Source organism: Rhamphochromis sp. 'chilingali', assembly GCF_963969265.1.
Source record: "Rhamphochromis sp. 'chilingali' genome assembly, chromosome: 20".
NCBI classification, from domain to species: Eukaryota; Metazoa; Chordata; class Actinopteri; order Cichliformes; family Cichlidae; genus Rhamphochromis; species Rhamphochromis sp. 'chilingali'.
This window is the reverse complement of record NC_137947.1, coordinates 10,451,218-10,523,306: the sequence shown is the minus strand read 5'-3', so window position 1 is coordinate 10,523,306 and position 72,089 is coordinate 10,451,218. Positions and strand designations below refer to the sequence as shown.

The 72,089-nt window shown below is 42.0% G+C and overlaps 2 protein-coding genes across 2 annotated transcripts in view; both read right to left on the bottom strand.

Moving 5' to 3' along the window:
• The window catches only part of btbd3b (BTB (POZ) domain containing 3b), a 6,936-nt gene extending 3,477 nt beyond the window's left edge, over positions 1–3,459 (bottom strand). Inside the window, exons 1-2 of the mRNA XM_080869325.1 lie at positions 2,525–3,459; positions 1,518–1,608 (exon numbers count right to left, since the gene is read on the bottom strand). Of these exons, the coding sequence (XP_080725451.1) occupies positions 1,518–1,608; positions 2,525–2,835 (402 nt within the window). The 5' untranslated portion in view covers positions 2,836–3,459. The remainder of the gene's footprint in view (positions 1–1,517; positions 1,609–2,524) is intronic.
• A 34,489-nt stretch (positions 3,460–37,948) lies between these two features.
• On the bottom strand, positions 37,949–64,863 carry LOC308388774 (uncharacterized protein). Its single transcript, XM_080869668.1, has 16 exons — positions 64,811–64,863; positions 49,228–49,278; positions 47,337–47,437; positions 47,001–47,139; positions 46,838–46,887; positions 44,663–44,768; positions 44,132–44,290; positions 43,923–44,040; positions 43,757–43,818; positions 43,474–43,599; positions 43,279–43,394; positions 43,024–43,185; positions 42,731–42,927; positions 42,370–42,499; positions 39,376–39,569; positions 37,949–38,729 (listed from the first exon to the last, which is right to left on the bottom strand). The coding sequence occupies exons 1-16, from the start codon at positions 64,848–64,850 to the stop codon at positions 38,495–38,497; spliced, it is 1,986 nt and encodes a 661-aa protein (XP_080725794.1). The 5' UTR covers positions 64,851–64,863; the 3' UTR covers positions 37,949–38,494.
• Positions 64,864–72,089: the final 7,226 nt, after the last annotated feature.

Below are 72,089 nucleotides of genomic sequence, written 5' to 3'. Positions count from 1 at the left end.
CTCAGCGCTGCTTAGACAATTACTGTGTCCCCTCAGGGCACGGATGCAATTTTCTAATGAAGAAGACTTGTATTTGCTTGTGACACTACTGAACCGAGTGCAGCAGAAGTTCAATTTCTGAAACTAATGAGTCATCTAAATGTATGATGAAATCACATGCAACTCAATATGACTGTGTGACTAATAGTTTATTAGACAATGCTATGAATTCTGTTATTAAACCTGAGTTTAAGGTCTCTGTGTTCATGCCTGTGTTGTGCATACGTGTGTGTGTGCGCGGCACAAGTGTGTGTAGGTGGATATGTGGGTGGTATAAAGAACACAGAATTTCTCCAAAGTGAACTGCATGCGCACTAGTCGAAAATAAACCTTGCAAATCTAAGGGTTTTTGGAAACAATGCCGTTGTTTTTGTGGCTGTTGTCATACTCTGAAATTCATGCTTATTTTCATTAAGCAAGGTCAGCTGAAAGACAGATGCTCTTTGATGTGCGTTTAGAGACAAGAATCCATACGCTGCATATTGGAATAATATTATTCTCACCTTGCGGCTCTTTATTTTTTTAAAGATATCGACATAAATGACTGTTTCTACTTCCACCCTCCATCCCACTATGATAGAGCTGTTAACAAAAAGCAGATCATGAGGCATATTCAATCTCCTGCCTACTGGACACGATAAAGATTGTTGCACTGAGTGTCATATCTCGTTGCCATAATGCCTCAGCATAAAGCACAGTCGAGTCAGTGTCCTTCCATAACTGCGCTCTAAAGTGTACAAAGTGCATTGCAGCTACCATTCATGGATTACACATTTTGGTCCCATGTAAAGAACATTAAAAATGACCCGTGCAGAGCCATTCGGAGCCTGTTGATGTGGAAATTTGTGCGCTTACAAATTCATGCGACTGTTCTAATCACAATCAAACAGCAGAAATGACTTTTAAATGATTTATGCGCTAATCATAAAAAAAATAATGAGGTCAGATGGTGGACTAAACAGTCCAACAGCTGTATTTACACTAGAAATTGCATTGTCGCGTCAAACCTAAAGGATACTCGGTTAAAGACAAAAGTTTGTGCAGGGTGCGAGGCGCACACATGGACGTGCCTCACTCTGCGTCTGATCATTGTTACGGTGTGCTGTTGGGGGTGTTTGATTAAAAGTTGAGTAATTGCAGAGCATTTTCATGAAAAGCTGAGCTAAAGCGGAGACAAAGACGCTCCATCCTGCGCGAAACGACCGCTGAAGAGGATAGCCCTTCCTCCTTCGCTCACTCTGTGCCTCCATCCTTCAGCCTCATTTACATAAATAATTGAGGACTGTCTCGAAAAGACACATGGTGCGGAAGTGATGGTGGAGCACAAAAGGAATCAGTTTCATTATAGCTGGCAAAGAGGAAAGATGTTTTTTTTCAAGCTTCTATGATATGAGCAACAATGGGCCAGCCTGCGTGGCTGCTTGTTTGTTCATTTTCCAGCCTTTTAGTGCAACTTCACTTGATGCTAAAATTCTTACTCTGTGCCCCGGAAGCCGCTGGGTCCTTCCAGGCTGACCCACAACAAAGTGAACATCTGCCATCAGCTCATTGTTGAACATCACAGAATTTCTACAAAGGGAAAGAAAAAAAAAAAGGAGGGAGCGGGAGGAGGGTACAAACAGAAAATTAGGTGATTTTAAGGCACATTAAGGATTTTCTTTCTGTTTAATTTAACCTTTTACCAAATAGGGATTGTAGCTTTTAGCAGAAATTAAACCAAATATCATACATCACATTTACTCTGATCTTTCCTGTTATTCTAAACACTCTAAACACAAGTTTTATGAGTGTGCAAAGTGTGCCAGGTGCTTAAATTAAAATTTAAGTCTCGCACAGAGCAATGAAAGCTCATCATTTTTATCCTTATGTTCTTTTATTCATTCTTTCCACATAAAGACAGAGGGAGAAGATGATGAAGTCAGTGGAAAATCCCCACCGTGAAAGAATGGGACCAACAATAAAGCTGCGTTCATATATTATTGAGCAGTGGAACATGTCACAGGGGTGGGTAAACAGCCCCATGATGTTCTGGAGAGACAACAAAGCCGGGTCAGAAAACACACATTTTGCGCTGGACTGCTGGGATCCTTTACTGATAGGCCAAGGCAAATATTTTGCTTTTAGTACAGATCGGCCCTCCGCCTGTTGTGCATTAAAAAAACGCACTCGCTGTGACTGTCCGCCCTCTGTTGTGTCAGAGCGGCAAAGTCTGCAGGAGGCAAAGAGGGTGTAAACAGAGTTCCCCTGTCAGATGGAGGGCAGGGCAGAGATATCACCCACCCCTGCTCAAACCTACATGCACTCACAAACACAGGCACCACCCGTCACGCCTACTACTTTAGTAGAAGTGTTTTGTTGTACATTTTTAATCGTAAGACGGGTGCAATTCAGTAAACCAATTAGACTTTATGGGACATTCTCAAATGTAATCGTCCAATTCATCTTTTTGATCTAAATGTTAATAAAACTTGCAGATTTTCCTTACCTCTCTCTTATAGTGGAGTAGAGTCCCTGCCAGTTACAGTTCTGAATTGTGTTGTTGTTGTTGAGGTTCTGCTGCTGGTACTGTTGCACTGTGGTGGTGGATGCCGGCTTTTTGGTGGGGAAAATATCCGCTGCCATCTTCTTCTTTTTCTTGCTCCTAAGTGTGATTATCTCATAACAGACTGGGGGCAGCTTGGAGCTGCCACTCACATTCCCTTTCTTGGAGCTTTTACTTGACTTGCTTTTCACTGACTCAGGAAGCATTAAGAAGAAAGTCAGACATTTCATGTTCCTTCCCTTGGCATCGACCATGAGTGTGTTCAACTGCCGAGCAGTGAGTGTGCATGCAGAGAAAACATTCACCGGGAGCAGGCAGGTGCGATGGGGGAGCGAGGACAGCGGAGACTTGAGCTGCACTCAGCAGCGCAGCAGTCAAAGATCCTGTGCGAGGTTTGTATGACCTTTAGGGAACTAATAGAATAACTCCCTTCTCTCCTCTAAAGAGGCAGGTTCACACTGGTGATTGAAAGGCACTTTTCCTGTGTGAAGTTTGATCTGCTGACGGAGAGGCTCTTGTGGGTCCCATCCCTGTTAGTCCAGAGTGATGAGATCAGCTCTCTAAATCACTTCTTTTTCTCTCCTCTGCTCGCCTCTCTCACTCACTGCTTCGCTGAGGGTTGGCCTGACAGCTCCAGATTTAGTATAGCTGCAGTGGTCCTCAACAACGCTGTTTAATCAGTTCCTTTCATTTCGCGCTCTTACTCCTTCTGTGCTTTCCCTCCCCTCTCTGCTCTCTTTTCATGTGTTGATCTACTCGTTTTTCTCCAACACGGCCTCTTTCCCCTTCCTCTCCTCCATGGAGCAAGAGTCCTCTGCAGGATGCTGTAGCCGTGGATGCCGTGTTGCTCCGCTCTGCTCAGCCTCTCATTCTGCTGACTACAGAGGTTGAATGAGAGAGTGCAGAGAGAGAGGAGGAGGAAGAGGAGGCGGAGGAGACCCCCCCACTACCACCACCACTCCCCACCCTCTCTCAGCACAGTACATGGCTCTCTCCGGAGCTCAGCCAATGGCAACACACAGCATTCATGATTGGCTAATGCAGCCTATAGCAGCACATACTTGAATATGCAATAGTGAATGTCAATTAAACTCAATTAAAGTGACAGCCATGCCCCATAAGAATGATATATTTATCTCCGGCTTTACTGTCTGTGGTTCCTTTACATGAAGCAGCAGCATTGAGTCCAGTAAATGGAGACTATGTTATAATGCAAAAGAACAATGTAAAGTTACAGGGGCTTTTTAAGGGCAGGATTTGTCTAATTCTTGAGTGGTCTGACAATCACTCGTTATTTAAATGAGGTTTCCGTACATTTACACAAACAGTTGAATTTGAACTTCATTTTTCACCTGGGCTGCTTTGATGAGACTTCTTACCTCTGCAAAACCTTAGTAGACTTCAATCAGTAAAAGATTTACAGCATGCCCATTCATGCCAAAAACCTAGTTATACTCAGGATATTTTTGTTTGTAGAATTTGATCTTGTAACATGTTACAATGTGTAAATATCCCCAAAGCATTTAATATTTCAGTTTTAATTAATAGCTTTTTTTCTTTGCTTTTTAGTAAGAACAAAGATCTTTTCTTAGAGCCTTTTTTGTTTTGAAGTACTCAAAAGGCAAATATGTGCTTGCACTTAGGCTTCCTTGTTAGGTCATCTCTTCAGGAGAGTACATGAATCTCTGAACTCTCTACACAGTGTACAACATGATGCATATTTTCCCCTCTGCTCTTTTACGCTAGTTAGACCTGAGCACAGTGGGGATTCTGTTTAAACTGAAGGGAGGATTTAGCCGCTTGGCGGCGGTGGTGGTTTAAAATATTTTGCTGACATTCAGTATTATACAAAAGTCTTAAGCCAACCATCATTTCTTCATGTTTTGCTTCCAAGGAGCCAGACTTTCTTATATTTAAGTGGTTTTGAGCAGTAGTTCTCCAGGCTTTCCGAATGTCTTTCTTATGATTTTCTTTGGATGTTGGTTGGTTGTTCACTTTTTTTCAGTCCACTCCTGGTACTTGACCATTTTCAAAGAAATCTTTCTTTTGTTTGTTTAACCACTTAATACTGACCTATGAATCATTCAAGCATAAAAAAAGCACCTAACTCAAATGATGAACTAGTGCTGTGTCTAAGCAGAACAGACAACTTAGAAAGGATCCTATTCTAAATTGCACCTTTAGGGACTTATTTCCAGCAGCCTGTCACAAAAACACATAATTTCTTCTCATTTCTTTGGTTGAATCCATGAAAAATGCCAAAGACAACACAGTTTAAAAGAAATAAAAGATTGTTTTTGCAACAAAAAAGAGAACTATTAGCAGAAAACTTGGCATATCTTGGCACAGTGTGAAATGTGTTCTTAGAAAATCTGACAAAACTGGACTAGTGGAGAACAAAAGAAGAAATGGTAGTCCTAAAAACAACATCTATAGAGCCTGAAAATCATGTCCTTCCAGTAAAGACCTGACACAGGACATGAGACATCCAATGGAGCATCATCAGAAATTATTTCATTGAAAGGGTAGCTGTCAAGAAGCCATCTTCAAAGAATAGTAAACAGTAGATGAATTAAAATGCATGACTCATATTTTTCCCTGCTTTTTTTGGTTTTGTTTAGTTAATCCTGAGCACAGTAGGGATTCTGTTTAAACGTCTGGGACGATTCAGTAGTTTGCCGGTGGTTTAAATGGCCTTGCAGACATATATTGTGTAGCGATCCGGCGTTTAATTTCCTTTATTTCATAGCATGTTGCTGTTGCCACTCCTGCTACTGTGTACACGTACATTTATAACGGTACTATTTTAGGCAGCGCTATCACAGCTATTAAATGCTGTTCATTGGTGTAAAATAACATATTATATTTGTAAGAGTGAGAATAAAACTGACAAAAAGAACAAGATAAGGTGAATAGATTTAATAGAGAAAGTCTTCCCTGAACCACTGTCACTGTATTGATTTTTCCATAAACCTTAATTAACTGTCTTAGTGTTTGTTGCGCTGAGGAGCATTAGCCCACTAAGTCCCCTCTACAGTCCACCCTGTAGAACACAGAAAATTTGCTATGGTAACATGGAGCCAGCATTACAGGGCAACATACTCTCAAATTGCAGGCCACTAGAGATGTTACCCTGGTAACCACTTCCACAAGCAACAGCAGGACAGAAATGTAACATGCAGACCAACAATAGGGACAGTAAATGAAAAGGTCTAATGTATCTGTGCATCTTTTGATTTAAATATTTCACAGCAATCCAGTGTCACCACTAAACGCTACATTAAAGCTGTGTAGTGCTTTTAGGAGGCAATATGGATAACCGGTGACAGAATACACATGTTAAAACTGACAGTTTTGTGATTTATCTGGCATCGTGGTGAAGCGGCCGTACAGTACACGATAAATAGAGTGTCACTATATATCACCTTAAATGGCTTCCTGCATTCTTTAATTACATTTTCCCTCCATTCATCAGCAGAAAATGTAATCTTGTTATTCACACATTCAGGCTGGGAGTGAGAGGAGGAAATAATGATGGTGTTTGTCACAGCGTCAACATCACCTTTTTGTCTCACACTTTCTAATCACACAGTCAGCCTTTTTCACAGAAAAGGAAAACATTAACGTAGAGCAGCAATCAGCATTGTGGACAAAAATTTATAGCAGTTCTTGAATCACCGACGATTAAATGTTGATGATTTTACTCAAGAATAGGCTGACACTACAAGTCATATTTTAATCTTTAATAATTAAAAATAATTACTGATAGAGCCAGTGCCAAACGTGTTATTCTTGCGTGTTTTTGAGGTAGTAGTATGAAAGCAGTGCACTTAAAGTATTAAATCGTCTTATTTTCTTCATGCAGGTATGCGGTTTAAACATTTCCCTCATATTTTCAAGGCCCCGCGTTGCTCCAACCTCGGGTTTATCAACTTCAAAAGGCGAAGTTAATAAGCAGCAGAAGTCCAGCTGTGCCTTTGTTGATTGCTTCTTGATGACCGTACTCAATGCAACACCTTTATCTTCAAAGTAGGTATACCAGGACACCTTCATCTTCTAAGAAGTAACCGGTGCAGCCGGTGTGCAATGCATACAAGCCAGAAAAGCTGGACAAAGTAGAAACGGATACGGCAGTTGTTAGGAAGATACCTAAGTATTTGAAAGTTGCTCTTTAGCTTATTTAAATTTCCAAAAAGTTTCCTATACAGAACAAATAAACGAGAAGTGATGTGCAGGGCTACATTTTCAGAATGTAGCCAGACAACTGCATGCACTTATGCAAGAGACCAGAGTTGTAAGTTTTCGGTGTTAAAATATTAGTGAACATGAGTGATATTAATGGAGTTTTGTGGGAGGATCTAAGTATAATTTCTTCAAAACTCACTGAGTACTAGGGTCATTAATTATGTTGCGGAAGTGGCTGCTTGCCATTTGTGAGCTGGAGCACAGAGATGCTGTTCCGAGTAGTGGCAAAACTCTTCTGCAGAGAGACACCTGCTGAGAGGCTTGGCTGAGCACAGTGGAGGAAAGAGGAGGCTGCGAAATGAACTGTGATGCACGCCTGGCACACGAATGCAGGGACAGGATCCAACAACTCGTCCAGTGCCTCCCCCCACATTCCCAGTAGCCTTCCCCCTTCTGCTGCCACTGTTAAAGCAGGCAAGGGCACCTGACAGGTGGAATTGGGGGGGGGGATGATGGCGTCTGCCCAGAGATGGGGCTTAAGGCTCCTGAAAAATAGAGCTGCTAGTCGGCGGCGTCCAGGAGTGAGCAGGCAGTCAAACACAACACAGTTTGTGTGCGTGTGTGCGTGCAAGTTAAAACGCAACGTGATGCGTGTTTATGAAATTAAAACGTGTCATTTATCGATACCCTCTTTCTAATACTGCACTCTCCAGTTTTCCCTGCTTCTTCACATCGAGCATCAGAGGATTAATTTTGCCTGTCATTCCAGATTTAGCCTCTGTTGCATAATCAGCTTGTCAGAATTAGTTTTAACAATGGCACATAAAAGATTTCTTTAGAAAAACCAATCAACGTCGATTATCAAAGGGAATTTTTAACAACGTCCTGTCTAACAAATAGCCTAACACACCAGAGAAGACAACAAGACCACAGATGAGATGATAGCCTCTCCTTTGGCTCACAATCAATATGTCACAGGCAGAAGATGTATGGGGGTAATTTTACTCGCCTAGAAAGCACAGAAATACACAGAAACTGTTGGTGGGCTGGAGGAGCCAAAAGACTCTTGGATCGCATGCACAGGAACAGCTGTTTTAGCATGGATACATTCCCCCACACATTTCCACTATCTGTCTTTTTCTATATGTATCTGCCTATCCTTATGCATCTGTCCCGGAGCTATGCGATTGTGTGTCTGTGCATGTCTATTCGTGTTTATGTGCACGCGCTGCTACTGCTGAGTGCGTGGACACAGTAATGACAGTGTAGAGAAGACCTTATAACCCTGGCCCACCACATGCTCACACGCTGACTCCCACACACTTTCCACCATTGCTCACTCATAACCCTCTCGCTGCTGTAACATAAAACCCAATAGCCATAATTTTCATTGTGATTAAATGTTTTGCATGTGATGTGAGATGGTCTTCGCAGATGTATTACGTATTGTGCCCGTCGGGTAATTTGGCAGTGTAGCTCAATCACGGCACTTTTTATTTGTTGTCTAGACCATTGACCTTGCAACTTATTGTCGGAAACTGTTACTGGCTTGTGTGTGTAAACCAGCTTATTGGCGCTGCATGTATTAAATTGGTAATTAAGCTGAAAGATCTTGACATTTGTGTTAGCAACTGGGAAACCTTGAAAGACCTTGATAGATGGTGTTTGGTGTGTGCGCGAGCTATGCTGCAGGATGGGTTTTATTACTATCTGATGTTGTATCCACCTGATTTCTCTACTGTTTTACTGTACTTGAAGTTTATTTGAATTAGCTGTTTTTCGTGACTCAGTTTTCACTCATAATAAAAGACATGTACATTTGTTTTTAAAGTTTCAGTTGTGGCCAGAAGTTAAGATAAACTAATCATGGGCATGAATGTCCTAGTAATTTCAATCTTTTAATTATTTCTTTGAACAGGGTGGAAAGATTGTACAGCATAGGTCTTTAATGACAATTTGATGAAGAAATGTGGTTCTCTTTTGGATTTTATCCAACACACACAAAGTCAAAATATATATACATACAGGATCAAATATATCCATGCACCCCCACTAATATTTGGTCAAATAGGTAGGAAGTTGTGCATCGACTGGACCCTTTTGGTAGCCATAAACAAGCTCCTGGCACAATTCTGGTTGGATATTTTTCTACGCGTCTTTGCAGAATTAGACTGCTTTAGCTATTCCAAAACCAGTTTTGGTGTGTGTTTGGGATCAAACATCCAGTTGTGTCCAAGTTTCAACTATCTGGCTGTTGATCTGATGTGAAATTTAATTATTTGAAGGTAGTCCCCCTTCTTCATTATCCCATCCACTTTGTGCAGTGTACCCTACCACTTCCAGCTAAACAGCCCTAGTGCATGATGCTATATACGCATAATTGACAGCTGATATAGTGTTCTTCGGTTTGAAAGCCTGACTTTTATCAAACATACTGCTTCGATGTGACCAAATAGCTCAAATTCAAATTTTATTTGTCACACACACACAACCATACACAGTATGACATGGGGGTAAAATGCTTGTAGCTGTACAATGCCCGACCATTAAATGACAGAAAAAACGTTTTACAATATTTACAATTTACAGTTTACTACAAAATTTACAAATTAACTTAGGAATTTACAGTAAAGAATGTGCAAATAGCAGAAGAGATTATAAAGATTATAAATTATAGGAATTATAGGATTATAGGAAATGTGTGGTGGTGCGTGTGGTGATGTGTGTGAGAGTCCAGTCTTATAGTGACGTGTGTGGGAGAGTCCAGTCCTACACCTGGTTCAGGGCCCGAATAGCCTGGGGGAAGAAGCTCCTCCTCATTCTCTCTGTTTTGGCCTTAAGGGAGCAGAAGCGCTTCCCAGACCTCAACAGTGAGAAGAGTCCATTGTTGGGATGGGAGAGGTCCATCATAATCTTCCTAGCTTTGGACTTGCACCGCTTGGTGTAGATGGACAGCAGGTCAGGGAGCTCTGATTGAATGATGCGTTTGGCTGAGCGCACCACTCTTTGCAGATCTCGTCTGTCCTGCTTGGTGCTGTTCCCAAACCAGGTGCAGATGTTTGCCGCCAGGACGCTCTCGATGGTGCAGGAGTAGAAGTTCTTGAGCACCTTCAGTGGCAGATGGAAGTCAAATAAGTGACAGGTCTGAACTTGTATTCACATGCAGAATTGTTTAGAAATGACGCCACAAGACGTTCACAACTTATATAAAGCTACAATTCCCCTTTGTGCATCTTCACTGAGTTCAGTCTACCCAATTAGTGCTGTCAAACTAATCTTTTTCAAAGAAAAAGTACCATGATGTTAATAATCTTTGGTCTTGTCAAATTAAAATACATTGTGGAACTTTCAGCTCCACTTATTAAAAGATGATATGTAGATATTTGCACCCGTATCTATACGTTTGACCCTGTGGGGTTGACAGAAAATCCAAAATAAATACAAACGTGTGCAAATCTTGTTTTTTTAGAGTAATTAATGCTGTACAATAATTCCATCCCAGAGAAAGAACAGTTCAAAGAAACTATTAAAAGCCCCGAATTACCATGAAATTTATGCCTGTGATGAGTGCATGTAAATAATTGTAAATACAGAGGTTAAAGAACAATCTAGCATATTGGATTAATAAGCATATTGGATTCATACATAGAGTTTGTTTGCTTCAGCCCGGTGTTCCTTTCAACTGATGACATCGAGATATTTACACATTATAAATCAGAAAATAATTACACCGGGTTCAGGGGGGTAATGGAAAAGGATTTTTAGTTTCTGATTTCTAAACCTTAAAGTGTTTTTGTTAAAGTGTAGTGGGAGTCAGGATATTACTCATGCTGAAATTTGTCTGGGGAAAAGTTTTTAAAAAGCAGAATGTACCTGAAAGTGCAATCTCAGTCTAGTCGGTGATGCTGCAGTGTGGCGCTTCTGTAAAACCCTCTTTCAGTTGCATTTAGTGCTGGCAGACAGTTGGAGCAGTGAAGGCTTTCACTGGTAATTTTCAGCAAGTGTAGTCCTGTGAAGATCTAGATTATTTGTGATTATCACTGGTCATACATCCACACAGGAAGTACAGGATTTCTTTCATTCACTTTCTAATTCTACTATCGTTTACCTAAAATCAATATTTGAATTACAAACACTTTTGGCAGCATTCTGGAGCCTGACTTAAAGGATATGCTTCCTCGATAATTTATGAGAATCATGAAGCAGTACTTTATGAGCTCATATTATTCATTAAAACCACTGACGTGGAATGTGCTAAATTACATAACCAACATTGATTGTCCTGCAATACTAATCCAGTCCGGACACAGCTTATCTGCCTTGCATAGATCACTGAGGCTGTTAGAAAGCTTTGCAGCAGAAATGCTTAATGTTCTCTCAGCGTGATGTTCCTTAAGATCTCCATGAAGAGATGCTTCTGATGTGTGGGCGCTGAGGCCGCTACAGGAAGCTACCCAGGTCTTCTACACTCAGAGTGATAGCTGCCAGGTCCTTGGATTGATTTTCACTGGCTGAAGTCCAGGCGCTGCCACGGTTTGGAAAGTATCCTTTTCTACCTTGTTTCAGTTTGACCGCAAATATGCAAAGATGGGGAGAGACCCCAACGTGCTGTCTGTTTTCTCTTGGCAAATATCTTTAAAAGATTTATTGTGATTAATTGTTACATGATGCAATCATAATATATTAACAGGAATCTAATCTTTACCCCAACACTGATAGTCACACACAACTTTTAGTTTTTCCCAGCATTAATTTAACACTGAAGTGACAGCTCATGTCACTGGACACCTCTGCAGAGGTTTTGGTAAACCCGGCAGGAGGAAGGATATTGCCCAGAGCAAACAGACCACACTTAGTTTTGTATAGACAGCAATGCAGCCTCCAGTCTCTGAAAATATCTCTGTGAGTAGTTCTTGAAGCAGTGTTGACTTTTGATTTTTTTTTTTTATTCCTGGCCTGTGATGATCATGATTGTTTGTGGATTTGTTTGTTTATTATTCATGTAATTTTTGATTCGGTGAATTAAAATTATTCACCGCACCTCTGCTTGTCTTTCTGGTGTCTCCCAAATCATGAATCTTTCATTTAGTGTAATATCTGTTATTTTTAAATAGTTAAAATACTTCCTCACTGGTACTAGAAAGCATGCCTCTGTCACCCCCGTTCTTGCTGATTTGCATTGGTTACCCATAAAATATCGTATCGAATTTTAAATATTGTTGCTCCCCTTTAAAATTATAAATAATTTAGCCCCTAGCTATCTTGTCGATCTCCTGTCCATATCTCCCTGGGCGAGCCCTCAGGTCTTCAGCCCAATTACTCTTGGTTGAGCCTAGATCTAGACTTAAATCTAGGGGTGACTGTGCTTTTGCCCTGGTTGCACCTAACCTGTGGAATAACCTTCCCATCACTATCCGTGGTCAGACTCCCTTTTATCTTTTAAATCTCATTTAAAAACTATCTATGTACTTTATCTTTTAGTTATATCAGTTCTCAGTAACTTTATCCTTATATTCCCTTTACTCCTGTATAATTAGTGCCCTCAAGCTGTTGACATATGTGTTACTTTGTCAATATTCTTTTCTTTAATCATGTCTTAATGTTCCTGTTTCTACTGTAAAGCTGTTTTTTTTAAATGTGCTATATAAGTACAGTTGTATAGTGGGTTTTCACCGTGCGTCATCAAACCGGAAGTCAGCATATTGGAGATACTGGATGTAAACAAAGCGCGCGCACTCAAACAGATTCCAAACGTCGAACAAAAGGAAATGGTGAATTATTGCCGTGTTTTTGGCTGTACCAATCGGTCAGACCGTGAAAAACATTTGCAGTTTTATAGACTGCCAAAAGTTATTACAAATCAGGGAGAACAATGCCGAAAGTTATCAGAGGAAAGGAGGCAGTTATGGTTGGCGAAGCTAAACCAGGATCTACAAGGCAAAATTCGGACAACATCCGAATTTGTTCTGCTCATTTCTCTTCTATAGTTAAGCATACTTAATAAAATATACTCGAATTACACTACTTTTTGATAAGGGATGATATCATACAGTTAAGGTTTGGTTGATTAAAGATGTTATTGCATTACTTACTTTAGCATTCACAACATATCTGTCGCTGATGACTTGATACTGCATATCCCTCACCCATCCATACACCATCTGGTTATAGGCCTCCAAACCTTTATAAGATTTAAGGTCTTCTGCTGTCTTCTGGGCGAGAAAACCAGGTCGTTGACGATATCAGAATACGCAATAGACGGAAGACTCTCCGGGTCGTCATTGATCCAAGATGAAGGAGCCAACTCGTTTGGATCTGCACCACCAATAAACCTTAACTTTTCCAAATATCGTGCCATTTCCTGCGGAACAAGTCCTGCCCTGTATGCCTTTGCATCTATAACGCATTTTGAGGAGCTTTTCTGTGGTTTCGGGCATTGATCCATTGCAGTGTTTACCTCCGAGTGCCTCCAATATGGCCATGCATGCAGGTTACTGCCCAGAATTGTATTGTATTTGTATTGTATTGTATTGTATTTTCATTTCATCATTTTAAGCTACCAAACAATGTAACCTCATATGCTCATTATCAGGCAACTACGGTATCCAAGACTTCTAGTAGGTCAGCATTGGATTTCTAATCCACAACCTCACCTGGACAAACTCCCCTGCACATCACGCAGTTTCTGATTTCACTTAGTGACAGCTTAACTCAAACAGGCCGCAGTTCCGAGCGAACCTCACATCGGCAAATGATTTCACTGATTAGCATAATGTCAACCAGGCAGGAGGTGGTTGTCAAATAAAATCAGCTGCTTAGTGATCTTTAGGTAAAGCCTGCATGCTCTCTGACTCATGTGGAACACAGATGCTTATTTCTGCAGTACAGTACCAGACTCTCCGATACCTAAAAATATGGAAAGCAATGTGTTGACGAGGCTGCTACGATGGTGGTGGGAGTCCCATCAGCGCTGAAAAGGCTGAACATATGGCTCATCCTGTGATGTGATTTAGAATGTCTGCAACCCAAGCAGATGCAGGAATCAGAGTATTAACACAAAATGCCCAGCCATCATGCAGATCGTAATGGATCGTCTGCTAATACGTATTTGAACTGCTCATTATTTTAGCACTTCTACTGTGTTAGACGGTGATAAATACGGTATGTGCATTTGCTAATGTAAACAGGCTTCATATGTATTCAAGCTGCACCAAAGGAGCTGAGTGCTGACAAGGCACATACAGGCATGGAGAAAACAAAGAGAGCGCGAGGGGAAGAATAAGGAGACGAAGAGAAGGCTTGTAATGAGGATCCTTTTGCTAAGGAAGAAGGGGGCGTCTCCTGGCTGTCTTAATAAAGCAGGAGGGAGGCAGCAGTGGGACAGTATTAATGATGTGCTCAGCTGTCTAGATCATATCTGTCATGTTCATACAAAAAGAATGAGAGCGAAGGGAGGATGGTGAACATATCCTAAACATGAAAATAGACATTTATGTGTTTTAATATCAGTTCAATGTGATTATTAAACCGTGTGATATATTTTAGGTTGGAGGAAACTTTAAATTGATTTACTTAACAGTAAAATAGTGTAATCGAGTTGTCGTGTGGTCAGATATTTTAGCCTCCTGCGATATGGATGCTGTCAGGTAATCCCGATGTTTTATACTGCAGCATAAAACTCTATGTGTGTGTATATGTTTGTGGTCCACATGGTGCTTATCATACTGGGACCTAAATCTGTTTACACGGTCACATTATGGAGGCTTGTCATCGTTATTGGGACATAAAGTAAGTCCCCGTAACATAAATCATTAAATTTTAAGTTGAAGACAGCAGATATTGCTGGGCAAGAGAAGGTCAGAGAGGAGATTGAGTTTTCTGAGTGAGAACAGTCCCTATAGAAACCAGGAGAAAAGCAGAAAGTGAGATATGGTTGTATGGAGCACATGGGAAAAGCCCTTCAAAGCTGCTTCCTAATCCTCTTCTATCCCAGACCCCCTCCCTTCTCCTTCTCTCAGTTTAATCTCCGACACTGCATTAACATTTAAATTTTTCCACAGCTATTTGAATCTATCCTATGCTGCGACCACCTAGATTTATGCATTTATACTAATTACCTACTGCTGGGGTGGGAGGTGGATGGTTTAACCTTCTCACAGCTAATTTCTCATGATTTCTCCAAAGCCTTGACGCAGCCCGCAGGGGGGGAAAAATGACCTTTTCTAATTTTATTATCAGCAATATAAACAAAATGACACTAATAAGGATAATGTGATGACACCTTTAAAAACATCTCATTCCATTTCATTTTGGAGCATCAGATGGTAATAATGAAGCTGACCAAATATTTGATTGGCTTTTATTTGCAAAACATGATTTGCATATTTTTTTTTTTAAATCTCAGACATATTTTCTGAAACAGGATGGATGGTAGGAAAATATAACCATTACCAAACCAAATGGAATTTCAGATCCGGTGTGCCTGTTGTCAGGACTTCCAAAACACGGTTGATTGCGAGATTTTGTATGACATCTTGGATTAGCTCATTCCTCACTCCTCATAGGTTTTAGTCCATATTGACATGACAGCATCACACAGTTTCTGGAGATTTGTTGGCTGCACGTCCATGAGCTTTGTACCATGGTGCATTATCCTGCTGGAAGCAACCATCAGAGGATGGGTACACTGTGGTCATAAAGGGATGGATAACACAGTGGTGTTTAAACAACGCTCAATTGGTACTAAGGGGTCTAAAGTGTACCAAGAAAATATCCCCCATGTCATTATACCACCAGCAGCGGCCTGATACGAGGCAGGATGGAGCCATGCTTTCATGTTGTTTATGCCAAATGTGAAGAAATCACGATTTATCAGACCAGCCAACGTTTTTCCAGTCTTCTGTTGTCCAATTTTCCAATCCAATCCAATCCAATCCAGCTTTATTTATAGACCAATTAAAACAAAACAGCTTACTTGATCAAATTCCAATTAAAAGACAGAATTAAAATAAAAAACACATATTAAACAAACATAAAAAATAAGACAATAAAGTAACAATAAGTTTAAAATAAATACAATTAAAAAGTCTTTAAAAGGTTTTATTAAAAGTAGAAGATTAAAAAGTGTCCAAATATTGACTCAAACTGACTACAAGCTAATTGTCATGGAGAAAATGTGTATTTTTAAATGTGATTTGAAGACCTCAAGTGTTGAAAAGCAAACAAGTCTTTAAAAGCAAACAATAAAACTTCAAGAACAACAATGAAATGGACAGGCAACCATTATGAAGAGCCGAGCACAGTTGTAATGTGCTCATGTTTTGTGAACTGAAGCCTTGGTTTCCTGTTCTTTGCTGACACAAGTGTTCTGCTGCTGTAGCCCATCTGCTTCAAGGTTACATGTGTGGTGTGTTCAGGTTTCCTTCCTATCAGCCCAAAGCAGTATGGCCACTTTCCTCTGACGTCTGACATCAACAAGGCATCCAAACCCAGAGAACTGCTGCTCACTGGATATTTTCTCTTTTCAGACAGTTTTTTATAAACCCCAGAGATGGTTTTGTAGGAAAACCTCAGCAGAGCAGCAGATTCTGACACACTCACACTAACAACAACGGCAAGGTTTACTGCCACTTAATTCACCTTTCTTCCTCATTGTGATGCTCGCTTTGAACTTCAGCAGGTTTTCTTGGCCGTGTCTATGTGTTTAAATACACGAATTACTGCCATGTGATTGGCTAATTAGATATTTCTCCTAAAGAGCAGTTGGCAACTCTTTCAAGTGTGCCTAATGAAGTGGCCAATTAGTGTGCACTGTTTTGAGACATTTGGACAACGTTTGTTTGTTATCTGACCCAACAACACCGGGATCGGTGTCACTGTGGGAAAAGCTGTTAGCAGTTAGCAATCCGCTGGATCTCTAGTGGGAAGGTTTTTAAAGTGTTCAGCAAGTCAGCAGCGACACAAAAGTTCAAACCACAAAAAAATGGTAGATGTTAAAAAACTAGTGAGAGCTCAATGACTTTTCAAGTTGTTTTAGTTTCTCTTGGGTTTGAGAGATGCTCGGGTTAGAGGAGGAGGAGGAGGAAGAGACTGTTGTTTTGGTGCTCTGCCACCAAAAACCTTATCTGCCCTGCTGCGAGGCTGTAGTGGAAATGAATGTCATCAAAGCTCGGCTTGGATAATGGCCACAAAATAGCTATCATATTATGGTTTCAGCTGTGCTAATGAAAAAAATACCCTCTCTGAGGCCTCAAACAAGGCAAGGTGTCAGTTCTACTTGACAGTTCAAAACAATATTTTTTTTTCATTGTTGTGTGTGCTCGCCCTTTGGGCATCTGGTAATTTCTCAGCACAATTAATTCAAGTAGACTTTGTTAAAAGGTCAATAGTGAATGATAGATTATGTTGTTTTTAATTATATTTTTTTCTGTAACACCGCTGAAAACGAGATAACGAATGAATTCGAATACAAGCCCTTTTTACTGTGTGTGCTACCTGCCAGTGAATGATAAATAGTTCAGGTTAATTTGCTCACGCTGCATGTATCATTCCGCTGAGGGTTTATAAAACTTCACTGATGCACATTTAAACATCTTTTTATACCGCTGACTGCAAAAATGATTCGAGGTACATTAGATAACAGGCGTCGTACACCTGAGCAATGTCATATTTGTGAATTTACATTCTCAAAGGTGCTGACGTCAATCAAGTCCAACGCCATTATGAGGAAAAAAAATGTTGAGACCTTTTACATCTCAATTTGTTTCTGAAGCGGAGCCAAAGCTCACTAATTAGAATGATACTGCTTTTGGAGCTGCATGCCACAACTATGCTTTCTAATTTCAAATGTGTGTGACGGTGGTGCGGCCCATGTGGGTGGTGTAAATCCCTCTCAGCTCACGTTCAACACCGCCGAGAGAAAAGGCCGAACATCACTGAACGTTGTCACTGAGTAACACGATATAAGACCGTTTTTGTCTTAATGCGTTAAAGCCTTCAGCATCAACTTGTCATTCTTTTGATTTTTAAAAGGTTGCAAAACAGCAAAAATATAACAAGCATGCATGTGACTGATTTTATTATGACAGTGATGCACACTGTGTGAGAAAAGCAGGTGATGGTCATGATTCTAAATGTTACATTTTGGCCAATATTCCTGTATCACTAGCACAGCACGACAGATATATGGACATACAGTTTGCTGCAGAGTACCTATGCGGTACACTAGGTGTGACACGGCTTGTCGCTGCTCTATTCCACCCCTGAGTGCTGTGAAGCTGATTTATAAGTGGGAGGAGCCCGCGAGCTGCAATCAGCCCGTTTTCATCAGCATTATAGCTGCCTGACAACATCCAGCTGTCCCCGATGTGCCACAGAGGGCTGATGGTGCTCATCGCAGCTCTGCAATATTACCACAGCACTCACTGTGATAAAAATATATAGTCGACACACACGGATACTTTCCTAGAGTCAATCATGCAGACAGACACTTGTAGAATAGCTTTGCTTTGTTTTTGTTGTCTTTTTATTTATTATTTTTCTTCATCTAATAATAAAAATAATAATAATGTCGTTATTATTAATATTTTTATTATTCTACAACTTGTTTCTTAATATGAATCTTAATCTTGCATAGTTTGATTCTTGTGGGTTACACTTGATAGTTGCTAGCAGCTTGTGTCAAGGGACTTGGAACAAGTGAATGAATTTTACAAAATGATGCTGCAATCTACTTCCAGGATGAGAGCACACCTAATCAAAGCCCTGACTCAACAATGCATCAGCGTTAGGCAATCTCTCTCTCTTCCCTTTTTCCTGATGCCGCCTCTCCAGCTGCTCCCACTAACTTGTGATATAATGACATTATACTGTAACCTGATAAATTGTGAACCCAGCTGGCTATATCTGGTTTTGCTTTTACAACAGCTGGGATGCTACATGCACCGGGCGCTGCTGGTGCAAAGCGCAAAAATCAACAGAAAACATCCAAGCACAGCTATAAGTCTTCGTTTGAGCCGAGTTTGAGAATTGACGATGTTGTTAAATCATTAAACAGTGTCGTTTGTTTGGAAAAAACAAAACAGATCGGTCCTGTTTTGTACGTGCTGCTTTCAAAAGTGCAAATTATGGTCCTGAAATTGTTTTTATGTCATTATGTCCACTATGTTTGGGTACAGTTTTGGTTAATTGTCAGGGTGCTAGTGTGAGCATTCATGTTAACACAGACAAAGCTGCACTGTCTGAGGTTGCTGTCAGGAGGTCCAGCCTCTGGTTGCAAAAGGAAGTCTAAAGATTCTACAAATGTACTTGTACTTGTATAGTACTTTTGTACTCTAACTGAGAATTCAAAGTGCTTTTTAATGTTAGTCACATTCACCCAATCACACACATTTATACAAGAGCTTTTTTTCTATGCCTAAGCGCCTTGCCTAACATTCACACACACACTCACGCTCATAATCCAGTGGATGCATCAGGGAAAACTCTGAGTTTAACATCCTAGCCCAAAGATGCGCCTGAGCTTGTAGGCTGGAGGAGCCAAGGTTCGGACCACAGGCCTTCTGACTGGTGCCCTACCTCCTGAGCTACAGCTACCCCTGAAGTCTATGAGAAAACAAACTTCCTCCTTACTTGTTTGAGACCCAAGGGGGAAAAACTGATGATTTTATGGTCTCTGGCTCTGTTTAACAGAGAGAGAGAGTTGGAGTTAAATAGACAGCAAACAGAATGTGCTTGTGGACATGGCTACCTCGAGAGTGACAGTATTCTCAGTCCGGTCCACCCTTTGCTCCTGCGTGTGGTTTAAGAACTGAAACCAAGAGCACAACAGAGAAAATGCCAAAATCAAAGCTTCAAAAGGACAGTACAGAAAGCAGCATCCAGTGTCAGAGCAACTATGTCCATCTTTTGTAAACACTCCCTGTTTTCTTCAGCGCATTAAAGGAACTAATTCTTACCATAACCTGAACTTTAGAATAGCAGGTTAGCTTGTTACAGTGAATTCACAAAGTATTCCCACTCATGCAGATTTTGTCTACTTTATTATCTTGTGTATTTAATTCTAAAATGAAGACAGTTTTTAAAAATGGTCATTTTCTCCAATCAATATTTTATGTATGTGTTCCAGTAAAGCAAGAGTAGTACGATATGAACAGAGGGTCACAGCAGTCTGATTTTGATTAGACTGATTTGTAAAAGCAGCAGTTACAGCTTTATGTCTTCTTAGATTAGTCTACAGGTGGTTTATTTCATTGCTGATGTGAATGCAAGTGTGGTTACTAACTCAAACAATATAATTTCTTCATGTCAAACAAAATTAATTCATATGAAGGTTATTTAAGACATTGCGTGGAGGACTTCCTGACTTTAATCATTAAACTGTTATTCTTTCAGAAATATGTAGACAAGCTAGATAAATTCTTAATTGCATGATACAATGATGGTATGTAGAATTAATTAGAATAGGGCTTTGTGTGGCCAGGAGGATGGCCACACAAATGCAAAAATGCCTCAACTTAGCCATGGTTAAATTCTGTTTTCTTGGCAAATTAATTTTTAGACAGAGCGTAAAATAAAAAAATATGTTTTCCTCTGCTAGGCTGAACAGACATTTATTGATTTTTTTTCTCTCCATCTAATGCATTCAAGATATAACAGTACCGCTCCGCTCAGCTGAGGAACAGTCTGCTTTTGTTCTATCAAGCATAACTAACAACCGTCATTTGTATCATTGTTGCCGCAGCTGGATGACGGTTGTCTAAAAGAAGCGGCTCTGTCTTTCCTGCACAAAAAATGCAGACTTGTTAATGTGCGCAGCCCTATTACTTAATAGATTACACTTTAAAGCGCGCATACAATCGTGGCTTTATTTGCAGGTAAATGTTGTCATTAGTGATTGCAGCAGACACCGAACTAAACGTGTTTCAAACAGATGCGCCTCTATTGAGATCAAAAGCAACAAACAGAAGTCAGTAATTTGGCATACATTTAATGCAGCGGGCTTTCATAGCAGGAAAATGATAGTAATTGAAATGCGGTGTCACTTGGCAAACTGCTGATGTGAGAAAGGTAATAAATGAAGAATCAAATAGTCCTTAACATCTTCCCCTCATTGTCATTTTATCTCCTGTTATCATCCGAGAGACAGTTACCGCTTTGTTGCTACCCAGAAGGAACCCTGTTTAAAAGTGACGCCGACGTTCCCTTGTTCTCGAGCAGAGGGCTTCAGATCTCGGTCTAATCAGATTTAATGGACGTAAAATGAATCAGTGGAACCACAGTATCAATCTTTCTCTTTCTTTTCATCAATATACCAGAGACTCGTCGCTTTGGCGGTAGGACTTGAGTGCTGGTGAAACATCCAAACCACTAGGTAAACAAACCACTGGTAACAGTGCAGTCCCACTGAAAGAGGACATTTTCTCTAAACTGTTTTGTTTTTTTTAAACTATCACGTTAAGGATGATAATTTGAGCGAGCACACATGTTAGACTCATACAGTGACAGAAGTGATGATTGCTGCTGAAGATACAGACACAGTGACCTTTCTCTATTTTCTTTTTAAGGACATAAGAGTGGAAATGATGGAGCACGCTGTGGGAGAGGAAAAGGCCACATACAGCCTCTGGGCTCCTTCATGCCTCCTAGAAATGGAGCCAGACTGATCAACATAAACAAGGATGAAATTATTTGCGGCTGTCTCACAAAAGTATGTAACTGATCGGGTTACTCGGATGATCACAGCATAGACATTTCACATCTACCTTTTTCATTGCTGTTTGCCTGATGTGGTCCCGTGTTAAATAATGCTCATTAACAACAATGCTGGGTTAGTTTCAGCATTAAGCAGAGATTTCTGTCCGTTCTTCGCTTTCACAGCACACAGTATGAAAAGAGGATTCATTCATTATCACACCACAGACAAATTAACAGGGGTGTTTCTAAATACCCCGGGTTCTCGCAAAGACACCCAGCCCCTCCATGCATTGTTGATGTTGTTTGGGCTCAGTTCGTCTGTGGCAGATTGGCTCACGGGGAAGCTTGCAGACATTTGAATTAAAGCTGCAAAACTATTAAAAATGTATGGCCCTGTATGAATGCATGACCTATATTTTCCATGCAAATAAATAAATAAACAGGGTTTAGAGGGGATGATGCAAATCTTCAGAAGTGGGACACAGGATGAGCTAATGACAACAATAAAGATTTTGGATTTCACACTGAGAGCATAATGGAGACTAATCCTGTGTTACTCATTCCCTCACCTCCTCTCTTTTGCTTCCCCCATAATCAGGCTATCCCACAATGCACCCTGCAATATCCATCCCAGCGTGGTAGTGTTTGAATTGGCCTCTCATGGTTCAAGTGCATATTGTGACTCACCTCTCTCTGGCTTTCATGCGGTGTGTTTTTTACAGACTTGACATTGACACAAGGTGGTTGTTGGAGTCTTTTTCTTATTGACGGTGATGCGGCCTTTCTCCTTTATTCTGTCCCCAGATCATGTCTGTCTGTCTTCTTTTTTCTGCCTCTCTTCTTCGCTCCTCTCCCCTCGCCCTGTCTGCCTGCCTCTGTTGTCTCGGTAGATTTCTTCTTCACTGCCATTCAGACGATGTCAAGGACCATGGCAGGGAAAATAAAGGCCACTGGTTTCTTGCTTCATGATGGGCTGTCGTCTTGTGACTGAAGCAGCTTCTAAAATTCACTGTAGGGGGAAAAAAAAGGTGGTAAACAAATGCATCAACCATCAGCCAAAGAAAAAAGATCTGCGTGACACTTTCTCTGCTGGGTTTCTCTGCCAGCCCAGGGTTGCAGCAGTGTCTCTCTTCTTAAGCGAAACCAAAAAAAAGCCTTGCAGTTAAGAAGAAGACTAAAAGGCTTTCGAGTCAAGGCATTAACATCAATTTGTCGTTTGCGTACTGTAGATGAAAAGGTCATTGTAGGGTAATTTCCAATAAACCAAGTTCAAAAAAGAAGAGTCTATGGCTGACGCGTGTTCCTGGTTTCCAAAAGAAATGCTTCCAGTTGCATTATGATTTGAAGACTGTTTATTTATTACAAATGGAAGATGTAACAATGAACTCCTTCCTAAAAAACATGAAAGTTCCAAAAAATAGCAGTTATCCAGAACTAGCTGTGCACACGGTCAGAAAACCGTGAGACTCCCAACCTCTCTGTCCATGCTCCTCCCCTTCCCTCTCACACAGGGTTTCATGCTACTATTGCACTTACATAATTAAAGTGAGAGGTACCCCCTTTTAGGTTCCAATCCCAAAACAGTGACTTAAAATTACTTTATGTAAACACATATATTTTCACATTTATTAATCCTGAAAAGATGACTTATGTAATGAATCTATGAATTATAAACAAACATAAACTCAATCGTAAATAAAAATATAAAGCAGACGTCTGGCGCTTACATTACCGGCCCCTAATTGTTCTAATAATGTATTGCCTTAGAACAATTACCACATTTTTTAACTTTACAAACTTAATATGAACCACGTTTAGACATATCCAATGTTTAAACACATGACAAAATATTATTTATAGACAAATGAATTGTCCAATACTTTGCCAATCAGCTTTGCAAAGTATATTAAGGCTGGTTTCTGTCCATTTCCAAAAGAACAGATGAAAAAGAATAAGAAAGAAAAGAAGGAAAGAGAGAAAGAAGGAAAGAGCCAGAGGTTGCTAGCACATGGCTCATCGTAGGGGCTTAGTCTTTACCACTAGCCCATTCAGATTCCACAAGCAGACAAATCTTGGTGATGGGTCTGTCCAAAACATTAGTCTTTGTCTTTATCCGTACTCGGCGAACGAGACCCTTCTTGTCTGGAACAGTTTTGATGATCTTTCCCATAATCCATGAGTTTCGTGGTGCACAGTCGTCCACAAGAAGAACGACATCTCCTTCTGCAAAGTTTCTTGATGCTGTGGCCCACCGCTGACGTTCCTGAAGTTGAGGTAGGTATTCTTTAGTCCATCTCTTCCAAAATAGATTGGACATATATTGCACCTGTTTCCATCTACGTCGTGAGTAGAGGTCATTCTGGTCAAACAATCCTGGAGGCAATGAAGGTTTTGTTTTCAACAACAAAAGATGATTAGGTGTCAGAGCCTCCAAATCATTTGGGTCGCTTGATGCCCTGGTGATTGGTCGGCTGTTGATGATCGACTCTGCCTCACATAAGACTGTATGAAGGCATTCTTCTTCCAGAACTTGTTCTCTCACAGTAGAATTCAGCACTTTTCGTATTGATCTTATCAACCTCTCCCATGCTCCGCCATGATGTGAAGCAGTGGGAGGGTTAAATGTCCACTTAATTCCATGCTGTTGAAATAGATGCTGAAACGGTGAAGTGTTCCAGTCAGTGACTGCTTCCTTCAGCTCACGATTGGCAGCAACAAAATTCGTCCCATTATCTGAGCGAATCTCCTTCACTTGTCCTCTCCGTGCTATGAAGCGCCGGATTGCATTTATGCACGAATCTGTGTCTAATGATGAGGCCAGCTCTATGTGTACTGCACGAACCGCTAAACAAGTGAATATAACACCGTATCTTTTTAAGATGGTTCTTCCACGTCTTACTTCGAATGGGCCGAAGTAGTCTACACCAACCCGGGTGAAGGGTGGATCATCTGGCAACACTCGCTCTTGTGGAAGATCAGCCATCAGTTGTTTCCCAACTCTCCCATGCAAGCGACGACATGTCACACACTTTGCGATGATCTTTCTAATGGCTGTGTTGGCACTTGGGATCCAAAACTTCTGTCGCAATTCAGAGAGCATGTGATTGCGCCCTCCATGCCCAGTTTCTTCATGTATCTGTTGGAGGACTAAGTCAGAAATGTGAAAGTCTCTAGACAGGATAATAGGCTGCTTAGCGATTTCCGGCATAGCTGCCCAGCTCAATCTTCCACCAACTCTCAACAGATCTTCCTGTAGTACAGGGTTCAGTTTGTATAAGTGGCTATTGCGCTTCACACTTTGTCCCTTGTGAAGAGCTGAAACCTCTTCCGAGAATTTCTCCTTTTGGCAAAATCTGATTATATCGAGCTCTGCTTGATTCAGGTCTTCCACTGAAATTTGTGTAGGCTTAAAGCTTGTCCTGAAACTGTCAATCTGACTTTGCCTCAGCTGTCGATCATTGTCAAGGCTATTCTCCACACTGGTTACGCATAGCTCTTTACGTTTTTGACAGAGACTCCAAAGTAAGGCTTTAAGTTTCAGGAACCACGCCACCACTCTTTTCAACTTTGTCCATGATGAGAAGTAATTTATCAGTCTCTTGAATGGAGCAACATTTTCTTCCACCTCTATTTTGTTTACTGTGGCTCTCTTGATCTCAGGATCACCAGAAGTGATTTCCGAACAATTCAGTGCAGTGTTAGGCCAAAACTCTACTGGACTGCGAAGAAAATCTGGCCCAGACACCCACGTTCTGTTCTTCATAAATTCATCTACTCTTTGCCCTCTTGAGGCGCAGTCAGCAGGATTCTTGTCTGTGCTGATGTGTTTCCACTGTTCCACATCAGAGCCTTTCAGAATAGCTGCAACTCTGTTTGCCACAAACGTACGAAAACGCGTGGTCTCATTCCGGAGATACTGGAGCACCACCGTACTGTCTGTCCAAAAAACTGATTCTGCAAGATTCAGTTGTAGCTCTCTTCTCAGGACACTATCCATCCTAATGGCTACTGTAGCAGCAGTCAATTCCAGGCGGGGTATGGTAGGAGGCCTGAGAGGCGCCACTCTGGACTTGCCCATCATAAATGCACATTGTGTCTCATTGCTCGTGTTACGCATGAGTAGGTAGCTGACTGAGCCATATGCATCCTCACTTGCGTCTGCAAAGTGATGTAGTTGTGCAAATACATCATTTCCAAAATCTTTGGGCTTGAAACATCTTGCGACTGAGAAGTGTTCCAAAGCAGGAAGGCTAGTTAACCAGTCAGTCCACCGCCTCTTTATGTGCTCAGGTAAGTCGTCATCCCACCCGATCTTCAATCTGCACAATTCCTGCAGGATAATCTTTGCTGGCAAGACTGCTGGCGCCAAAATGCCTAATGGGTCATACACTGATCCAATGACAGAAAGAAGTCCTCTTCTTGTGAATGGGCGATCTTTGATGTTGATCTTAAATCTGAATGTGTCTGACTCAACACACCAATTGAGACCAAGGGCCCTCTCAAGTGGAAGTTTGCCATGATCCAGGTCCAGGCTTTTCATTTCTGCTGCCAGTTCAGACTTTGGGATGGAGTCAAGCACCTTCCTTCGGTTGCTCACCCATTTGTTGAGACGGAAGCCTCCGTTGGCACAGATTTTCATTAGATCTTGACACATTGATATAGCTGCCTCCTCCGTAGCGACAGACTTGAGACAGTCATCAACGTAAAAGTTCTGCAATACTGTTTGAACAACTTCAGCTCTGAACTGCCTACTCTGGTCTTCAGCACACTTCCTCAAAGCGAAATTGGCACAACTGGGTGAGGATGTGGCCCCAAACAAATGCACAGTCATCTTGTGCTCAGTCAAAGCTTGATTGCAGTCGCCACCTGTCCACCAGAGGAACCTAAGTAAGTCAGAGTCACCGTCAGGCACCTTCACCTGGTGAAACATTGCTTCAACGTCTGCCATAATTGCAACAGGTTCCTGTCTAAATCGTATGACAACACCAATGAGACTGCTGGTCAAATCTGGACCCTGAAGAAGTTGATCATTCAGGGATGTGCCCTGATAGGATGCTGCACAGTCGAACACAACTCTTAATTTCTGCTTCACAGGGTGGTACACGGCGTGATGGGGTATATACCACACTTTTCCTTCTTTGTGCGCCAGTTCATCATTTGACAGTTGTACTGCATAGCCCTTTTTAAGAAGGTCTTCCATGAAGTCTGTGTACTCTTGTCGGAAGCAGTCATTCCTGAGAAATTTAAGCCTCAAGTTACGTGCTCGTTGTTCAGCGACTGAGCGATTATTTGGCATGTTGACCAATCTGTTCTTCAGAGGTAGACATATTGTATAGTGGCCATCCATCAGTTTTGCAGATTCCATGGCCATGTCCATAAACTGATGGTCCTCTCTTGACATTTCCACTTCATCATGTTTTCCTCCCTCTGGAAAATCCACCATGAACTGTTGAAGCCACAGGTTCTCTAAACGGCTCACTGATATGCGGTTTGCATTAGCCTTGGCTGGGTTTCTCTTGTCTGCATGACAGCCAGTTTCTCTCAAAGGTCCATTCACAGTCCAACCTAGCTTGGTTCTTACAGCATACGGTCCATTACCTACACTGCTTACAACCTCCCATGGCTCCATTGCTTTAGGTACATTTGCTCCGATGAGCAATCCAATGTCAGTCTCAATTCGAGGCAGTTTTACTTCTTTAAGGTAAGGCCACTTTTTGAGATCCTTCTGTAGGGGTATGTTTTCTTTTCCTACAGGTATTGTCCTTTGTGTGAAGACATCTGGCAGATCAATAAAGTCGTCACCAGATAAACTACTGACCTCCAAGCCTGACACTACATGAGTACAGACAGGTTTCTCTTTATTCATAGTTTTCAGTAGTATGTCAGTTTTCCTTCCAGTGATCTTCAATTTGTCCATTAATGTCTCTGTACAGAATGTGGCAGAGCTTCCTGGGTCCAAGAAGGCGTAAGTCTGCACTACTACACTTCCCTTTTTGGCTTTGACCTGTACAGGAACTATTGCAAGTGTGCAGTCATCTTCCCCGGCCCCAGCTGGCCCACAATCCTCAGACTCTGCACAGACAAAGGCACTTAAGATCGTTTGACTTTCACTGTTCTTAGTTTTCTTCTCTGTGTCAGCGTCTGTGTCCCTTTTCTTGATATGCAACAATGTATGATGAGCAAGAGAACATACCTCACAGCTCACCTTTCTCTTACAAAGTTTGCTCATGTGACCTTGCTTCAAACAGCTAAAACACAGTCCTTTGCCTTTCAAAAATTCCAACTTTTCGTTGTGTGGCTTGCCCTTAAACTTACCACACAGGTCTATGATGTGCCCACCGTTACAGAACAGACATGCCTGTGGAGTGGGTTTCACATAATTTGTGTTTTCCATTGGCTTTGTGTCTTTCTCCTGAATGTCCAGTGGTATGGCACTGGTGGTGAATGACTTCTTCATTACAACCCTTTTCTGATCCTTGTTACTGTTTTGTTTAATGGTGAATGGTTTAGCAGTGGTGCTATCCTTTATGTCACCAAAAACAGGGTGAAGTGCAATTTTGGCTTGTTTATTAATAAACTCCACCAAATCATTGAACTTGACTCGTCTGTCGCCTCGCTCTTGCATACCACACACAACAGATCTCCACCTTTCACGTAACTTGTATGGAAGTTTTGCTACAATGGCTTTCAGGCTTGCGACGTTATCAAGTTCCTCCATGTAACTCACTTCAGCCATGGTTTTTGTTTGAGAGCAGTTACTTGTGCGAGCAATGTGGCCCTCTCCATTTCAGCTTTGAGGCGTACTGAGGAAGCAGTGGACACTTGGCTCCCAACGGCTGACCTGCGCCTCCTGCTTTTACTGCTTAATGCAGCGGACATCACAGAAACACTGTCGGAAGGCTGGATGTCTGCATCACACTGTCTAGCTTGTTCTGTGCGCTCCTCAGCTGCTTTAACCCATGTTTCCACATGTTGCATAAATCCACGAATACGACTAGCATTAGGTTCATACCAAGAACTTTGGTCCTTTTCAAATTCTTCCTCATGCATTAATACTCTCAAACTATCATTTATCTTACGCAGTTCTCCAAATGAATCTTGGTAGTCTAAACGCAATTTCTGCTTAACAGCATTCACGTTAGCATCATCTTCCATTAGCCGTTCGAGCTGATTAGCTTGGCTACTTAGGTGGCCTAGCTTAGCCTTTCTAGACTGGGTCAACCTGTGCAGCTTTTCCTCGACAGCCTTTTCTGTCATTTTTGATTCTCTTTTTCCACACACTGGTTCTTCATCACTCTCATGCATTATGACAAATTTCCACAGTAGCAAAGCTTGTTTTCACTGCTTACCGTGATTCTTCCTCCAAGTAGGCTATTGCCTTCAATCCACAGTGCACGGCGTTGCTAAACATGATCCTTTTCAGTATTCCTTTTCCCAAAAAAGGAGCAAGAAGGTTTTCTGACTAAATGTAGGGTAATTTCCAATAAACCAAGTTCAAAAAAGAAGAGTCTATGGCTGACGCGTGTTCCTGGTTTCCAAAAGAAATGCTTCCAGTTGCATTATGATTTGAAGACTGTTTATTTATTACAAACGGAAGATGTAACAATGAACTCCTTCCTAAAAAACATGAAAGTTCCAAAAAATAGCAGTTATCCAGAACTAGCTGTGCACACGGTCAGAAAACCGTGAGACTCCTAACCTCTCTGTCCATGCTCCTCCCCTTCCCTCTCACACAGGGTTTCATGCTACTATTGCACTTACATAATTAAAGTGAGAGGTACCCCCTTTTAGGTTCCAATCCCAAAACAGTGACTTAAAATTACTTTATGTAAACACATATATTTTCACATTTATTAATCCTGAAAAGATGACTTATGTAATGAATCTATGAATTATAAACAAACATGAACTCAATCGTAAATAAAAATATAAAGCAGACGTCTGGCGCTTACAGTCATCTTGTTATCTCTCACATGGTCTTATGTGACATTAGTGTTCAGCCTGAAATCTGTCTATAGACCATTGAACCGGGGACGTTATACTGACTCTGTGACAAGTGAATAACCTTTTACCTTGTGTTTTTGGCAAAGGCCATCCTGTCTCAGAAGCAACTCTGAAGCTAGCACTCCTTCCTCTCAGTAAGTTTGTGCCTGTGTGTATCAACTAATGTGTGTGTGTATGTCTAGGTTTAGGCAAGGCTGTGGGCTGTTTACACGAAGCATAAAAGTGTATCCATGCTGAAATGACTAATTGGGAAATACAGTGCACAACCTCATTTGAGGCACCAAGCAACTTCCTTCCTTTGCATGAATAACTGCAGGCTTGTGCCCTAAATACAGTACCTATGTGAAGCTTCCTACACCATGGCAGCCAGTAGAGTATTGATCTTATGAGCACTGCTAGATGATGAGAATCCCTGCACGACATTGTGCTTTTTAGCCTTCTTGTGTGCATTTTGGCTTTCACTCCGAGGGACTTTTCACCCCGCCTTTTGCACCTCTGCTCTGGCTTAAGCCACAAGACTGGCATCGAAGGGCCAGTAAAGAAGCTTCTTCTAAATAAACCTGACAGCGAAGCCAAGGTGTGGTGACATGCAAATCAATATTTCACAACATCAGCCACCGGCTGGTGGAGCACGGAGGAGGGGTGACAAGGTGCACCCAATACTGTCAGTGATTTAGACCGCAAGGGAAATCAAGGGAATCCAGTTAGTGGTTGCATCTTGGTTACAGTTGCACTACACGCAGTAAATATAGTAGGGCAAATCACAAGCCAGCTAGCATGAAGTCATTTCTGGTTCAGCACCCAGTCCACATTCACCACTGCTTTTGCAGCAGTTTAGCTCCCAATTTACCGGAAGATAAGCTGGAAGTTGTTGATCACACTGAAATGACATCTGCGCTTTGTTTATCCACCATACGTGCCATAGCTGTTTGCAGTCTCATAGTGGAAAGAAAGGATCAGCGAAAGCAAAGCAGATGGCTCGCATATGGATGCAATTGCTCCGTCGTTGAATTGTACAATTTAGTTGTACAGATCGGCTAAGCGGCATGTCACAACACAAGCGCTGCTGATGCAGCTTGGCAGCCGTTTGAACGGCAAACATGTCATTCAGTTGTAAATTATGTTTCACGCAAGGTCACCTTGTGTAAAGGTTGGGAAGGAGAAGGAAATGAGCTGAGGGTGTAATTCATCTCTTCACGTCAGAGATATATATATCACAGTTAAACTCCCAGATAGCACCAGCACAAACTCAGCACAGATGTCTATATTTATTAGCCTTTGGAGCCATGCGTCTAAATAGTGTCAATTCAATGTTTATTGCTCTAAATTTCCACTTTAAACTTTTCACTGCAGCGCTATAAAAAGTAGGCAGATTTTAGCGGTGATTGTGTGCTGAAGAAATATCAACGGATGTAAACGTGGCTCTTTACACAAATTTATGTAAATGCAGGGCTGTGCGTCATCCAGGACTTGTAGCTGGTATCCTTTTATTGGCACTGCTAAATCTCCGTCCTTGTGTGACATTCAACTCCAATCCATGCTCCCTCAAGGATACATGTCTTAGCATAATACAGACAGCTTAGGAGTCATTGAGATGTGGCCCATCTACTCCAGTAGAAAGACACTGCCAGGCAAGGGACCCCCCCCCCCCAAAAAAAAAAAGAAAAAATGCTCGTTGCCAGCTTCATGCCAACTCTGTGCCTCTCCAGCTTTGGCACTCTTGACCGCTCACTCAATTTCATTCACACCTCCCCTCCCCCACTCGCAAAGGATGTAAAGAGACAGCATACGGTCCACTTTGGCTGTCCTGTCTGGTCACATTACATTCAAATGCTACGCAAGAGGTCACCTTGTATTCTCTAATAGAATTGCCTATATTTTTTTCCCAATAAACCACATGTTTATTGTCAACTAATATCATCCTTGTGCTGAGTACTGTGCCAGATACAGGGAGACGGGCAAGGTCAAATCCCTCTCTACAGTCCCCATCTGGCACTAACCCCAGTGACAAGGGTGTCTGGGAGAGGGAGCGAGTTTCATGCTGGATGCACAATTTGTCCACTGTTTACTCTTCCGTCCATTTGCATCACTGACAGTAGATCTGAGTGACATTAACACGAAGCTACTGTCAGAGTAGTGCCGCTTTCCTCGTACTTGGAGATCATCTCCCAGATTCTGCATATGATGCTTCCATGATGCAACATGCAACTCCACATGTAAGCTAGACGCCTAAACAGCCTCGAGCATCTTAAGAGATCGGTTCTGAGAAATACGATGAGGGGAAAAATTGATTCTCAGCAAAAAAGTGGAGCAGAGTTTAAAGTATGAATTTTACCCAAACAGTGTGGAGCAAAGAGTGGACTATTTCTTTACAAGCTGCAGTGATTATCCCAGAGCCATGCCAAAAGCTAGCACACAACAGGTTCATTGTACAGTTAAATAAAAGAGACACAACTTGTACATTAGTGGGCTTTAGCTTTTAACCTTTGGAGAGAGCTGAGCTGCCTGTTTCCCTGCTGTTTCCCGACCAAGCTTCCTACCTCCTTGCTGTTGCTTCTCATTAGCGGAAAAGACAGAAATAGGAGTCGAATCGATCTTGTCGGTAAGGAGGGGAAATATGTGAAAACTCAAACTGTTAAAGCATTTCTGAAAATCTAAAACCAATTTCAAAAGCAACTGCAGACACATTTTGAACCAAACTGTGAACTGAATATGTGCGTCTCCTCACTTATACAGGAAGGTTATGTTGTGCTTCAGACATGCATCCTGAATAAAGCATCAGAAAAAGTCACTGCAGTATATGTAACTCGTTTAGGCAGATTTTCAGGACACGGCACTGTGAAAAAAGCTGCAGTTTGTCAGGCTTGTTGATTCCAAGAAAATCCATTGATTACAAACAGCTGCCTTACAGCTTTTATGTCACTCCAACATCTTTGTTTTCTTTTTCAAAAGATCAACTTATTAAAGAAAAGAAATGATCTGAGCGTATAGCTGGATGCGCTTATTGTACATTCAGGTGGATTGCTGAGAAGTGCGGTCCTGTGTTATGTATTACATAAGCACAACAGGGTTCCTCAACCCTGCTAGCGAATGAATAGTCACACCTGATGAGGAACAGAATGACCTGATTTCCTGTATCTCCAGAGACATCTGTGCAGATGAAGGAGCACGGTGCATCAGGCCTCCTTTTGCCTTTTTCTCCAACCTGTCATGGCATCAATCCTGCCTTTAGATGTGCTCTCCATAGGGAACTAATCAGAGAAGGTACAGTGGTTTAACCTTCTCTGTCGTTCTATTTCTAAACGTGAACATATCTATCCATCCAGCCTTATATTTTGTCAACCTTTCTCTTCTTCCTCCTCGGAGATTACGTTTTTCTTCCCTCCTTCTTATGCTGACTTTCTTTCTGCCGCTCCCTCTCTTTTTATCTCTCCTTGCCCCCCTTCCCCTCCCCTCCCCTCCCCTCCCATGTTTTGGTAGCGCTGCAGCTCTTGGAGCTCAGGGACTATGATTAGGACAGAAGAGAACTGGCTGTAAGACAGAGACAAACTCAGAACTGGGTCATCATTGTTTCTGTGTGAGGGCCCGCTCTGCAGATGAAAAGCTTGAAGACAAGAGCAGCAAATGACGCTCAATACAGTACCGGGAGCCGCAGACATTTCTGTGCTACAGAAATACCCGCGCAAAGGAATATGAACTACGACGCAGAATTTATGTAATAAGAGTTAAATAAAACATCTTACTGGCCTGCTTTTCTATGTGCGAAACCTCCGAGTTAGTAATCGCCCGGCGGTCTGCTGTAGCCGCGCGACAGAGATGGAGCACAGTCACTGTGCTCGTGAACGAGACAGGGGAAACCTTGGTTGGTTGTCACAGAGTAATAGAATTTTGGCACTGATCATCATTTTGCTCCTGCTGTTTTGTGCTCTCTCTGTCTCTCCTTCTTGTCCTCTCTGCAGCCATCTCTCTCTCTGTGTCTTCCACCCCTTTAGCAGACAGTCTGACAGGGTCTGTCCCACTGGCCAACCATTCAGCACTCATCATGCGCATCATTTCCTCTCATCATTCCCCCCGGTGTGCTTCTTCCATCTCTTCTGGCCTGTTCACTCGCCATCAACCACTCCACGTAAACCCTTTTATTTGTTCGTGTGTGTGTGTGTGTGTTTGTGCCTCAGTGTGCAGCCCATAAAATCACATTAAATAATATATAGTCAAGCACACTGTTTCATGCAGCTTGCTTCGTCACGCTGTCTAAGTGTGCATTTGTGAAGATAGTGTGTGATGTCAGTTTGAAGGAACTAGCTGGGGTTATATTTCATATATAATGTGTTAAAAGCAACAAGTATGGCACCAAAGACATCTTCTGTTGAAAGTTCACATCTACTGTTTTTAGCCTTTTGAGTTCAGTTGAATTTATTCTGAAACTAGGATGCAAACAGCATGTAGTAACTCTATTTAAAGACTATGTCTCTAAAATCAGTTACTTGAGGACGTAGAACCTTATCCTGATATTCGTATATCAGAATGTCGGTTCTTCAGCTTGATATGTGTTTTTTTTTAATTTTTTTATTCTGGCTTGTGTTAAACCTTTATTGCAAATCCGAATCAGTGGTGCCTTGGCCTACTTTCCAAACCATAGAGGAGCAAATAATCAGCTCGAGCTAAGGATTTGCCTGGCACTCTTTCAAACGTGGATGCTTGTGAAACATCCCTGTTTGCAAGTGTTGGGTTTCACTGAGAGACTTTCAGAGTGTTTGCCATTTCTTGTAGCTAACAGGGAGGATTTTGAGACCTCTACTGCCACCTAGAGTATAATCAGAGGAGGATCACGAGGGACTGAGCTGCGTGGCTAGACAGGATTTGTAATCATCTTTACAACACCAAAGTGAATTGCAATGCAGTACACGAAATCAAGCTCTTACTTGAATTATGCACATCACAAGTCATAACATGGACACCCATCATTTCCCTGTGTCGATCGTTTCAATACTGGATACTCTGTCTTTATTGTAGGATTATTTATGCCAAACACATGACAATTCCTGGTTTGGTTTTTTTGTGGATTTGTTCTTTCACTGCCTCTCCTTTCCTTCCTCGATGAGCCTACTCACAGCATAGAAGTAATGCCAGAACGGTTCCCACTGCCAGAAATTGCCCGGAGGTTTATAAATGAACTATTTGTTGTTCAGAGTGTGGGAAGATATTTCTTTTTATTATACAAGTAAACCCAACAGCAGCGACTAAAAGAAGAGAGGAAACCACGGATCATCAGAGGCTTAAAACCCTTTTTATGTATTATCCACCTCATTTTTTTCATATGATTTCCTTCCCCCCTTTATAGTCTGTGCTACAATTCTTCTACACAATTCAAAATATCCCTGCCACTCATCCCACAATGATTTTTCTTATCACCAGCTTCATCTCCTTTTAATTAAACCTTTCACTGGACGGAGACACGGACCATTATGTTCTCTATATTTCAGAGAATAGATGGGAAAATGACTTAACACCTTATGCTGACCTTTCTCAATCACTGCCCACTGGCAAAGCTACACAAAGCGATTTCCCCAACATATTTATCTCATCCAAAACACACCTTAGACTTAATCCTAATGGCCTTTTCATTACCCTTTTAATTAAGCTGCACTGTGAGTGTTAAATGTCTCTCGGGAGCTTATGTCATATCTAACCTATACACGGTCATTTGGGGTAGTTAAGCCAACATTAAGCACAAAGTATAGCCATCAATTACTCATGTTGTTCTTTATCATGCTTGTGTTGCACAGTAAATAAGCTGAGACGAGCTCTCATTTACATAGCAGCCGTGCTCGTGTTGCAGGCATAGGGGAAAACGAATAAATGCAGGGTTTCAATATATTCAGTGATCTCACTGCAAATGCTGATTGTTTGAGTTCTTGGATGAGTGAGAAATTGTTGATGGAGTAAACAGGGGTTTATTTATATTTTTAAGAAGCGATGCATGCAGGGTTTTTCAGACGAAGCTGAAATTAGCCAGAATTCAGAAATATGATAATAAATGTTTGACTTAATTGTTTTTTATATGTATATTAGATATGCAAAAATCATGAGGCCACTGAAGTTATTAAAGTCTGTGTAATATCAGCGTTATGAGCCGTTGTGCAGAAGTTGCAGTCGATTTGTTTTGCGCTCAGCACCTGGACAAGGAAGACGTGCATCTATTTTGCGCATTATTCAAATAAATCTATCAGAAGATTACATTACTGATTACTGTTCAAAATGTGTTTTTCCCAACCTCGAGAATTCATCCACACGAGGAGGATAATTGTTATACATTCCCTGTTCTATAATGGGATCTAATCAGAATCACTTCATAATCAAGCCCAAGAGGCATTTTCTCATGCGCACCAACAAGACAATTGTGGGAGCATCACTGATGTTTGTGGGATTCCCAGTAGATGGCAGTATTTCCTCACATCCTCCTTGTGGTAATGAACGCAGGGGAGAATAAACCAGAGACAAAGGTCAAATAATATAAAATAGTGGTCACCAGGAGACCGGGGACTTTCTCAAGTGCCTAGTGGAGCTACTTAGTGTGAGATCTGCCGGAGGAAAAGGCAGAGGTCCCATTTCCACCTCAGCAAAATGAAATCAAAAGCCCCTGGGATTTGAGGCTGACCTTCCTAGCTCCCACTGCACTTGAGTGATTACTGAAATATAAGAGACGGGATGGTGCAGAGCTGAATTGTCACATAATCCTTAACCGCAAAGCTACATAATCGCCCGAATATGAATTGTTTTACATGAATTAACAATTATTGTGTACTGTAATTAACATTTGCAGTGAACTGTAATTTGGAGTCTTTGGAGCGGATACAAACACAACACACAAGAGCATTATTATTACAAAGAAAACAAGGAGGCCGAGTTGTTTCTGCGTTAGGAAACAATGCTCTGTACTGTAAAGTGTAATATGAGGCTAAATGCCAAACTTGTTTGTTTAACGTTTCAGTGAAAAGGAATTCCTTTGGTTCGCTTCAGACCTGCATGCATTTTATTGGGTTGTGTGGGATTTGGGCAGGAAACCAGAGCTAATGCCCCCTCTCCCACTTCAAACGGATGCCAGGCACCCTTAAATGTCATGAGGTGGTTAGAGAGTTGACGGAGGTGGGAGGGAGCGGAGATTGAGGAGTGGGAAGCTCGGGCTCGCTGGGTGGAAGAGAGAAATCCAGCCACAGCGGGCTCTTCTCTGAGCTTATCAGCATGTGCTGGATGTAGCTTTATCGAGGCTGCTAAGGCAAACCAGATGCAGCGTAAGCTGCTCTGTGCCACTATGTGTCAGGTACAGCCTGGGTCAACCTGAGGCGCCTCAGCAGAATAGGAAGAGGCCAGTATACATTTCAAACTCACTGCAGATGTTCCCGACTAGTGTACAGTAGAATGTAAGCTCCCGCAGCTCATCTTTTTGACTTTGAAGACTTTAGCAGGTCTCATGTTGTCACTTCAGTTACTCACCCAGATGGATTTCTCCTAATTTTTTTTTTTTTTTGTCAGATTGACAGCCTGCAGTAGTTTATAGCCGGGGTATCAAAGCCTGCGAGTGTGTGTTCTCGGGTGTGTTGGTCACTGGGAATCCCATGTTCTCTTTCCAGCAGTAGTGTTTATAGGATTTTGCCTCATTTTCTCCAGTGTTAATTTATTTCCATGAAGGCAGCCATGACACATTCTCTCCTCTGCCTTCTGTCTCTGTGTGGCTTAACTTTACTGAGCTATGAATTTCTCTCCTCGTCTCTCTACCCCGAATGGAAGAATAGGCTAGACTGACTTCAGTTGCTGCTACATGGTTATTTTGACAACGAGCGTGATCATGATTTTTAATTCCTCTCCCACTCTTCCTCCCTTTCTCAGTTCTTTCAGTCTCCCACAGCCTTGCTATGAAGCTATAAGTGTCCACACCCTGCTATTGCATTGTTTTGTGGCTTTGGATAACTTCTCATTGTATTGTTATCCTTCCCAAAGTATGTCATTTTGGTTCATATGTGTCAGTGGGTAGATGAACATGTTGTGGCGCGGTTGACTTCAATTTCCCATGCCTGTGACTAAGCATTTCAAATCTCCAGCTTGCCAGTATCACGCTCCTCCCTCGCTGCAGGTCTGTTTGGCAACGAGAAAATACCATCTCTCTCATCATCTGGATTATATGGAGCTCATTTGGCTTTGATTGCAAAACCATTAAGGCACAAATGTGTCGGTGACTGACCTGTGACCTTTCTCATCAACTGACAAGCCAAACTGGTCTCATCACTCTTCCTCTCAGGCTCTTTGGACCCTTGGGGTCTGGGTCAGGGTTTGGTAGTGTTTTTGCTGTCTTTCTGTCAGACTTGCATGATCCACTGCCACTTTACGAGGGAGAACGAGGCTGAGAAATGAGGCATTTCCGGGCTCAAGGGTTTATTCCTACAGCACAGTGGATTACATTACAAGTTAGAAAGGGGATGGGGGGTGTGACTCATCTTTTTAAGAAATATTTTGCTCCGAACACTGACCAGACGATCTAAGAGACAAACCTGTGCAGGCAGGATGCTTTTGGATGTGCCTGTAAATTAGATCACTTTTGTAAGACTATTTCCAGCCTTACATGTGTTTTTAAAAAGTTGAAGCATGCACAGTAATCAGTCTTACATTGTGACACCCTCAGTAACTACTCTGGTGGATGTTAAAAGAAATGCTTATCACATATCTAGTGGAGTGAAACTGTCAGACTCTGTGCTTCTTCGTTTTAGTTGAAAACAAAAGAGGATATAAAACAGGGAAATGTAGTCTTTTCTTGTCTTGCTTTTTTTTTTTAATAGCTGTTCCTCCAGGCATACATTGAAATGCATTTCATGCTAATAAATACCAAAAACAAGCTGGTGCACACATGGTGAAAAACAGGCGTATTGCTATTTGATATTCTGAACTAAAAGGCAGCTGTCAACAACTTATGATGAATAGTGTCATCAGTACAGTAAAAACAACAAAAGACGACATGGCATCTCACATTACTGGACATCATATGGCTATCACCCTGCGCTGAGGATGGGTTTCTGTGCTGCCCACGTCTCCCCCTGGGCAGCATGTTTGCTCCAGATCACAGCTGACCATGTGCTGCAGGGACGGAGGGGAGGGGAGGGCAGGCGGAGGCTGACGAAGGACCACGACTTGAATGCTGGGGCCCTGCCGCAGGAGGTCGGTCAGCTCTCCGTGTGTTGAGTTGACCACCGACACACCGTTCACCTCCACCAATCTGATAGCAAAACACACACATGCAAAGATAACGTGTTAGATCTTTATTTCCAGTTATGTATGGAGAAAAAATACATCTTTGCAGGTAAATGTAAGACCTCGGCTTATGTAACACACAAAAAATGCTCTTCAAATCACAGAGCATTAAAACTGAAAAAGCTACACATTTACACAGAGCTCGTTAAAAGCCCTCTATTAGTTTTTCTTTATAGACACCCAGGTTAAACTTAGAGCAGCTCCTTGTATTTTTTCATTAGCTGTGTAAAGAGCATTGGCGCGAATGCTGCGATAAAGGAACACAAACAGCGAGCCTGAAAGACTCTTTTCAGCTACTGTGATTCTGTCACACAGACTTCTTTTTCCCCTGCAGTATTGTTTTAAATGATGGGCAGTGTCTCTAAGCACAGTTCGTACTCGCTGTAATTCTATAATTTCTTAATTGCATGAAGTTCTTTTATCTGTTCCCTCTCACTCTCTTCTGCATCCAAGTATTGCGTTATGTTGCTTGTTTTCTGATGGGTTGCCATCGCTACCACGCGCAGAGACAGAGTGAATGAAAGAATGGGTGAAATGAGTAAGATGCTGAGCTCCGCTCTCACTAACTAGCGTGCATTTATGAATACGTTTTTTGTTTTTGTTTGAGTCACCTGTCATCCACACAGAGCTGTGAGTTGTCCACCTCGACCACCACAAGTCCGCTGCCTTCCCCATAGTGACAGGAGAAGCCGTAACGGCCATCAGGGTTCTGGTTCTCCTGTACGACCAGCAGCATGGCCGGACGCTGCGGTGACACCAGCTGGCTCAAGCTACCAATGGGTGAAGTCTTCTTTCGAGCCTTTTCCTGAAAGCAGAAAAAGAGCGTATTCCTTAAAGCAAGCAATCAGAGACAGCTTAGAGACAGATGGTTGAGATTTGAAGGCATTTGCAGTGGAGTGATACAAATTTATTGCAAAATCTGCAGCGTCCCATGTCTCACTTACAGTAAATAGATACACAAACCCTGAGTAGTGAAGTCTCAGCCACAGCTGATTTTCAGGAAAGTTCGGAGAAGATTAATACCACTCAGTAATACTCATTTACAGACGGCCTCCGGCTTCATCATAGATTTTTACAAAATAATGAGAGACCATTTTCAGTATAGGGTTCAGGTTTCCTCTTCTTCCTCTGTGTAGGTTGCCAGCTATACAAGGACTGACTTCCAAACCAGCTTCTGTGCCAGTGAAACATGAAGCTAACTCAGTTACCATTTTCTTAAGATAAACTTTTAACTTCATTATTTTTGTTTCTTAGAAAACAAACTAAAAAGATTACAGATATCATGCGTGGAAATCTACGGGAGATAAAGGCCCAGGCTGCGTCAAAGCCAGGAGACCACCAAGATGTAATGATTAGCTTGGGAAGCGATCGCACCACAAGTAGCTTGCAGGGATCCGAAATAACTTGTGAGTCCGACCGCTGAATTCCAATGTTCACTTATCCAGCCTCTTGGCATACTCCCCTCCCCCCCTGCATGGCGTGTGAATGCCTCGGAGCAATGGATGCCGCTTTTTCGGGGTCAGGGGTCAAAGCTAAGGCTTCTCTTTTCTTCAGACAAGTGGGCCAGACAGGATATATCCACGGAAACGCAGCCGAAGCCCCTCGAGGAACAGACTCTAATGCCCAGCGTTTTCCCTCTCGGCTTGCTCCGTTTTGGACGCACGCCAAGAACCCGAGGAATTTTCTCTTCATATTCTTCTTGTTTACCTACAAAAGCTGATCAAATCCCAGCCTACCTGAGCCAGACATGGAGCACATCTCCTCCCCCACCAGACACATGAGCAGACCAAAAGCAGGCAATTAAAACACAAACAGAAAGATCACAAAGGTCATTCAGGTGGGAATCACTCACACGTCTGCTCGGCGACAAGAAATATTGCCGTATATTGCACAAATGCGACCGTTTAAAACATCATCTGTGAAAGAGTTTTGTTTCAGAGTGAGAAAAGATTCTCTGACAGGCTAAATAACATAGACGCTAAGTGGTAGGGATTATATTTCATTTGAAATGATGGGTGTTAGTAGATCTACATTCAGTCCTGTCACTGTGAATGCAGATGCCCTGGCTGTGCACAGAGCAGAGGTCTTATGGGAAAGAAAATGAGGGATAGAGAATTGGGAGACACTGTGACCACACTGATAAACCGCAGCTTGTACGATGACTTTGTCTACATAAAAAGCGGAAACACACTCTCCGTTTCCTAAACTCGTGCATGTCACTGCAAAAAAATAGAAATAAAAGGTGGGAGATTCTTCTCAAAACGTGACCCACGCTCAAAGCGCGACTCAAGCCTGGGTGAAACATAATTCTCCCAACTTCCCCACTTTAATAATCTCTCTGAAGTTTTTGAGTCGTCCAAGCTAAACTGCTTATTTAAAGTCATTTCCTCCATTTGTTGTCGTTCCCCTCCTCCCTTCGCTCCGCGCCTCTGTTTCTCTTTCGCCTTCCCCTTCGGCTGCTTTATTGATGCTCTCCAGTTGCAATAGATCCGGGAGATTAGACTGCCGATGATGAAATATTTCCTTATTGTCTGTAATGTGGGGCAGTCTACAAGACCAAACACAAGGCGGTCTGTTCCTTATTTGAACAGCAGCTCTATCAGTTCCCAGGCTGCTCCTCAGCTCTGACCTGTGTGTTAACTCTGATTAGGTCATATGATAAACATTAGCACTGCTGCTTTTCCCACAAACTCACCACCTAAAAAAGCGTTGCCTTGGGGTGGCAACGTGACACGGGGCACCTTTCAAAGCCGAAGCCGAGCGTGTCCTTTCATGGCACCTCGTTAGGGCTTCTCCAGCAGGATAAAAGGGCCACATTAAAAAAAAAAAGTGGGCACCTCGGGGGATAGATGGAGATACTTTTACACACGCTGGCCCGTTTCGCCACTGCTCTCTCCAAGTGGCTTTTGTCACACGCATTCCATTGTTGGTATGGTCACAGGCTCTCGAATGTCAGCGCTAAACATCATTTCTCAGGGGAAAAAAAAGTGCATGTTCGTACAATGGATTTCACTCTGCATTGTGTACTCATTCTCACAGCGGGGATAAGTGCGCAGCTTAATGAAACAGAGCAGACACTGTGTGTCACTCAGAGGACCAAAGTTAAGAGTCTCAGATATTGGCCTTCCACTTCAAGAGGCCAAGACCACCCCTCCCAGTGTTGTCTAATTCAGTCACCAGTCGGATCAAATGTGTGAACGTCACTTGTTCTGCAGGTAAATTTATCCTCTAAGTCTGGCTTCGATTTTTAGGGCAAAGGTCAGGAACACGAGTTGCTCTGATATGGTTAGGGACAGCATGCGCAATGGCATGAAATTCCGAAAGCTCCAAATTTGACCTTTTTTTCTCCAGTAGCATTTTATTATCCCATACCATGCATGCCTTTCTCAATATTTAGAGTTGTTTTGGTGCAAACATCAGCTTCTCATTGTTTATTTTTAGCAGTCAAAACATTCTCTGACTCAGACCATAGAGCTTTCCCACATATTGGTGTAACTGCAGTTCACATGCTGTTGATTAAAGTCCTGCAGGCCTTCGCTGTGCCAGTTAAACTCTACAGCAGCACTAAAAATAAATCGATGAAAGGTTCGTTTTATCAGCAGTACCTTAACGTGGCTTTCTTGCAAAGCGCTGTGGAGCTGAGCCGCCTGTCGATTGAGATGCACGATGCAGATTTCCTCCTTAAACACGTGGCAATTCAGTTTCATCTTTTCCAAGAGATGAACCTCCAACTGCCTGAAAAGCAAAGGAACCACATTTCGTGGAAGTTCAAGCTCACATACACAGAAACAAATGTGGTTCAGGTAAATGTCATTTACTACAGTCTCAACAGATCATTAACTACTACAACAGGTGCTTGTATTTCTAAATTGTACTTTGTCTCTGGAAGGTGAAAAAAGCTTCTTCTTTTTTTTAAGTATTTGTGTCGTTAAATAAGTTGCTAATTAAAGGTGATGGTCCTCCTACTTCTGCTTGTCAGCTGTGAAGTCGGTAATGTTGTCTCTGAGGGTCTGCAGGTTCTGCCTTTTGTCTTGCAGTCTTCTGTTAACCAGCTCCAGTCTCTGCTTCAGCTCAGCAGAGCCAAGTGCATCGACATTCGTGTCTCCATCCATGCTCTTCAACTCTGAGCAAAAAGCTACCAGGCCATGATGGAGCTCTTGGACCTTTTGGGGACGTAAAGATCAACCAGATCACGATGTTTAATATTAATTTAGTACAATAATTTTAGTGTTACGCATTTTTTAAACACAGATATGGACCTGACGGATGACATTTTGTAGTGAGGCCACTTGTTGGTTTAATTCCCTGATCCGCTCTTCTTTAGCCAGCTGTTTGCCTCGGATGTCATTGTTAATGTTGTGATTTTCATCAGGGCTGTTCTCCTCTGGACTGTCTTGGGATGCAGAAGCAGTCGGTTTATCCTACAATTGAAAAAAAAAAATCATACAGAAAGCTTTGTTTTGGTGTTTTTGAGTTTTATGCTGGACTGTTTATTATGATTGTTTTTAATCTACCCTTTTAACCAAGTGCAGTTCCAGCTGACTGCTCGCTGCTGCTGCTGCAGATGATGATGATGATGATGGAAGTAGAGTCCCAATCTGTTGATCTGGTGAGAGCTCCTCCGGCGAACCTTCAAATTAAATCATATATTTAACACGTTTACTGCGTAAACAGTATGGCTTAGTGTTTTTGAATAACGCTCAGTGAACCTTGCTTGTCTTTTAGTGTGAAGAGACTCTTGTCTTCTGTCATTCCCAGCATCTTGATGCACGAGTCCATAATCTTTCCCACTGTTGTTTCCTTCGGGGTTCTGAGATGAACTATTCGCTCTGACGCTGAAACACAAAAGTAAATCACAGGTAAAGATGACTCCTGTTTCATCCTCAGTGACTGTTGCCTATGCAAACATAATTGAATATTTAACATTCACATCCATTCATTGCAAAGAGTGCAGACACTGAAGATCTTAGCAAACTGAGCTTTAGTACTCACCGTTGATAGTAATCTCTATTAGTTGAGCACTCCTCTGCCCTGCGTTGTTTAGGCTGTTGTTTCTGTAGCAGAATTAGATTACCAGGTTAAAACGATGAATTGTTTTTGTGTTTGTTTTGCTACTTTTTTTAAATTTCTGGAATTCACATTACATGAGTGGCTTCACCTCAGCTTGAAGGAACGCCGATTTGTATTCAAACAGCTCACATGGGGAGAAGACTTGGACTTAGTCATTGACACCAGCGTTGCAGTGAATGTCTCCACATCACCAGGCCCCAATGATTCTGTTTAAAAAGGAAAACATCAATAAATTACATTGTTACATTGTTCATTGCATGAATTATTATTTGACATAGTTTGACATAGTAACTATACCGAGCAATGAGTCGATTCTCTGAGTCACCGTGCTGGGAGGGTGAAGCTCATTATAAATGGCCGACAGCAACTTCTCCCTGTCCTCCACTGTGCTAATGTGGAGGGTGTCCAGAGTGTTCACATCTACAGACGCCATGTCTGCACCACACAGATTTGCCTCTGCAACAAGCATTTATTCATGTATCAGCTGATTTTAACAGCCATCAATAAACTGTAAACGGCAACAATCAAGACCTGAAAATCAGGTATTGTTAAGACATGTAATATTCAAAATGCAATCAAAACACATGCATCATATTTTAGAGGGCAGATACTATGGATAGTAGGCTGTTTGATTTAATCGACAGGACTTTCTTGAAGACGTTCCTCTTTTTATGCATTAGACACTGACATGTTTCAGTTTTAAGAGGTTTAATACTCTTATATCCTCATCTATTTTTCCATCTCAATTTAATAGCATTCATTAATTACAGTTTATTCCATCTACACTAAAAAGAAACCAATATGCATTGTCAGTAGACGGTGTTTTACCTTTGATGAGAGGGATACACTTTTGTAGTCCAGTACTGGTAAACCACTGGCACACCTCTTCAGTGTTCAGATCCCTGAAAGATTTGGCCACTTGCCTCTCTACATCCTGGGGAGAAGGAGAGGCTAGACAGCTGCTAACTTGTACCAGATTATACAAAGGCGTGGAGCAAGTGTGTGAAAACACACCACACAAGTATATACACTCAAAAAAAATGACTCTTTGCCCTCATAAACAGGAAGCAGTAATTTTAAGTAAAGTGCAACTGAAGTACATCAAAGCAAAGGTTTATTTATTCAAATGGTTAAATATTAAGAAAAAAAAAACCCATGCTTGATTCCATTACATTTAACGATTTACACTGTACCTATGTAACAAATTCCATGGGAAATTTACGTGTAATCAAATTACTTAAAGTCAGCATTTTGGACATTCATATTTTTTGAGTGTATAGCATTACACCATACACACAAGCATCTATAAACCATTGGTTATGAGTTTTGGCATACAGCTGTGTACTAAAAAATGTGTATATCTCTGTGTATTTCAACTAGAATGGTGAATTATCCAAAATGAAATCATATTTTTGTATTATTTCATATTAAATCTCCCTGATATAAGTCTTGCACAAATCTGCTTTCCAGCAAGTTGCAAAAATTTTGTAATAATTTTCACACACTTCTCTTTAGCAACTCCTTGCTGTAGGAGTTTTATTATTTTACCTTCTTCTTTGGAAAAATAGTTTTTCCCAAAAAATGTTGACTGTTGGGGTGTGTACTTGGGTGTGTACTGAAAGCATAACTTTCGGCTTTATTTTGATATTATCTGACTAAAGCATGCGCTGCCCACACATATGGGCTTCTTGCTATGCTGCAAGTTCACATAAACAGCCATTACTGTGTGAAATAATTTTGCAAGGATGGCTGCGTTATTGGTAGTATGACTCCTCTGATATCATCTAAGTGCTGCTGCAGCTGTGTTTTGGCTCATTCGTTTTCACTTCAGTCAGTTCTTTGCCATGAGGAGCCATGATGCATCAGGCACAGCTCAGGCCAAAACTTAACACTCTACAATACTTTTACGTTCTTTTGTAATCTTGTTCGTGCAGTTACCACTTCTACTGAATTGCAGTCGTACCGATCTTATCTGTTTGTTGTTGTTCTTGTTGTTGTTTTTTATTTGCACAGATCAGATCACTTTATTTTAACTTCCTAAAACGATCTGATTACTGTTTGAGTAGTTGTTCTGTACTGTTTTGGGGATTTTGGGGGGTCTTTTTTCAGTCCAAACAGTAGTAGCGGTTGGAAAATCCTGAGAGCAGGAAATGACGCACAAAGACGATTGTGACTCAAACATCTGGATGCAAAAAACAAAACAAAAAACCCCAACAACAAGTCAGTAGGTGGTAAAACATCAAGACATAACAATGAAATTCCAGACGTGTATTCATCTGAATCACAGCTTTAATGGAAATTAGTATGACTACGTTGGATATAAGGGTTTGGACATATTACACCAAAAAGACATATTTGTGTGTTTAACTGTAAACATGTTTTTTGTCAAAGACAATGAAATGTTTAGTTAAGTGGGGACCCTAAACACAGGGTTTTGTGCAATTGTTCCCTTAGTCAGATTTTTTGTCTTTTTTTTGTTTTGTTTATGACATTCCTGGAAGAAAAACCTACAATGTCCCCTTCAAGGAAAGCTTTACAGAGTAACTATGATTAAATATATGAAGTCTGCCTCTTCTGTGGGATTTCCCCATTATGTTGCATGACACAGCAAAAACAACATATTAAACCATGCAAATAATCCATAGCATCAGCACTTTTATGGCGCTCCAGCGTGAGATGTGGCTGCTTAAGATACAAGTTGCACAATTGCTTAAATGACTGTTAATGCCTGGAGATAGCAAATACCGGACGTGAGTGATTGGCCTTGAAAAAAAATTGTGCTCTCTTGTGTTTCGGCTAACACGTAGATTGCTAAGGATACAAGCAATCTTGCTTGGCAAATCCTGGACACAAAGACTAAAATCCTGAGACTATTTGTTGAGTCATTGCTTTGACAGATCAAGGGAGCTGGGAAATATAAACAGAGTATATTCTATAATTGCAGCAGCTCTGGGCTGTGTGCTGATGCCACCCTGAAGGCTCGGCTTTGATGATTTACAGTACCTTCTCGGAAAAGTTTCCATTCTGATCCTTAGAATGAGGCATATAGGATGCTGTGCAAAATACACAAAGAAAAACAGATGAGCTTCTTGTAAGGTTGTGTTTCTAATTAGTTGGAATAGTAGTATTATGTAGTAACAAAGCTTTCTTGGCCATATTATATTACCAGAATCACCAACAGTTATTCGTCGCTGTCTTGGCGACCCCTCCTCTTCATGGCGTCGATCTGTGGTCTGAGTTAAACCGTGGAAAGTGGCACTCCTAGTCAGCCTGTCCTCGAGACTGCACGAACGAGTTATCGGCCTCTGTCAAGGAAAAAGCAGATTCACTTTACAGACAGTCTGTAATTTTGACTTCATACAGAGCATCTCTTGAGCAAAGGTCAGATATCTTAAAGTAGATGCTCTGTATATTACCTGAGTCTCGTTAAGCAAAGATGGAGACTATAGACTACAGAGTATGAAGCAATCATGAAAAAAAAAACTTTGGTTGATAGCCTTACCTTTTGGTGAGCAAATGTAGCCATCATGGTGGTATGAGGAAGCGGGCAAAGTTCATGCTTGAGAATATCTGAGAAACTTGAGTCTCTGTTGGTCAGGTCATCTGCAAAGAAAAAGTCAGTCAATAAATGCAAAATTCATTATTAGAGCTGTGTTTTTGTTTTGTTTTTAAAAAGAAGAGGAAGAAGCAATTCAATCAAGTCCTTTTTCTTCCTTTTAAGCAAGTGTGTCCTTTTTCTGGCGCCCAGGTCACCAGGTTTACTTGCAGTGCTGATACTGGACGCAGCTAGATGGAGTTGCTGGGCAACACAGTAAAGTCTGTCTGGTTGATGACATGTTTCTCTGACAGCCCACGTTCTTTCCCACAGAAAGTGCATATTCTTCTATTTTCCAAATGTCACTTGGTCAGCGAGCAGATATGTTTATTATCTGCTATCATAACAAGCAAGATGAATGAGGCTGAGAATATGACATCAAAGCCTGGCTTTTTCAGGCAGCACAAGGCAGTGATGTGATTGTGACTACTCTGACTTAACTATATGTTTTGAGACTAAAGTGTCAGGACCCCTCTGAGAACTCAAAAACAGTAGTCTGTTCAAATAGATTACAACAACACAAAAATCTTTAACGCGTGTTTTTCATTTCAGGGGCCTGTCTCTGAAAGGCTGGTTTGACATGGATTGGGGTTCAGATGGAGTCAGAATCAGATAAGACAGCGTAATTGGTTTATGCGTGTCAGCAGTGGAATCTTGTCTGAGAGCTGGAGAGACAGTGAAGTGCATAGAGGGGGGGCAGCGAGCTGGCACTCTCTTCATCACCTGGCTGCTCTTGAGTCACTCTGGGAAGGATCAAAAGTCTAGTCTGCTGCAAAGCAGATTCAGAACACTCAGTGCAAAACACAACCGCCTTGACTTGAACAGCCACCTAAGGAAAGTGATGAATCTTGGCTTAATGCGAAGACATGTAGGAGCACCATCCTCTAGCCGACCTCAGACATGACAGTGTGTCTTTGAAGTGCTGAGAAAATCGCTTCCAGTCTGAATCCATGACTTCTTTTCACCATGAATGGCAGAATGGGCACAAGATGGAGATGTGTCTGAGAATGGTAATGGAGGGTAGCTGTACCCCTCAATGCCAACCAAAACAAAGGACAGGGAATTTGGTGCAGGCTGAGGGACCCGGCCTGATGTTGCCTTAAAAGGGTGAAAACTCCAACAATGGAACGATGAACTTCATTCCTAGTCTGAGTCGGCTCCATCGGGACACGTCAAAACGCAAATAAGATGTCTTACCCTTGACTGGTTGGCACAGACAAACACATTGCATCCTTGCACCCACACCTGCAGACACACTAAACGCTCCAAGTTTGTGCGTGACAGAGTTTGGCAACTGTTTAAACACACACACACAGGGTCAGTGACAAAGCAAAGCTTGAGATTCAGAACTTTTCAGCACATTTATGTAATGGATAGGCAAAAGCGATGCTTATCGTTTCCAGTGTTATTGTCCAGCTCTGGTTTGAAAAGAGAGTCATCTCTTTGAGAGAGGGAGGAGAGCATGCTGAGTCACAGGAACCCAAAACCTGGGAACGGCTTGACCAGTTACACACTGGGAATACACACACAATGGCAAAAAAGAGATTCCAACAAAGGGGAACTTCTGCAACTCCCCAAGGAGGCTTTCGAGGTACTGTAACCGTGTCAAATAATGCCTGCAATTTTAATGTGAACAGGGAGCTAAGATCAAAACCACGAGGCAGCACAGGAGCTTTAATGGTTGGATGAAGAGAATCATCATCTGGTGTCATTTACCTCACACCTAAGTTTTTTTTCCTAAAGCTTACAAAAAAGGTTTAAACACAACCACTTGCAAGTTCATGTCATCAAAACTCACCCAAGTTGTGCTCAGTAAATGGTAACAGATTTATTCCAGTGTTGAAGCTCCCTGTGATAGAGAAGGAAACAACAACTTAAATCTGCTTGAAATAAAACACGATAAAGGAAACACATACTTTTCTTTTGTTCTTTCTTTCTCTTTTGCCTCATTGCCAACTTTATATTTAGCTGTGCTCTATTTAGCTGTGTCAGCTCGTTACGTTGCAGGATGGAGCGGATGCAGAGCACGAGGCCGCTGATGCAACTCTGACATTTATTATTTGCATCTGTGCCTTTCCTTCTGTGATGCATCAAATGTGTTTTATGAGATCAGTCTGCAGTGCATTGAAAGTCTTACCTGGACAGAGTTTAATGCAAAAACACGAGATATTTTGACTTTGGAGTATGCAACATGGAAACAGGACTACTTTGGAGTTTTTGAAGGGACACTATTCAAAGCTAAGCTAGGTGGTCTCAGTGTTTTGGCCAGGCTGGGCTGTGCTACCTCACCACTGAAAACCAAAAAAAAAAAAATCCTTTGATATTTATCTTCTCATCCAACTAGCTCCTGGCAGAAAAGGACTAACTGTAGTGTACATTTAAATAAAACTGTTAGACTCACTTTTTTCCTGAAGCTCAGGGAGAGGAGCCACCTGGAAGGTGGTTCGGAAGAGCTCACCCTTAGTTTTCTCTTTATTTTTAATTGACACAGCCTCTCTTTGTTCTCCAAGCTCATCCCTAAGGCCCCTCTCAGGTTCGACTTCACTATTGGCCGTACTCTCAGCCAGTACACATACTTTTTTTGGCTGCTCAGTCTCCACACTCTTTGTTTTATCCTCGTCCTGGTCACAAGCAGCAACGCTTCCGTCAATGCCAGTTGTGTGTGTTACACTTTCCTCTGAATTCATTTCAAAGAATTTATCAATCTCTGCAAAGTCAGAGGGCGTAGGTGGAATCAGATTGATGACAGGTGGTGTCAAAAAGTTTTCACGATCCAACTTGCTTCCAGACAACACTTCATCCTCTTGCTCATCATCTTCTCCATTGCTAGAAGTGACTGCTGCTTCAGCCTGGGGCTGTACAGAGAGTGAAGACAGAGGCTTCAGCCTTTTCTTTTTCAGAGCTCTTGAGCAGGCATACACAGAGCTTGCTGAGCGAGACATGCTGTTCCTCGGGGTCAGAGAGTCCTCATCAAACAGGCTGAAGTTAGTGTTAACTATTCCCAGATCCTCCACTGTAATCTGGATAGTCTCCTTCTCACCTGATCCCCGTTGATCCGAGTGTGCATGCAGAGGGGCCCCATTAATCTTTTTCTCCTGCTTCCTCAGAGGATCCTTTTCACCACGCAAACACGAGCAACAGAACAGCCTGCCCGAAAAACATTGAGGGCTCTTTCTCCACGGGCACCTCCGAGCTCGTTGTTTTACTGCATTTGCTTTTGCCATGCCTGTGACTGGCTGCTGATTATACTACTAAGCACACTTATTTCACAATAACCAGCTCAGCTTCTGTGGACTGAAATAAGACAAGAAACCGTCCCGTCCTTTGGCATAAAATGCTGCTGTGTGATAAAAGCCATAGTGCCTGCACTCAGCACAAACACCCGGCTACAACATATGTTGCTTAGCCACCAATTCATGCTCCTCAGCTTAGGTGAACACTTGAAATGAATGCTTGCCTTAATCAGCATGCTTTGATATGATAAGCAGTTCAGATACACTCTTGTTTCAGAGGACCTCGGTATTACAGCGGTGCTCGTCACAGCCTCGTAACCTCCAGTGGTGCCTGACACCGTGATCTTGATACCTGATACATCAGATCGGATCTTGGGGCAGTTTTGTCATGTTTAGAGCAGTATATAGGGGTGTTAGTGAAACATATCAAAGTAATATCCACATTGGCCATGACCCAAGGTGATGAGATGATAACTTTTTTTTAATGGTTTAGTATGTCTTTAAATATGTTGTAAATGTATGTGTACATATATGCATGTATATATATATATATGTATATGTGTGTGTGTGTGTCTAGTGCAGATTGTTATATTAATATGAGGCAGTGTTCAGTTTCTCTGGAGGTCATCAGTCAGCGTGTTTGGACACAGGTGAGAATATGGGCTTGCGGATGCTTGGCTCATACAACCCGTATGGCATCAGATGACATTTCCTTCATTCCACAGGCCCAGTCCTGTTCTCTGCTACTTGATAAATCATCCAGCATCAGCTTAAAACCATTTTACCACACCACCCACATCGAAGGCTTGTATGAAAAGATGATATGCGTGCTTTTTTTCTCACGCCCATACAGTGACGGTAGAGTGATGGGAATAATTACTCCTCCCTGAGTACCCACCTCTCACCTTTCCTGGAGCGAAAGGAAGCCACTGCTGTTTGTTTCTTTGACGCTGTTTCTGTTTGCGTCTCACCTTTCAAGTTTCAAGGTGTTTATTCACCTACAATTAATGAAATCCCAGTTTAATATTCTTTTTTTTTTTTATCTGTGATAAAATTAATTGTGTCGACCATATTCAAATAACAGGTTCAACCCAGTAAAGCTCCAATAAAACTGGATTTTTGCTTTTGGTAATATTCCAGAAATTATTATTTTTTTAACATAAATAACAGAAGTTTGAAATGATTTCAGTGTGAAGCCAGTTGACTATTGATAGGCTTAGCGCCAAGTTGAAGACTCTTTGTTGCTTTCTGGTGCTTTTATATTGCATCACTCAAAGACCTGCATGGTAGTTTCTACTGGAAGAAAGGTAATCTAAAATAAGCACCCTGACTTTTGCTTTTAGCTGCAGATGAGAACGTATATGGTTAGTTTTCCTCAGACATGAATATGACAGCAAAGCTATACAGCACAGAACCAAGCTGAGAGCTACTGGCTCTATAGACATTAGACAAAATGACATACTTTCCACTGTTTTGGGGGTTAAAGATTTACGAGAAAATAATCTAAAATCAATATAAAATGGCACAAGTTGGTGTTCATCATCAGAAATATGCAGTGCTTTTATGAGGGGAACTAGAAAATAGGGTCTCTGACATAATCACTATCAATACTTCAAGCCCAACAAAGGGGGGCAGTGGAGAGCAGATGCACAACGCTGACAGGACAGAAAACAGAGCCCACCACTTCTTAAAAAGGACCTCCACTGGCATTCACAAGTCTGGATAAAGTTAAACCACACAAGTGCTTTTCATTCGCAGCCTAGTGCGGCTGGCTTTTATGATATCTTGATCTGGTATTTGCAAGAATATCAAGTTTTGTCATAATCCTTTTTACATGTTGTTTGAATATACCTAAGCAGTAGGGGAACGAAAAGATATATGTAGGATTAATGTTCCGTCTCCTTTATATGGGTTGTGTTTGAAATTAGCTGAAAATCTGCGACCTTACTGGCAGATTTATGAAAAATGAGTTCCTTATGATGAATGCTGAGAGACAGTGTAAGTGACAGAGCAGACAAAGATGAATGCTTTACAGCTGCTACAGCCTGGGGCAAAAAAGTGGGAGAGATGACTGAGACAAATATGGAAACCCAACAGTCTGCACTCCCTGAGTGATGATATAAATTCCGAGCTACTCTAATTATTTGTCTTTAACTTTGCCTCTTGGGTTTGTTTGACGTTTTCCTTACATTCATAAAGTTACATCACTTAGTCCTCATCGCTCTCTGTGAGTTAGCCTACATGTCCAGACATAGGTCTGTGAGCATCTGAGCATGCTCTGAGTGTTTTTTTACTGGCCTCGCAACCAGAGAGTGGTAAACTCTGGGCATCCCCGAGACAACCGTGAAGCCAACATCAACACTAGCCCGCAGCACTGGGAGGGCGCCTCTCTAAAACGCCCTCACCTCTTGCTCGGCTGCGTTTCTGTGAAACATGTTGAACATTTCCTGTGACAGTCATGTTTCCATACACGTAGGCCCTGTGTCCATACTGTGAACATGACCCTGTTTGGTCATACAGAGCACTCACACGCACAAAAAAAGGAAAGTGAAAGAGTATTTTTCGTGACTCTTTTTCAAAGAAAAGGAGAACGGTTCAACCGGTCCATAATTGCATTTACTAAACAAAACGGCAGTGTGAGTCACTTTCCAGGGGCAAAGAATGTCACATCTTCCTGTAAAATCAGGATGAACGGAGTGAGTTATTTCATCAGAATAACATCCACTGAGCTGTCTTTATATTGTGAAGGATGCTGAGTGGCCACACAGAGGCCAAACAATGTGGCGGCATTCGGGAACCATCGATGTTGGGGGAGGTCTACAAAAATAATCCTATTCATTCAAGGATGTTGAGTTCCTAAATCAACACATTGCAAACTCTGAGCCTTTTCGCCATCGTGTTTCTCTTCAGCAGATGCATCCATTTTGCTTACGTAAACCATCCTGTTTGTGCTCGCCACCACCAAACCTCTTGGAAGTCATACAGAGTGAGCCAAATATTTGCAGTTTCCCCTGTGGCTGATACCTAATAGCATGAGAAAAGAAGTTCAGACGGGGGAAGAAAAGGGCAGTGACCTTGAGAACTTCTGGGCTGAACTTTCCCCTCCATTCCCCCCTCCTCGCCAACCAGCGCTCCTCTCTCTAATCAATTACCGTTGGCAGTCAGGAGACCACCAGTGATTAGCAACAGCAAGGCAGACGGGGTTTGGCGGGGTGGGGGGAGTGGATTGCGGGATGTGTGAGGCTGGGAGGGTGGCATGTGGGGGTGGGTGGAGGGGGGAAGAGAAAAAACTTCCTCCGAGCAGCTTTGATCAAAATGCTGCCTCAAATAAAGCGTAATGCATACCCCCTGGTTTAAATGATGCTTGAAGAGCTTTATTTATCCACGAGAATGAAAGATGACATCCTTTTGTGTCCCGTGTCTCAGTCAGTTGCACGTGAGCAGACGGTTGTAGATCCCCGATATTGTTTGCACTCCCATCCACTCAGCTGAGACTGACAGACCCAAGACAACAACAGAGAAACACCACATGTAAACACATATCTTTTTCTTTTCAGTTGTTCAGGTCTTTGAAGCAGGAGGGAAATAATTTACAGGCTCCTTTTTTTTATGAGAATCTGCGCCGTTCCCACGCCCAGTGTGGCAGGAAAGCTTAACAAAATCATTTGTCTTAGATTGGCTGATTGGCTGTCTGGAATCTGAGTGTGTCTTTGACGGTGATTGAAGTTTAATTTGATGAGAGGAACTCTCCCACCATACCCACCCACAACTGCCCTCCTCACACTTTTACTCATTTGCTCTCGATTTCTCACTTTAATCCTGCCGTGTCTCCCCTGTGCATTTATAGGTTTATCCATTTTTATAGGGCGAAGGTAAGGCTGAAGGAGAAAAACTGGCTCACACGGCTGTAAACTGCAAAAATGTTTGTGTCATTAATCTAAAACAGTGAGAGAGCGTTTATGTGTCAGGAGTAGGGGTGGATGAGAGATATAAACAGAGAAAGATTAAATAGGGAAAGATAAGAAAGGGAAAAAAGGGATAAAAGATAGAAGACGTGAGCAGGAGAATCGGGGTTGTAACTCAGCAGATTGCAGCGGTCTCACACAAACCTGCTTTACACAATGTGGCTTCCTCTGGAGCTCTCTGCGGCCAACCTCTTTCTCCAACTCTCCCTGCACACAATTAATGGCATTATGAGCAGTACTGGAAAGCTCAGCTAAACAGTTGTGTCTCTGATTTTCCCATGGGAACACCATTTTGTGTTGAAGCCAAGCTCTCTGAAGCAATACAGTTATCTCTTTTCACTGATGTGGTCCGGCGGGAGCTACGCTGTCGAGATAGCGCGGAGGAAATAAAGCAAGAAATAAAATTAAGCTTTATCTGTAAGTTCAGATTGAGATACATCACCGGGGCAGTGCAGTCTGGACTCTGACTGGCAGTTCTGGAATCTGGTCCTTTTCATTGTATGCTGTGCTGACTTTGTCTCTGTCATGAGATGTTTTTCACAGCCGGACAAGTACGGTCACTGTGATGTCCCCAGCCAGAGCATCTGAGCCTCATCAGGCAGGCATTTCAAAGCTGCTGTCATGGGTATTTAGAAAGGGGCAGGCTGAGGACAAAGGCCCACTATTGGCAACTTGTCCATTTGTTCTCCCTTTGAGGTTTCCTAACGACGTCTCTGCCCTCATAGAAATCACTGCAAATTAATTTTAACACTCAGTGAAAAGACAGATTAGTGCCGAGATGGTGGCACAAAGGGTGTTAAAGACGACGAGGGGCGTGCTGGACCACAGGCCAGGCGAGGGACATGTTACCCACAGCTGCCAGCGTTGACCTATTTTCACCAAACCAGCTTAAAGATTTTTAGCATCCTCTATTGTGCAAAGACCTTGCAAAGCACACGCTGAAGTCTTATCTGCACGACCCCCTTCGGGCACCGTGCCCTTCGATGGCTCTCGTAAAGCCACTGATGGGGGTTTTAATTAAGTGTGGCAGGTGATTAGATGGTCCATATTTATCTGGAAGGCGAGGGGCAGATGTTGCAAAAGACGACCACGGGGTGAAATAGCTTCATAAAGAATACAAACAAGAGCCCGAACTATTGTGGTGGAGACTTTAGTCACAGACACGACCCTCGCTCTTAAACCAAGAGAGAGAAGTGATTTCAGATTCAATTATCTTCTTTGCAGGAGGAAATGGTGAGCAGATGGCAACAATAGTCACGGGCCTCAGCCCGATCAGCGCTGTTCGTGGACGTCTTTTCTTTGCAACAAATTTACCGTGGCCTCATGAGGTTTTCATTGAAGTGTTAGCACTAGGAGGTGAAGCTTGCCAACAGGTCAATGGCATTATAGATATGACAGAGGTCCGAAGCTTCAGAATAATTTTAAATAACCCTTTCAGACACCGTGTGCGTTTTCTATGAAAGATTGGCTTTGTCTGTTCGCGTTTTGTTAGCCTGATTTTTTTTTTTTTCGGAGGGGGGGACAAATTGTCAGCATGTGGTCGAGTGAGAAAAGTTATCCTTCTTAATGCTATGAGTCATCGAAAATAATATAAATTCTAGTTAGCCAAGGATTTGTTATTGGTTTTGACTGAGTTGACAAATTGATAGTTTATATAGTTCATGGGAGAAAGTTCTGAACAAAAAGGCTTGAAGGCAAGTCTGAATTTGTCTGCTGACTTAAGCTATCGGAGCAGATTAAGAAAGATATTTGAATGCTGATCAAGTTTTTTTTCACACAGATAAATTTCCTCCTTTTAAGGACACATAAATCAGATCTTTTTCTTTCTTTTTTTTCGAAAGGCACTGACCCCTCTGAGAGAGCTACAGGCGAAACTTCTAATTAAATTCATGTCATGGATGAATGAGACGGGAATGTGTTTACTTTTTGGAAATAGCCGTGAATAAAACAAATGGGACCAGAGAGAAATCCTGCAACTTTTAAAGACTAACAAAGAGTAAAGAAAGATTCAGTGAGCTCTAACAGACAAGTTATGTGAAAGGCCGTAAAGTGCGTTACAAGTGTGTATACACCACACTATTATACTGTGTGTAGTCGTACTGTATACTGTAGAAGTATATCTGTCTTTGGTTTGTCTTAACAAGGGCTGAAATATAAACAGCAGCCAGTTTTCAGTGTAATTCTTATTGTGTATTATTATAATTGTTATTGTCTACATGTTTTCATTTTTTTGCCGTATGTCCATAGATAGTTCCAGTTAATGAAAAAAGCTCCATTACTTGCAAGTCTCTGCTCCGTTTCATCTTGCATAGGTGTCTGGGAGGGTGTGGTTCACATCAGTACAAGAGAACAGTAATTTGAGTTTAAGGTCAAAATTGAACTATAGGCGGATTTTTCTATATGTATGTTTTGCTCGGAGCAAATCTAAAAATAAATGCAGCCTGTCATGGAAGACTTTTGAGCTTGTTTATCCACTTTACTGTGCCAACCTGTCTGATTAGTACAGCATGTCCTATGCTACAAAGAATCAATAAAGCATGTGCTGTTACATCTGATATGTTATTTTCCCTTCTCTGGCACATTTCCCTTCAGGACTTGTAGTCCGTTCGTCATGTTTTTAACTTGTTTTTTTATTGCGTGTGTGCATGTGGGTGCATATTTAGCTGGATATATCTCAGGCTGAGGAGAAGCCCACTGAACACTGGAAAACAAACAAAAGACTGCACAAAATCTTTGTCCAAGATGTTAAGGAAGCAAAGGGAAGGGCACTTGAACACTTTTTTTTCTATGTCAGTCTAACAAAAAAGCTACAAAAGCGCCACAAAGGCCGCCTTTGAGAGCACAATATTAGAATTAATGACTTTAGCAAAACCCTGGAAACACAATGAGATCAAATGTACTGTGTACGTATAAATCACCTATGGCAGGCACCCCGTGTTCACGCACATTTGCCAACATTTGAGGAAGCAGGGCTGTGATCGTTTTAGTCTTCATGGACTGAAGTGACGACAGAAACCTGAACCTTCGGCTGAATTAAAGAGGAGGCAGCACAATAGTTGCTCATTTCCTGCTTCCTGCTTTTCAAATGACCACAAGCGCACTCAACTTGTTGCGGCGATCAGAATTTACATGACACAAGGCAGCTTTTTTTCTTCAGAACTCGCAGCGTCCTATTATCAAAAATGTTATTTATGTCATCCTTGCACAGGAAATGACATGTTGGAAAATTACATGTGTGGTGGTTTATCTGCTATAAAAAAACTGTTTAGAGGGGGAAAAAAACTATCATTTGTCTCAGATATCATCAAGATGCATACGTTTGTCATTTCCACTACATCTACCGTGTCCATTGTTCAGTCACCTGGCATGCTCTGGAAACTTGGATCAACTTGGTGTCAGTGCTCTACGCTGCCACTCGTATAAGCTCCTCGGGTGTGAGAGGGGAGTATTTGTGTTCTTTTCCTCCTGTGCTGAAGGTCCTCTCAGGAGGCCATTAATGCTGAATGTCTAGTCATGCTAGACAGCAGCAGGCTGTTTTAGTACTCGGGTTGCTGAAGGTTGCTCTTTCACCTTGACCCCAGTGAAACAGGAGACCATGAATGCTGCCTTCCTCTGTTTCTTCAGATAGCAATATCAGGGGTTTTTTTTACGTGCTATATTCTTTACATTTTCGAGTGTATGTTGTTCTGCGGCTCCTTTTCTGTCTTTTTCTCTCTAGGTCCCCTTGTTGTTACTGAATGGAATAAAGGATTAAGCCTCTGGCCTCTTATATTCCACTGTTTGTTGTTTCAGCAATATTGCTGCTGGGAACATGCGCTTATTGCCTCCAACCTTTTTTTCTATGACAAGCAGAACACATTTCTAGCTATACAGCAACTAGTTTGTCACCAGACTTGCGGTAGAGCTTTAAGAGAAATGCTGACATCAGCAGTGTGAAACAGGGTCTTGACAGCCAGGCTCAACGTCTCCCTAAGGCTGTTGGAGCACAGGAAGCTAAAATCCATACAACTTTAGCAAATAGCAGACCGCTGTGGCTCTGAAATAGACAGCAGATCAGATTGAGGGTCAGCTGGTAGGTCAAAAGAATGGAACAGGCCCATGGTGTCAGTCTGATTAGGACTTATATTCTTTCACAAAACCACATCCACGGCTCCGCCTCGCCTCATTCCGGGGCCTGGGTCGAATGCCGGGGAATCTGATGGCAGACAGGAAGTCCTTATTGTACTAGCGCAGAGATCCCGGAGCCAGACAGCATACAGGAGCGATGTCATCGATGGCCAGGCCCGGCATATCTTTGTGCTTGCTCACCGCGTAACAAAGACGTAAATAAACACTGTTACCCCCACTGGTCTTCAACTGTCATTTCAATTAGGCAGAGTCGTCATCGAAAGCTGCGGCCTCTGTTTTTCGCAGCCACGCCATTACCTCTGACCCCTGCGGCTCGTGCCCGAGGTGATTTTCTTTATTAGTCCATGGGGTCAGTATTTAGCCCCGTAGCCATCAGTAGCTGGCTGAAATCTGCAGAGTCAACACTCTGCCTTCCTGGCTCTTAGTTGCATTAGCACACTGAAGCCCCACAGCCCTTCCACTCCCACTCCGCAAACATCCTCCCTAAGGCCAGATAACATCTCTGTCCTGTCCATTCACGAGCCAGCCAAAAGCCTGCGCTCTGAACCCGGGGAGCTGCACATGTCGATGTAGGGAGGCTTTCTAGGAAGCCTTTTCAATTAAAACGTGTGAGGCTACACAACAGTTTTACAAGCAGTAAACAGTTTAGAGTTGTTGTCAAGATAAGAAAACTCTGACAGCTTGTAATGGCTAAAACTCGCTGCATGATTAAACTCGTTTGGTGTTCGGGGGTTGCTAATTAATCACTTACCTTGAATGTTTGTATAAATCCAAATACAGCGTAATAAAACTTTATTGATGTAAAAATGGCAAAAGCAGGCACAGAGGCTATAATCTAGGTCATATTATACTGGCTGTCAGGAGGGTTTTTTTTTCCCGAAACCCTCAGTGCAACCCAAACTGAAGCGAATAAGTTAACAAAGCTGTGACCAAATGCTACATTTTCCAGGAAGCCAAGCCTTTGGGATTGAAACAGTAAATGTTTTGTTACTAACAATAAATCATGACATTGTTTAATTAGCATCCTTCAAATTCTCATTCATTGTGGTGTGCCTCTGAGATGTTTCCTTCTTTGGCTTTTATTCGCATATTTCTCAAGATATTCCACCCATCAATTTTGCCACTGAGAGAGAGAGGGAGAAAGAGAGATAGACGCAAATGGCAATTATGGAGGAGGGAAAATCTGGTGAGGAATAAAATGGGCCGTTGTGATAATCCTCTAAAAGGGATTTACAATCCCTACGAGATAAAGAAACAGTCATTTTGCTTATCTATTGGGGGGGGGGGGTTTCCGCGTTGCACATTTTTCGTACTTGAACAAAAGTGTTCAAAAGTGTTCATCAATTACAACTTCTAATGCGTATAAAACTCTGAAGCTGCCATTTAAACATTGGTATCAAACTGTCCTCTATTCTGGCAGACACAGCCTACAACAATGATGAACTCCCTTTTCTGCCCACTCTGTTCTAACCCCGAGGTTCACCTGAACCTAATCTCTCAGGGAATCTTAGCTATACAAAACTCTGTCAACCCGAGTAAGACGATGCCTTGTTAGCGGTGGTCCCTAAAGAGCATCAGAGACAATGGATCAAATACAAACCAAAATACAAAGAGGCTTTGAAGTATTGTTGTTAGTCTCTATTGCTCATGCCCACCATGACCCTCTGCTCCACCTCTCCTTGCTCGGTAGCCAACCCAGTGAAAGTGCCTCATTCTAAAGGAGGAGGGGATCTCTGATTTGCCTATCTCATTTACCTGTGACCTAGATAACAGTGTCTACTCAATGAATGCATGTTAGTTTAACAGCCTTCGCTCTGGCTTGCTAATGTTTTAAAACTCTGATAAAAGTTCTGTTTCCTGGAATTCCCCTGCATCCATCTGACTGAAGAGTCATAAAACAAATGCAGTTTGGAAACCATGGGCGTGTAGGTAGATCACATTCACTTCCGAGCAAAGAGTACGATTTTGAAAAAAATAGAGATATTACATGCAGTGGGATTACATGCAATCCATATGATTACCTTTTACAATGTAAAGAAAATCCCACGCTTTTGTCATCCTTTAGTCGAGTTTATTTATTTTATTTTTTTGCATAGTTCTGCTCTCTTTTGTTCTTGCCTTTACTCACCCATTAAAAACATGAGCCATGAAACATTAGACGATTAGTCATCCACAAACCCCTAAGATACAAGTGTACTCGGGAGAAAAGGCTTTGCAAATTCAAAAGATTTCAGCATTTAACTGTAACAGCCTCATAACTTAAAAAAAAAAAAAGTCATAAAGATTTCATTAAGGATATTCAGAAAGAAGCCGTGCACTGATAAATGTCAAAAAGCAACTTGGAAAACGAGGCGTTCATTTGTGTGTAGATATTGCAGAGCGCTGCCAGCTTTCACGGGTAACACAATAAAACAGTCGAGCGGTGCTACAGAAACCTTTCATGTTTCCAAATGTTTGAAAAATGGGACTTTCTTTTGCAGGAGGAATCCCAGGGAATCTGATCCTTGGATATCAATCTCTGTCTGCATGATAAAGACACTGATGACAGAGGAGTTGATCACTAGCCTAGGGTGGGGTCCATGCATATTTGTCTGCAGTTCTACAGTAAATGCTGCTGTCTCCACCCAAACTCAAACCACTCCACAGACTTGTCTCCCTTCCCGAGCTGTCTGCAGACATCAAGTCTAACACATTGTACACAGCGCATTTACCTTCGTTCCATCAAACATTTCCATGAGACAGGACCACGTGGAGCCTTGGCTAATGAGAAAACAACATGTATGTAATCAGCTCGAGAGAACGGTGGGGGGAGTTCTGCAAACCTCAGTAAAGCTATCGCTGGCAGGGGTTGCTTATGATATGGGCCCATCAGTTTCTGCCAGCTGGCACCGAGGCCCTGGCAAAACCGTCCCTGGTGGTTAATGGATCATAAAGGTTTGCTGGGAGCCGCTTCACAGCTCGAATTGATTTAGTAATGTAACACAAACCCATTAGTACTGCCTTTTTCTGCAAGCGAGCATGGCGTTTAGACTCCACACAGCAAAACACACTTCTAGCTCTTGTAAATCATCTTGGCTGGGCAACTCTCACCAAAAAAAGCTGTAACACATTTCATCAGAAGAAGTGATAGAGCTTATCACATAATAACTGTAAAATTATTGGCACGCCTAAGGCAATTAATCTTAACTGCTCCATGTTAAACTGTAGGAGCAATTTCCTAACCATTCAGTCCACAAAAACAACCCAGTAAATTCAAAATTAAGCCAGCATTAGTAGCCTTTTAGAAGGAGAAGCGCTCCTTCTGAACACTCTACACAAGCCCTGAGTCAAGAAACGAAAGACGAGTGCATTAAAATGAAACGGAAGGTTCACTCTTACCTTAATATGAACAAAAACAGCTATTCCACGAGTGTGAAGTTCAGCTGTGGAACACGAGGAATATGTTATTGGATGCTTACTTTCTCTGTTTGAAGACAAGAGACACACTGGAGATGGTGTGTTTGCACGAGGACAACCCTGGCCGGCTGACAGAGGGGATTAAACAGTATTAAGAGTGTCCAGATGCATTTGTTCAAACTAATACGCTGACATACTGACACACTGCACTGGAGAATAAACAATGAACAAAACCATTTCTATTGTTTCAGTACTCAAAACCAGGGCCCATCCTTTCACTGCCCCGTGTCAACATTGCACATTGGATCTTGAATCCAGATTCAAGAGGATGTTGGCTACTGTAGCTTGAAACCTTGGTTTTCTACATGCGCCTTGTATCCTTCATTTGTCTGTAGCACCGTTTTTTGTTTTTTTGTTTTAAAGCTGATTATAGTCGGCCAGATGGGCCCCAATGCCCACACCCAGTCTGTCAGTGTTACAGCTCCTCCCCCCCAGTGAATTATGCACATCTGGATGAGCGGATGAAAAATAGAAACAAACTGGGTCATGTCTGTATTTGAAGATAACAGATTTTGTGTTTGTTTTTCAGATTTCTTCATCATAACTGCTGCTGCGCCATTATTAAAGTGTTGCTATAATGCAACATTCCCACACAAGGACACCCACAAGATTATTTCATTTCTTTTATGGCCTGTTTAAATACAGTTCTTCTATATAATGTAAATTTCCTCCGGGGTCACTGAAGAAAGGCAGGGAGTTTATGAATGTACTTAGAAAGCCTAGAAATTCCCCCAGCTGCAGCTCAGAGGCTAGCCCTGCTCCCTGGATAGTCTCCCCTGGAAGTCTCCTGTGACCCTTCAGACTTTCCATAAATCTGCTGAGTGATTGCGGTGGTCAATTAACACTATGAATTGCTCCCAGTGGAGAGAACGGTCACATCCGTAACAGCAAGAAACCAAAGCCGCGCGGGTTCACTCTGAGTTCTGCGCTAATAACACACTGGACCTGGTACAATGAAAAATGGGTTGAAGACCCAAAACTATAATAGCAGCTATTGTACTGGTGGTAACACAGTCACTCAAGTGCAATATTCAGGAAGGCCATTTCATTACATCCAATAGAGCCTCAATCATGTGTAAAATTTGCAGTTTGAATGGGCTTGCTATCATATCAATCATCAGTGGCTGCAGCGAAGGCTAATGGAGGCTTTTTCTTCCTGCTTACGCTTTGTGTATTTTGTTCCCATTTGTGGTATCAGAGACTGGACCAATTTAGACTTATTTTAATCAAGACTAAACTCTCAGTCATTACTGGTGTGTTGAAACAGGTTGTTTGCATCAGTATGTTTCCTTTTTAGAGGAAAAAGAATTTTCTCTGTTGGAGCAAAGACATTCGTCATAATAGAGTATCTGTTTAATGTCAAATACAGCAGTTTACCTGCAAATGATTTGTTTGCTTATTTTTCAGTTGTGACTTTGAACAGAAACAATGACAGACCTTTTAAACGTTTCTTTATTTTAGGATTTTGGAATATATTTTTAACAGAAAGCTTCTGTTAGCAATGGCAGTTTCATATTGGCTAGTCCCCAACCTTTTAGTTAAGTGGTTAAATGTTTTTTGTTATCCTTTGGCCTTTATTTTTATGCCATCATAATAAAATTATTTGTTAGGCATTTCTGTACTAATTGTCTTTCCAGACAAGGGCGAGCAATTAATCCAAAGCACACAGAATTGACAAGCTGGGATTGCTGTGGTGGGCCACATGAAAAAGCTACTACAAAGAGTAGATTATGCTTTAATTAAATTAGATTCAGTTTCTTTTTGTTTATATGGCACCAATTCATAACAACAGTTGTGCCTCGAGGTACTTTATATTGTAAGGTAAACCCTACAATATTAGAAACCCTAACAATTCCCTTTTAACAGGAAGCAACCTCTGCCATCATCCCTATTTAGCAGCTATTTAGCTTACACAGGACCACCTGGTGCATAATACAATACAAAAATACCAGTTTCAGTTCTGGGATCATTTCAGTCATTTTGTACTGCAACCACTTCAGAAGTCAGATATTTTTCCCTGCCAGATTTAGACAGCCATCAGTTGTAACACCTGCCAGTTTAGTCCTATTTCTGCCTCAAAGTATGCACTTACATCCACGAACAAGTCATTTCCCATCTTAGTCCCTTTCATTGCTGCCAGCTCCTCAATAATCTCAAATTCTTTTGCTATCTCACGTTCAAAAATTAGCTACTGGCCTGAGACGCGAACATCAACGCGGTAATCCAGAGCCAAGGAGGAAAAAGTTCAAATTTATTGTCAGATTATTTGCAGTGTCATTGATCAGTCTTGTTATGATTCGTTAGGAGAGTGGCCCATTTTCTTTTTCTTTTTTTTTAAGGAAATATATCAGGGTGGCATTCTTTGGGAATTCATAAAGCTATTCTTGATTGATCCATGGATGTGTGAAGCTTCATTTAAAAAAAAACAAAAAAGCTTTACAAGCTTTAAAGCTTTTATTGCAAAGGTTCAGATATCCGTTCCAGCTCTGCATCAGTCAAGTTCTTGCATTTCCCTGCATCTTTTATGCCTAATGGCGATTCATACTGTAATCCTTCTAAACAGCAATCTGCTCTCCACAAACTAAGCACGTGGTCTTACCTCGGACTTCAGTCAATAAATACTTAGAAGTCCATGCCATGTCCAAAATATATGTCCATCTCTTTTGTTCAGTGCAGGCAACTTCACATTTCTCATAAATGTCTGTAAAACACATTTACAGTAAAACAGCATTCTCTCGCACACATGTATGTACATACAGTTTAAAAATATAGCAGTAGCCTTTAATGCCCAGGTTGTACAGCACCATAAAATTCCCGGGTCAGGCCTACATTATAACAGGGGCCATGGTAAATAATATCTATTGAACATCTGCCTGCTTAATTAAGTTCAAAGATCTGATGTTAAGTGTCTTAATGTTGGAGCTGCTGAATCATAGCCCTAATTGTGAAATACTTTTTCTGTGAACACGTAAGCATATAAACACGTATGAGTATTTCATAAACTGTTACGACATTTATGAGCAAAAACATATTCAGATCAGGACTTCACAATCCAGTGAGTGACATCATGATAGCTATGGCTTTTCCATGGGAGAAAGCATCCTTTATATTCCACACTCGACGACTTATACTTGCAAAAGCATTCATAATGTTGCACTTGACGCAACCGATACAGCTAGCTGTTTAAAGTCCTGCTGTTTTTCTCACCTCGGTACACCTTGCAAGTCTCTCCATAAAGTATGAGTCCTGTTATTCGATTGATTTCCAGCATTCTGTGACACACTCCCCTGAATTCCAGCAAAAGCTCCGGGGGAGGATTATTTCAGATGCCGTTTGTCAATCACGCAAGCGCTCCTTTTGCAGCATACTGAGGTGCTGACGTGTCCAATGACAGTCCTTCTCTCCTGAAATATATCAGGCACCCACTGTGCTACACATGAACACAAACATGGGGAAGCACAGAGTTGACAATGCTGACATTTGAGATTCACTCAGCAGATGTAGGAAGCTGAGGAAGTCCCCAAAGGGAAGTGATGCATCATCACATTGATGAATCACACAGGCTTCTTTAAAAATAACCCAAATTATTTCATTGTGACTGAGACATTAGCTTTTCGTACTAGAAAGCTTTCCTTTCATGGTAATAGCTGGTTTGAGCAGGTGCAAACGAGATTAGTAAAGATAGGCAAGTATTAAACATGTTTTTTTTCCATGAAATGGAATTTTGTGCTCTGTTTCGCTTAATTTTGATTCTTTGTGTTCGTGCACTCTGTTAATTGTGCCAAAAACACAACAGCTTTATATTCAAATAATAACAAGAACCTCATTTTTAATTGAATGCACAGCTTGGCCCTCAGCTCCAAATGTTCATTAGCCTTGGAATGACATCATGTGCGGTCACCCTTTTGGGTGTGTGTTGATGGCTCAACACATTTACTTTGTTTACAGATGCTGTGACTTGGAGTGTGGAAAATAGGTGGTCAGTACCCCCACAAACCCTGTAATTTGCACTTTGTTGGCCATGTTTTTTATGATGCTGCGAACAATTATGTATACAAGGAACATCCAATAAAAGACACTAATATAAACATTTTATGACGGCAGACAATCTTTTTCCCTAGTACAAAGACATTATAGGAGGTAAACACATGACTTCATCAACTACATTTTATCTGGGGAGTTAAAATATACACCCAGCAAGGTGCTTGACAGGAAAATCAATAACAGACACTTGCTTTAATTTAACATGTAGTGCAGTGTTTTTGAAGGATCTGAGTCTAGTCCAGCTTTGCATAACCCAGCTGTGGCTTTTGGTTCCTAGCAAAATGTTTTTATGTCTAGACGTTGCACAGAAATAGAAACAGTGAATGGATTTAGCCGAATGTCAACTCTGTGCTTCTCTTCACTTTCTCATGAGTGGAAGTAAGCACGCCCTTCAGTAGTGCTGGCAATTGGGATGGGATGCTGAGGATCTATGAGATGCAACAAGGATATCTGGTCTAAAGTTGAAGGCCGCTGCACTATTTTGCATGATAAGGTAATGCTGATTTAAAGTGAAATGTTTGAGCAAGGAAAAAGTGCATGTCAGCACAAAAAAAAGGGTCCTATGTGCATAAGAATCATAATTGCGACAGTTGTAATGGGTAATAACTTTAGTGCATTTTTGTGAATATTTAAAAAAAAAAAAACATAATTGAGGGGGAAAAAGTTGGAAGTAACATGAAAAAGGAGTAGAATTGGGTGAGTTTCCCTTTGCTGCTCACAGTGATGAAAAGCAGGGAGTGCGTGCGTTTGATGAATTGCCCAAAATCTATTATTTCACTGGTCCTTCAGCAGTCTATTTCTTTTAACTGCTGTCACGTTGTTTGCTTGAAATGCCTCTGGCTTTTGTTTTTCCTCTCAAACATAAATGCAAAAATCCCAAATGTTTTAAATGAGTGTGCAATTTACATTTCCACTTGACTGTCTTTTGCTAAATTCTATTTGAAAGGTGCTTGCCTTATGAGTCAGGCTTTGGGAATCCCCTCGCCTGTTCCTAATGCACAGTGACAAACTGCAAGTATGGATCAGGATCTCCTAGCATTCGCCACAGGCCGTATAGAGCAATCAATTTATCGCAGGGCTGGAACAGCGGTTCCAAGGCTTTTAACTGCAACACAAGACGTGGTCCTGTGCTGCTCACAGGGAGAGAGAATGAAGATTGATGGCCAGATGAAACTCTATTATGACTAACCCCCTTGGTGGCTTTAAGGGGGTGCCGCCAGGCTGCTTTGAGAGTGCCAGTGGTGCTGGTGGAGCGAGCACGGCCCTGCCAATGAGAGCGACAAGGAAGACGTTTGAATGTATGGCAGAGTTAAATGCTAAAGATGTTTTATGGAGTCTCGGTGATCTGATCTGCATTGTGTTGATCAGCAGTCAACAGACAGTGGCCCGACTCTGGCAGAGGTCCACGCTAACAAATAGCAGCTTTAACTGTGGAGAACAGATAGTCTCCACTCTTATTCTGAGTAATGTCTGCCTCTCATTCACTGGGGCGGCGCATAAAAAGCTTTCAGACACCGGGGCCATGCCAGAAGTGACATCACACCATATTTTCTCCTCCTATGAGGCAGCCTGTAGCAAGATGTTAAGGAGGGTGACATGACAAAACCACCTCTGCTTATGAACGTGTATGTAGGTGTCAACGCCCTTTTTACACGTGCGACAGTGTGTGCGTGCCGTTACTTGTGCCAGATTGTACCGTACAGCCGTTTGATGTCAGTGCAGGTCTGTAAAGTCATTTTCCCCTGAAGCGGAGTTAAACAGGGTAGAGGTAAGTTGTATGAAGAAAAGGGAGATTTATAGGACCGCTGAGGCATTATTCAACTTTTTTTTTTAAAGAAAAGGTAGAATAACTGATATTTCTGCAGGCTACAACCAGACAGAGAAATTGGTGACTAAAATTATGCCTCCCACATTCCATATATTGTACTTTAGAGGATAAATTTGCTCATTAAAAGATGTTCTTGCTCACGCTTTTTTCAGTGTTTTTTTTGTCAGTCAGGAGACAAACTTGTGCCTCGTTTGCTGGATGCTCAATTAATCCAGTTGGAAATGCACAACCCGCTCGGCTGGAACATTAAAGGATACTCTTAAATCCTTATGATTTTTTTTAAGGCATTTGCACACCACATGTTTGTTTTTTAACTTGCTGTTGGCAACGACTGTGATTCTACACTTTTATGTTCCTTCCATTGTAAGCTTACTTTTGCCCGAGCCACTCTGCAGTGTAATTTATATTTCAGCACTGACTGCAGATAAAGACAAGAGCCTTTGTGTCTGTGACAGATGGAATGTAACCAGGAATTAACTGAGCTTCAAATGACCTAATACAGCTAAATAATTACCCGCGATGATTGCAGTTTGCTTAAGCACTAGAGGGCTCATGTTACAAAACACTGTTGCATCACACGCTCTACTTCTGATCATTACCCGGGCTAAACGTGTGGTCGTTTCTGCGGGTTTATATATGGAAACATGAAACAGGCATCACACCTACAACTTCCCCTGTGCAATCAGGGCTTGTCTCTGTAGTTGTCACAGTGGCTGACTTTCATTTTCATACTTTTAAATTACCCTCCTTGCTGCACATCATTTAGGTATTACATTGGGAAGGAGAGTGATGTCGGAAGAGAGAAGGTGGGGAAGGAGGAGTATGTTTGCAAATTTTTTTCCCCCTTAGTTTAGCCTCTCTTCCTCGCCTTTCTGCTGCATTCCCTTGTCCTCACTCTGCAGTCTCTAACAGAAGAGGGCTTCAAGGAGAGGCTGGTCGAATTCAGACAGGGATGGGCCTGAAAGAGATATATTGTGAGGTCACATTCTTCCCAAATGCAGACAGGAGCCAAGTCAGTAGCAGGCGGAATTACCCCCATGAATCATGCCCATTGTGATGCCTACCAAGGATGAGAACATGGAAAGGAATTAGGTACGGCAGAGCCTTATCGGCTTCCCATTCGGCACCCGGCAGCCACTTGCTGCAAGCAGCCTGGTCAGCCCGTCGCATCCGCGCTCATGTAGAGTGTCCATGAATGTGGAATTCCTCCACTGCCATGTGTTGTTACTTAAGGGTGTGCTGCAGCCAAGTTACTGCGCACTTTTCCATCCACACCCGTCCTCCTGTCTGTGCACTTCCTTCCCTCCCATTTACCCAGAGATCTTTGTGGTAGGTCCTGGAGTTCAGGCAATATTAGATTGCACCTCTTAAAACATGTCAGGCTTTGTGGTGAAAATTAAAGAATGGAAAAATGTTGAAATGTAACATTTTGCTTAGGGCTTTTTCACGTTTGAACTGTTAGAAAAAGGGAGAAAAGATGAGACAGATGGAAACACATTTGACAAGTTTTATCGTACTGGGTTTATTTTTCATGTGCAGCCCCGTGTTATTTCCTCTTTGCAGAGTCAATGCCAGGCGGCATGTCTTGGGTGGCATCTTTGTTTTCGAGATCAAACGGTTAACTCTCTGAAAAACTGAAAGAAAACCTGAAAAACTAAAGATGTTTTCAGCACAGTCCCGGGGGATTATTTCACCTCAAAACTTCCATTTAAATTCATCAGACTATGCTGTGTGCAAGGAAATCCCCTTTGCATCTGCTCTTTGTGTCCTGAGATTCTTACATGGTATGACAAATGAAGCGGATTTCATAGCGAACAAAGAAAGGATAAAAAGAGACACAAAGTTTTCACTGTGAATAAAACTCACTAATAGAAAACACTCCATAGCAGAGGAGTGCACAAAAAAATGACCCTCTGGTGGTTTGAATGTAAAGAGCCAGCAGAGGATAAATGAGTCTCTGTGTGATAAACTATTTCATGGTTGTATTGAGCTTTACATGACTTCAGCTAAAGGCTTGTGGGATTCTGTGATGGATGGTAAGCAATCCTCAAACCTTCTGAAGCCTGGATGAATGAGGTAAGACGGGCAGCCAGACAGGTAAACAGACTGACCCAGGAAGTCCCACATAAGCATTTTCAACTGTCCGTGAGGACAACAAAAGCTATAAAAATGGCTTTTGTCAGTTGAATCTAGCATTTGTGTGGTTGTGTGTTAAGTTTCCATCAACACCAGGCAGAACGGGACAGGGTATGAGCAGGAGTCACCCCCTCCAACCTCCTCCAGCCCCTCCTCTCCGCTCTCTCTGCCTGGGAACGGCAGGCCGGGTGGGGCTGGTAGAGCTGTGAGGGCCCTCATACCTCATAAGGGCATGACACAAGCACTGACTGCATACATCCGGGGAGTGAAGGCCTTGTCATAACACAGCTCTGTGCAAAATAAAATAAACACATGAGGTGAGAGGGTGAGGAGCGATAAGGACACACGGGGAGGGAGCGCAGGTAGGAGAGAAAATAGCTGCGAAAAGTTTTTCCTGGAGAAAGGTGACTCATGAAACGCAGCCAGAAGCCTGTGCCGCCACCCCCTTCCACTTGATTACTATTGAGTAAGCCCCAAGTCCATTAGCCTAAATAACATCCAGGTGTTGCTGTGGCTATGGTGGCTTTTTCACTGGGGTGTAAACGACCTGCTCCTTTTCATGCTCCAACACGGGAGGCCGGGAAACAGGCCAGACAAGCACCGTGTCTCCTTGGGCTATTCCTCTCTCCTTCTCCCCTCCATCACAAGCGTCCCATCAGGAGTCCCGCTGCTCCTCTGTTCATCTGCCACCTTGAGCATCACCCGAAAAAACAAAAACAAAAAACACCGTTGGTCTCTGATCTATGTGTGCGTTGAATGTGGGTGTCTTCTCTCCCTGGGTGAGACCTCCCTACATAAAGCGTTCGCTTCCCACAACTGAGCGAGGGGGCCTCTTAGCTCACACCGAACATGCTTTCTTTTTTTTCCAGCATTTTAATGAGGAATAGGAGAAAGAGAGAGGGAGAAAGAATGCTTGGCAGAAAAAAAAGGTGGATGGATTTTTCAAAAACAGCCACAGAGGATTTATTTGACAGAGGGAGAATGGAGAGAGGGGGAGAGTCAAGAGACATTCTGGATGTGGAGACAAATATGTGCACATGGAACCGCATTACACCCATGTTACTTCTCATTACCTCCAGATAAGCAGCAGTTCACCGCAGCTGGCTGCTGTCTCTCACTAATGGCCACTATACTACAAATTAGTGGCTGTGGCCAAGTCCAGTCTTTTAGGCTATTAGGCCTGGACTCTGAGTATATGTTTCACAATTGAGAAATAAGCTTGAATGTTTGTCATTACATCCCATTTGAGGCCACTGGTCATTCAGGCAATAAACCCCCTTTTTTCTTATTCTCAGAGATGAGAAGCCAGTGTAACCGGACTGCAGTAATGTAGTTACAAAACAACTACATATGTTATAAACACCATAAAGTTCACCTTTATTTACCAAGAGTAATGTCACTTGTTGGTATCATTGAACGTCATCACCAAAGACATAAATGTGTATGGGTGGCACAATGGTGCATTGGTTAGCACTGTCTACTCACAGCATGTGGGTTCCTGGTTCAAAACCTCTTTAAGTTTGCAGAGTTTGCATGTTTTCTCTGTGCCTGAGTAGGTTTCCACCAGGTGCTGAGGTTTACTCCCATATTCCAAAGTCATGCATGTTGGAGTCACTGGTGATTTTATGTTGGTCATGGATGAGTCATGTGAAACGCAAAGTTTCGACATGACTATGCATTCTTGTGAAAAACAAGTGAAGCGCCCCCCATGATTCAGTAGCTTGTAGAACCACTTTTAGCAGCAATAACTTTGAATTGTTTAATTGCTTTTTCTGATCGACTGTATCAATCTGTTATACCTCGTGGTATAATGCTGCTTCACTTTTTTGAGGTTTGCAGGCATTTATGCAGAGCACTTTTAAGGTCCCGA

Coding starts and splice junctions, on each gene's coding strand:
- LOC308388774 (XM_080869668.1), bottom strand. CDS start 64,850: ATGGCATGGACTTCTAAGTATTTATTGACTGAAGTCCGAG. Junction 46,888..47,000: donor AATAACTGTTGGTGATTCTG/GTAATATAATAT, acceptor TATTTTGCACAG/CATCCTATATGCCTCATTCT. Junction 43,395..43,473: donor CACACTAAAAGACAAGCAAG/GTTCACTGAGCG, acceptor TTTAATTTGAAG/GTTCGCCGGAGGAGCTCTCA.